The 63,168-nt window shown below is 44.1% G+C and overlaps 2 protein-coding genes across 2 annotated transcripts; one reads left to right on the top strand and one right to left on the bottom strand.

Annotated features, from left to right (window-relative positions):
- Nucleotides 1-32,360: 32,360 nt before the first annotated feature.
- On the bottom strand, nucleotides 32,361-59,026 carry LOC122037416 (caffeoylshikimate esterase-like). Its single transcript, XM_042596884.1, has 6 exons — nucleotides 58,945-59,026; nucleotides 58,664-58,810; nucleotides 58,432-58,562; nucleotides 58,217-58,354; nucleotides 57,955-58,053; nucleotides 32,361-32,406 (listed from the first exon to the last, which is right to left on the bottom strand). Exons 1-6 carry the CDS (start codon nucleotides 59,024-59,026, stop codon nucleotides 32,401-32,403), a joined length of 603 nt encoding a protein of 200 aa, XP_042452818.1. The 3' UTR covers nucleotides 32,361-32,400.
- A 439-nt stretch (nucleotides 59,027-59,465) lies between these two features.
- On the top strand, nucleotides 59,466-62,986 carry LOC122037414 (caffeoylshikimate esterase-like). Its single transcript, XM_042596883.1, has 9 exons — nucleotides 59,466-59,600; nucleotides 60,185-60,214; nucleotides 60,435-60,464; nucleotides 60,552-60,678; nucleotides 60,765-60,911; nucleotides 61,013-61,143; nucleotides 61,221-61,358; nucleotides 61,522-61,620; nucleotides 62,709-62,986. The coding sequence occupies exons 1-9, from the start codon at nucleotides 59,466-59,468 to the stop codon at nucleotides 62,925-62,927; spliced, it is 1,056 nt and encodes a 351-aa protein (XP_042452817.1). The 3' UTR covers nucleotides 62,928-62,986.
- The last annotated feature ends 182 nt before the right edge of the window (nucleotides 62,987-63,168 follow it).

Raw genomic sequence — 63,168 nt, 5'->3', positions numbered from 1 at the left:
CCTGGCTCCAGCTGCCATCTGCTAAAAACCGGTCCACTCTGACATCTGGAGGCCCCTGCACCGTACACCACTCCGACAACGGTCCCCTCTCCATCCACCTGTCATGCCAAAAGCTGAGGTGACCCTGTCCAATAATCCACCCTATCTGTCTCTCTGCCACAGCTCTGGTCTGAATCATCCTGCGCCAACTGGGGGAAGCGTTGCTCCTCAAAGTCACCATACCTGGGTCCACCGTCCCACAATAAGATCTCCTCAAGAATCTGGCCCATTGTGTGCACCGTTCTCTGAATCTGAACCACAACTTCATGGATAAGGCCACCCCCACCTCTGATAGTCGTCCGATCCCCATCCCCCCCTCCTGCTTCGGCCTGCAGATGTCCCTCCAAGCCACCCAATGCACCTTCCTATCATGTCCCACTGAGCTCCAGAAAAAAGATGCAAACACCCCCTCCAGCTTCCTCAGGACCTCCAAAGGAGGCTGGATCACCTGAAGGAGATATACAGGTAGAGAACTCAGAACACTCTGGATCAGCATCAGGCGACCCCCATGTGAAAGGCGTGAGAGGTTCCAACCCTGAAACTTCCTCTGAATCTTCGCCAGCAGTGGCGCAAAGTGGACTGTCCTCTTGTTCCCTGAGATGATTGGAACCCCTAAGTAAAGCATAGGCCTCTCCCCCAAACCAAAGCCTGTAATCGCTGCTATCTGCTGCCTCCTCCTATCTGATATGCGTCTCGAGGGGAAGAAGGAGCTCTTCTCTGCATTGATCGCCTGTCCTGACTGGGCCTCATATCTGTCCAAGAATTCCTTCCCCCTCCTCACACAATCCAGAGACCCATTCAGGAAAATGACCACATCATCCGCATAGGCCAGGTGAGACACCCTCATATCACATCCTGTCGCATAAGCCATCCCTGGGTACGCTGCAAATAAGGCCTCTATCCCTCTGGAGAAAAGCTCCGCCGCCAAAATAAAGAGGAAGGGGGAGATGGGATCACCCTGCCTCAAGCCACGCTGTGATCTAAAGAAGCCTGACAGCTGTCCATTCACCAGGACCGAAAACCAAGAAGAAGTAACGCACCTCCTGATGAATGCAATCACTGTCTCTGAGAACCCAAATGCTGCCATGACTCTGAAAAGGACGCCCCACTGCACTCTGTCATATGCCTTGGCCATGTCCAGCTTCAGAATAAGGTTTCCTCCTCTGATGTGATAGTTGAGCTTGTGATCAAGCTCCTGGGCCATCAAGATATTGTCTGAGATCAGTCTCCCTGGAACAAAACCACTCTGAGCTGGGGATATTACCTTCCCTAACACTGAAGCCATCCTCTGCGCCATCAGCTTAGAGATGATCTTATAGGACACATTACACAAGCTGATGGGTCTGAAGTCCCTCCACCTCTGCGCACTGTCCACCTTGGGAATCAACACTATGGTCGTAGACGCCATGCCCCGTGGAAGCTCTGCCCCTCGAAAGAAATCCAGTACAGCCTGAAAGACATCCTCCCCCACAATCTCCCAGCAAGCTCTGTAAAAGGCCACTGAGAATCCATCTGGGCCCGCTGCACTATCCTGACACATGCTCCAGACCACCTGCTTCACCTCCTCTGCTGATGGGAGGCCCTCAAGCATCAAATTATCCTCCGCACTGACCAAGGAAGGTATCAACTCCGTGTCCACCACCGTGCTATCCACTGTCTCCCCTGTCAGCAGCTCCTGAAAATATCTGACTCCTGACTCTCTGATCCTCTCAGGCTGGTCCAGGCACTGCCCCTCCTCCCAAACTCTGAAAAGTCTGCTAGCTGACCTCTTCTTCTGCACTGTGGAGTGAAAGAACTTTGTATTCCTCTCCCCCTCTCCCATCCATCTGATAGCAGCTCTCTGCTTCCAAAAGTCCTCCTCCATGTCTAGCACTCTGAATAGGTGAGCCTGAAACTCTGACCTGTGAGTCCTGCTTTGCTCTGTGGGGTCCCTGTCATATGCCTGCCACCGCAGCCATACTCTCCTCGGCCTGCAAGACCCTGTCATGTATGTTTCCAAACACCTCCTTGTTCCACCACTTCAGATGCTCCTTCAGCCTTCTCAGCTTCATCTGTAACCTCTGCAGTCCCTGTGCCGTACTAGGTAGACACCAATTCAACCTCACTGTCTGCATAAAATCCCTGTGCCGCACCCACATCCTCTGAAATCTAAAGGAGGCCCTCGGCCTCTGGAAGCCTGGGAACTCCACAAGTAGGGGACAGTGATCTGAAGCTGCCCTGCTCAAATGCTCCACTCTGACTGTGAAATCCAGACTGCCCCAGGATGAAGACAATAGAACCCTATCCAGCCTCTTCCACACCCTGTTATTCGTCCATGTGTACCTATCCCCAACAAAACCTGCATCCACCAGTCCAGCAAGCATGATAAAATTATTAAAATCCTCCATGGCACCTGGTCTAGCTAGAACTCCTGCTGAGTGCTCCTCCATGCTAGATATGACATTGAAGTCTCCTCCCACCAGCCACAATCTGTCGCCCTCTGGCCTCAGCTCCTCCAAGCTCTCCCATAATAGGCTCCTCTCTGACCTCGTACACTTGGCATAGACCACTGTCACAATCATAGAAGAAGGGAACATCTGCGAAGAAAGCTCCAAGTGTAGAAACTGGTCATGATCAAACAAAATTTTGCAAATAATAGTAGAATCCCAGAAAAACCAAACCTTCCCTGATTTATTAGATACTACCTCCTCAAACCCCATGCGCCGAGCCATATACCTACAGTCCAAATCAACCATAGGCTCCAAAACTGCTAAGAAACTCAGATGATGATGTCGTCTCAGAAACAAAGCCCTCCTCTGTGTCGCCAAATTCCCAAACCCCCTCACATTCCATATGATACCAGACATGACTAATGGAAAGGGGTGCGTACCTGCCTTGAAGCCTGGCTCCTAGTCACTCTTGGCTCAAATTCCACCCTCGGCCGCTGCGCCTTGAGTACCTTGGGCATCCCCGCTTTCCTTCCTCTGGGAGGACTGACCACGGAGGCTAGACTGCGTCCCCCCCTTGATGAAAAACTAGTGTCTGTCTCCTCATACTCCACAAAAGTCTTCTGAAAATCTGGATCATCTGAGCCTTCTGGGGTAACCTGTGTACGCCTGGCAGGCTTCTTCTGGCCCAAATCGTCTGAAACCCCCTGGTCTGCTGATGAGCTGGAGTATCTGTCTAAACCATCATCCTCTGGCAGCTCTCTCGATGACTCCAGTACCCTGGGCTCCTCACCACTGATCAAACCAGCTTCCTGCAACCCCCTGGAGGCTCCCCCCTGTCCCTGTGCTCCGTCTGTGTTCCACTGCTGTGCCCCTATCCCTGACCTCTGTACTGTCTGAGAAACCTGCTCCCCCTGGCCGAAACACTGAGGTATCTGATCTCCCACCTGTTGCTCTCCTCCCTCCACTGAAACACTGTCCTGCTGATCCGAGTCCAGAGATGTCTGCCGTAATGTCTGGCACTGTCCCAACTGCACTGGCATTCGGTCTTCCACCTCCACCCGCTGAGTCTTACTCACTCTGTCTTCATCTGCTCCCACCCCATCATCTTTCTCAGTTCCCAATTGAGGATAGTCTTCCAGCGCCTCCTTGTCACCAGCCCCTCCCACCACATCATCCCCTGCATCCTCCTCCTCTCCTATATCCTTCAGCACCTCAAAAGAGTTCCCCTGAGCATGTAACTCCTGCGCAGATTTCTGACCCATCCTGGAAGGTTGCTGCTTGCGGGCCCATGTCTGTCCAGTCCTCCTGCCACCGACCCTCTGAAAATCATGTGCCTCTGAGTCCTCCACCACCACTGCCTTACCTTTCCTGTCTCGCTCCCTCTGATTAAGTCTCACTCAGGCCGTGGCTTGTTCCCTGCCACGTAGCAATCCACCTCTGCATGTCCAAGATGCCTACAATACTGGCAGTACTCTGGTGTCCTCTCATACACAACTCTCTGCAGCCTGTGCTCATCTCCAATTCCGATCAAGAACTGCTCCACCCTAGGCTTCAAGAGATCAATCTCCACACATGCTCTGGCCATAAAGAGTCTAGAGCCATCTGCTGTGGCTTCATCTATCTTGATAGGGCACCCTACAATCCGAGCCATCGAAAACACACAATTTTTATTGATCATATGAACTGGAAGATCAGGAAACTGTACCCAAACTGGAACCACGGATGACTCAGCCTCATATGAAAAGTGCGGTGTCCACTTGAAGATTCTGAGTATTGAGCCACCAATGCGCCAGACTCCCCTAGTCCATATCCTGGCCATGTCCTCATTTGAAGTAAGGTGCAAAAAGATGTGCCCAGCTCGTAGGAACCGAATGTTGTAGGGGCTTGATAGTCCCAGCCCCTTGAAACCTTGGTACACAATCTGTGGGGGAGGTCTCCTGCCAGAGAACTTGCCTATCAGAGAAAACTTATATGGATCAGACAAAGCTTTTACCTCCTCGTCGTTGTAGAAAACCCCTGGCACGTCGTTGTACACCGAAAACTCCTTGAAGTTGGCTCCCACCTCCTCAAAACTCTTCTTGGCCGCCCTTGGCGACCTCGGAGCGAGAGCATCCACATACAATTTCCCATGCAAAGAAGGAGGCGCCGGCGCTGGGTCCGAAACCGTGCCAACCACCCCGACGCCACCAGTCGCCGGCGCACCACCCTCTCCGGCCACTGCTCGGCATGTCCTCGCCGTTGGGTCCCCGCCTGCTGCCCCGGTTGGCGCCAAGGAGGCGTCCCATGTCCGCCTCACCGCCGCCAAGACCTCCACGAACGCCGCCACTAGCTCCGGCGAAGACGCCGGCATCAGGGCAGACAGCGACCTCTGCACCGTCTTCAAGGTCGTGCGCGTCGGCGAGACCGCCGCCCCAGCCGCCGCTTCCTGCTGCGTCCGCATTTCCTCCGGCAATTTTTAGGGTTTAGGGTTTAGGGTTTAGGGTTTAGGGTTTAGGGTTTAGGGTTTAGGGTTTAGGGTTTAGGGTTTAGGGTTTAGGGTTTAGGGTTTAGGGTTTAGGGTTTAGGGTTTAGGGTTTAGGGTTTTTTTTTTTTTTTTTTTTAAAAAGGAACCTTTATTCCACTAAGGAAAAAACCCAAGCTATCAGGGGGACCAAACCTGACCTGCTAGCCTAGGGGGACAAGGGATTTCTCTTGCAAGAGAATACATGTGAATTTGCAGCACATAAAAGATAAAGTAAAGCGTTACATGTGATTTTCAATGACCTCCAAACTCCTACAAACCCACCATAACAGGCCTCTGCGCTCCATGATAGTAGTGCTAACATAGTCCACGAGCCGCATCCAAGGAGGCCCAGCCCAAGCTCCATACATCACCATAAAAGACATCGGTGAGGTAAAACCGATGTCGTTTCCTGCTACGCTCCCATGCAGTCCTCCAACACACCATAGCTGTCCTCTGCGCTCCATGATAATAGTGATGTTCCGCTCCCAAGCAGTCCTCCAACACACCCGATGTTCACTTTTGGCAAGTGACCAGCCCTCAACGGATTTAATGTGTCCTTACCGCAGCCGTTTGCTACACACTGGCCTGAGATGGTTCATTTCACCCTCGCTTTTGGCAGATACAGAATCATTACTTACCTCAACGGTTTAGGGTTTAGCTGATTCATTTGATAAACATTTTAACACCTCTAGATAAGACGAAATAAGCTAAGTCCAAGAAACCAAAGTAAGTGCTTCTCACCTGCGGTAGGAGTAGCTCTCGGGTTGTTATCTTGCGTTTTGTTGTAAAATGATAACAGTAGCCTTTCATCTTAGCATATGGTTTCGGATTTGATCCTTGCTCTAGCCAATTCGGTTTAAGTTGATTTTAATCTGTTAATGTGTTTTATTTAGGGCACGAACAGAAGTTTTGAGGGTTTTCCTTGATTACTACAGCATGCTAGTTAGGTGTATTTACCTTACACATTAAGCATGTTTAAGTAGATATATTCTAGTTTAAGCCTGTTGTGTTACCACTGGAATTATGCTATCTTGCATTACCTGGAATATTATTGTTGATAGAATTGGCTAACCTCATGTATTAGTACCGAATTAGAAATGCTAGTGCTGATGTAGTAGTGCTTTGTTTGGATGCCATCATCCTCAGATGTTTTCTATTGGAAGCAAATTTTAGTTCAATAGAAACTAGTTGTAGTGATGAATGCAGTAGGTTCGAACTTTAGTCTTCCTAGCAATTCAATCATGTTAAAGCATGCAAATTGATCATAATTGGTTATGGATAGTTTCGCAGTAGAAAACTGATTTCTTGAGATGTGATATATATTGAGTTGATTCAGCCATGTCTCATGAGGCTATATTTTTGGATTATTTCTAGAATTCTTACCTTTACATCTGTTAGGTATGAAAAGTTGGTATCAGAGCAGTTCCCATTCTCCAGCATCACACACACATCAGCATCATCCTTGCCGTCTCCAAGTAAGAAAGTATTTAAATTTTTTCTTTATTGCTTTCCTTTATTATTATTTGCAGTATAGAGTGACTGCTTATAAGTGCTTAAGTAAGATAAGAGTTTTTGCTGTTTTCTTTCTTCATATACAAATATGTATGTTTAGAAAGGATAGAGAAATGTTTAGAAGTACCTACTCATAGGTGTTGAAAGTCAAGAATCATGTATAAGTAAGAAATATCTAGAAAATATAGTGATAATTTTAAGTTTTCTTTTCCTCTGCCTGACTTGATGGCAAGAAGAGGACGATCCCATCCGCTCGTCGAGGACCGAGTTCAGGAGAACGAAGAGCAGAACCCACAGGCTATTCTCTCTGCAGTTGTTGCTCAACCTCGGAGACAGTAGCGGCGGCAGAAAGTGATTGCCAATCTAATGGCCAATCGAAGTCAGCCTCCCACTCCCCAACCATTAATGTGGAGACCCCGTGGTGATTGAAGTCACATCGGTTGCCCTAGAAGTCGCCACATCACTTAGAAGACAAGCTTACCTCGATGGGTGGTGAAGCGAAAGTTTCTCGAGCAGTGAGCCCCAGGATGCTCGGGCTTGGTTCAAGACACTGGAGAGCACAATGGAGCTTCTTGACTGACCAGAAGTCGAGAAGGGTAAGTGTGCCTCTTTCTGCCTATCTGGAGATGCTTGTATGTGGTGGGAGCGAGTTAAGAGTAAGAGAGCAGTCAACCAGATGAGCTGGGTTGATTTCGAGACAGAGTTTTACGAAGAAGTCTTCCGTCAACGGATCACCAATAAACAGTATGAGGAGCTTATGGAATTCAGACAAGGTGACCTGCCAGTAGAAGAAGCGGTTAAAAGATTTAACAGGCTAGCTCACCTTTGCCTAGAGTTAGTAAGTACAGTGAAAGAACGAGTCAGACTAATGCTCCTAATGCTGAGACCAGAAATAACACCTAATGTGAGTAGTGAAACTCACCGACCATAGATTGGTGAAGAGCTGGTCAGCAAGGCATTAGTGAGCACTATCTGAACAGCAACAAGGCACAACAAACGCAACACAAGTCAGTCAAGATCAAAGATAAGACAGTGGGGGAAACAGAGACCTCAGTCAAGTAATCAGAACTGGAAGAATAAAGATAACAAGAAAGACCCAAGCAAGAAAACGTTCGGGTAGTCTGTGAATATCCAGAGGTATTTCTAGAAGAGCTACCTGGACTACCTCCCAACAGAGAAGTGGAGCCAATTTCAAAAGCTCTGTACCAAATTTCTCTAGCAGAGCTAAAAGAGTTATAAGAACAATTTCAGGAGTTACTTGACAAGGGTTTCATTCGCCCTAGTCATTCACCTCGGGAAACTCCAGAGTTGTTCGTTAAGAAGAAAGACGAATCCATGCTAATGTGCATAGATTTTAGAGCGCTGAGCAAAGTAGCAGTTAGGGACAAATACCCTCATTCCAGAATAGATGATCTATATGATCAGCTAAAAAGGGTAATAGTGTTCTCTAAAATAGACCTGTGCTCTGGGTATTATCAGTTGGAAGTGATAGAAAGTGATACACCCAGGAAAAGCTAACAAAGTGTGGCAGATGCACTAAGCAGAAAATCCAGTGCATCCTTGATGTCTTTGTCATCATTAGCCCTACCACTGCAGAAGGAGTTGTTAGACTTTGGAATGGAAATTATTTATGGGCAACTCTCTGCATTGACCTTAGAGTCTACCTTGCTTGAGGATATACAGAGAAAGCAAAGTGGAGATCCAGATATCCGAAAGATCAAGCAAGGGATACAGAAAGAAGAAAATTTGGAGTTTCGAGTATCAGACAGTGGAATTCTTTATCAGGGGAGCCGCCTTTGTGTCCCCAATGATGAAGAGCTGAGAAAGAAACTTTTAGAGGAAGCTCATAATACACCTTACTCCATGCATCCTGGTTCTACCAAGATGTACCAAGACGTGAAACAGAGGTTCTGGTGGTCTGGACTCAAAAGAGATGTAGCTAAATATGTCAGTACTTGCCTGACATGTCAGAGGGTCAAAGTAGAACACCAGAGACCAGGAGGAGTTTTACAGCCTCTCCCAATCCCAGAGTGGAATTGGGAAGACATATCCATGGACTTCATAACAGGTCTCCCAAGAACCACAAATGGATATGATGCGATATGGGTAATAGTAGACCAATTGACCAAGTCTGCTCATTTTCTAGCCATCAAGGTGTCCCACTTTATAGAGCAGTTGACACAAATATACGTTAAGGAAGTGATCAGACTTCATGGAGTTTCGAAATCTATTGTTTCTGATAGAGATGGACGTTTCACCTCTCACCTTTGGGAGTGTGTTCATAAGACACTAGGCACCAAACTCAAGTTCAGCACAGCCTTCCATCCTCAGACTGATGAACAGATAGAGCGAGTAAATCAGATCTTAGAAGATATGCTCAGGGCTTGTGTACTAGATTTCAAGGGAAGTTGGTGCAAGTATTTGTGCTTAGCTGAATTTGCCTACAACAATAGTTATCAGGTCACTATCAAGATGGCACCTTATGAGGCATTGTATGGCAGAAAGTGCAGATCACCTATATGCTGGCAAGAAGCAGGTGAAAGAAAGGAAATGGAAGTAGAGCTGGGCATTCAGACAGAGCGGATAGATGAGACCACTCAGGCCATCCAGAAGATCAGACAAAGAATTGAGGTTGCCCAGAGTAGACAGAAGAGTTATGCTGACACTCACCGTAGGCCACTTGAGTTCCAAGTAGGGGATTCAATTTTTCTCAAGGTTGCTCCGATGAAGGGAGTGATGAGATTTGGCAAAAAGGGCAAGTTAAGTCCTCGCTATGTAGGACCTTACTTGATCACAGAAAGGATTGGGAAAGTAGCTTACAAGCTGGATTTACCACAGGACATGTCAGCAATACATAATGTATTTCATGTCTCCATGTTAAAGAAGTGTCTCCATGACCCTAGCCAAGTGAATGAGCCTCAGTCAGTGCAGATCCAAGAGGATCTTAGTTATGAGAGCAGACCTACACAGATAGTGGACAGAGCAGTCAAGAGACTAAGAAACAAAGAAGTGCCACTAGTGAAGGTCATCTGGCAAAACCAGAAGCACAAGGAAGTCACTTGGGAGCGTGAGGACAGTATGAGACAGAAATATCCAGAGCTATTCTAAGTTCGAGGACGAACTTTTTATAAGGTATGGGGGATTGTAACGACCCAATTTTCCCTATTTCGAGTTTTAAATGTCCTTAAAAATATTTGGAAATGCTTTAGAAATATTCTAGAGATTTTTAGAAATTTTTAGAATATTTTTATGTAATTTTTGGAGGTCGTTTGGTATTTTTACTAAACGAAAGAAGTTTGCGAAAAAAAAAATGTCCAAACCGAGATTCGAACCATGGACCTCGGGTTAAGCCAAGCCTTAAGTAAACCGAGCTAACCAAGTGATCAAGTAAGTGTTTCGTGAATGAATATGGAATGAGTTATATATAAGCTCTAGTTGAAACAGAAATACCTTAGGTAAAAAGGTTGCAGAAAATGGTTGATGCCGAGGCTCGACCCGACAACCTCTAGCCTGACCCATGCCTTAAGCAGACTGGGCTGACCAAGTGAGCTGCAAATGTTTTGTTAATAATATATGTAACGAAATACATATAAGCAGTAGTTAGGAATGTTTTGAATAGGCTGAAATAAAAAGTGCGCGGCTGAGGGATCGAAGCCGAGGCCTTTGACCCGAGCAAAATTCGGCTGACCAGCTGTGCCAGCGAGTTATGTTAACTCAAGAGGGAGAAATATAGTTAAGTTGTAATTGGAACCGAAAATAACCCTAGTTATAAAGCGAGGACTAAAGTGATTTTCGGAAAACCTAAAATTTCTTTTCCTCTCCTCACCTCTCGCGTGCGACGGCGGCAGATCAGGCGGAAGGTGAAGCCGACCTAGGGTTCCTCTCCGGCGGCCGGCAAGGGCTTCTTTTCAGAAGCCGTTCACGGATTCGTGGTCTCCTCGTCAAGGAGAACACGCGGATAGGAAGGGATCGCAGAGATCTTCACATCCTCCGAACCCTAGAAGCTTTAGAGTCCTCTTCTCCGGTTGTAAGTCCGAGAACGCGAGGTGAGTTGCTTCTCACCTGCAGTAGGAGTAGTTCCCTTCGATTGGTTTTTGAAAGATTTTGGTTTTGTGCTGCCGTGAGTTTCCCGAATTGGGATTTGGTGTTTCCTTGTTTCTCTTGATTTTTTTTGAAGCATGCTGTGAAGTTGTTGCTTGTTTGTGAATAAGATTGTACTCAGTTTTCCTTTGGGATTTACTGATGCGAGATGAAGATTTATTGAGGATGTTTGGTATAGGTAAAGTATGCGGTTTATTTCCTGCAGGCTTGTATTGGAAATTCGGAGTTGATCAAGGATGATTTTATGTATAGTTTCAGAATGTTGGACTATATTGATAGTGAGGATGTCAATGGATGTTGTTCTGTCGTTGAATTGCCATGAATCTGGTGTGGTATTCGGTTTAAATGTGTTTTACAAGTTGTAACATAGTCTTGGTATTCTGAATAAACAAGTTTAGTTACTGGTTTTATTAAACCCAAGTTATAGTCCTTATACATGGGGTTCTGGATTCTCTATATGTGGTTTAGTATTCACTATATGGTTTTCCAGTATGTGGTCAAATGATTCTTATAGTTTCCTTGCCGTAGAACAGAACAGGAGGATTAGTGGTGGTTTAGGCTTGCCTTTGACTTCCTTACTGCCATGAATATCATATCAGATTAAAATGTTATTTAAAGATTTCATAATTAAGATTTTAGTTAGCTATGGTGACCATGTATCTATGATTTCACTGATTTCTGGGCATGCATAACTTGAGGACTTGAATCTCATTGTATATGTTTCACCTGCCAAACCTTTGAGAGGAACCTGCTGGCTGAATATTATGGTATAAATGTCACGAACAACTCCTTTAGAGTTTAAGTGCAGAATTTTCCACCTTGTTCTTTAGTGGTGCAGTTTGGTTCTTCATTAAGTGTAGATTTAGTTTAGTTCTTTAGCAAATGCAGATTTTCAATAAGAGTATATCTTCTAGTTAGGTTTGCTATGAGTTGAGCATGACCAATTTTCTTTGCTATTAGATATGCACGAGTATATGGTTTAGTTTCTTTAGAGTGCAGATTTGAAGTTACTACTTCCTTAACGAGCAAGAATGACTCTTTAATTACATAAGCATGAGTTTCTGTCTTTAAGAACTATAAGCAAGAAAGACTAAGGTTTAGACTTGATTTCAATTCCAGAATATTGAATATCAAAAGCGCACACAAGGTGTTTGCTTAAATGCCAAGTAAGGGCAAGTATAAAGAAGTTATAGTTATAAAGAAAGTATTTTATTTTTAAAGGGCATGTACCGGACACAAGGTCCAAGGGATGGGCTCCAAGTTGCCCCTAGGCACATGGCCTAGAAGTATCTTAGTAGTTTCGGGATTAGCTACCTCGATTCTTATTAAGAATGCGCGCAAAGTGGTACAATGCCGGCCCAAAAGTTTAGTTTCTTGTTATTTGAAGCATGCAGTAGTAGTTTCAATTGTTTCCTTGCTACTAGATTATTCAGCATGTTTAGCTTTTACATGTTTAGTAGTTTTACATGTTTAGTAGCTTTACATGTTTAGTATTTTTCCATGTTTAGTAGCTATACATGTTTAGTATTTCAGTTAGTATGATTCCTTTATCGATTATGAGCATGATTAGCTATACATGTTTAGTATTTCGCTTAGTATGATTCCTTTACTATTATGAGCATGAGTAGCTTTACATGTTTAGCATTTCAGTTAGTATGATTCCTTTATTGCAGATAGCGCTTACTAAGCTTTATGCTTATAGACTGCACTTCCTCCTACTGCAGATAAAGGAAAGGAAAAGATTTAGCAAGGAAGGCGACAAGGTGGTGGTGATGAAGGTGTGTGATGGCTGGACTATGGGGAGATCAAGAGTTTGCTAAGGAATTGTTAAGACTTTTCTGTTTAGAGTTCTTTAGTTTTCTTTAAATGCTATTATGAGTCAAGATTGTAATTAAGTTTATTCCGGACTTGTAGTTGGGTTCTATTGATGGAGTGATATTGTTGTTTGCTATTATTAGGGTAGTTTCCTTCTTTTATTTGTGATATTATACTGCGTGGTTGTGAAGATATATGTTCCAGCCGCCTGTGGCTGAGTATAGTTTGTTTGTATTGATGATTTAGTCATCGGTACAGGGGAGTCTTTGTCGAAATTTTTCGGTAGAGATTCCTCGTGGTTTTTAATTATACCGGTTAAGTAGAGTTAGTAGTTAAGTAACGGTCACTCTTAGAGAATAGTAGTAGTAGTAAGAAGGGTGGTCGTTACAGATAAGTGGAGTTATGCTGACTGTGCACAAGAGCCCGGATTGCCAGAAGGTTTAACCGCCGACTGTGCACAAGAGCTATGGTCTGATTGAACCATGTGAGTACAATATTGACCTCGAACAAAAAAAGTGGGGGCTCCTATGTTCGGATCAAGAGGACCAGACACCAGGCAGGAAGTCCTAGTAGGTCGGGTGGACCGAGGGGCAGGAAGTCCTAGTTGCGGCTAGGCAAGGAAGTCCTAGTAGGTCGGGTAGACCGAGGGGCAGGAAGTCCTAGTAGGTCGGGTAGATCGAGGGGCAGGAAGTCCTAGTAGGTCGGGTAGACCGAGGGGCAGGAAGACTTGGTGGGTCGAGGATCGGACGTGGGAAGCCCATGGTCCTTTGTTTGAGGGGGGGATTGTTGGGGTTGCAATGTTGCAAACATAGTCCCATATTGGAAACACATGGGAAAGATCATGGGTTTATAAGAGAAAAGATATCTCCATTGGTTTGAGGCCTTTTGGGGAGAGCCCAAGAGCAAAACCATGAGGGCTTAGGCCCAAAGTGGACAATATTATGCTATTGTGGAGATATCTAAATTCTTTTCGATCCTACAGTTGGTATCAGAGCAGGTCCATTTTCCAGCAACACACACACATCAGCATCATCCTTGCCGCTTTCAAGTAAGAAAGTATTTAAGTTCTTTCTTTATTGCCTTCCTTTATTTACATTATTATTTGCAGTATGGATGGATAGTTATAAGTGAATGAGTAAGATAAGAATTTTATTTTTTAGCTATTTCCTTTCTTAATATATAAATGGGTATGTTTAGAAAGGGTAGAGAAATCATCAAATTTTCTTATTTGTTTAACTAGATGTCGAGAAGAGGACGTCCCCGTACCGCTCGTGTTGAGGACCATGTTCAGGAGAATGAGGTGCCAGGCTCAACTGAGCCCAATCTTTCTGAAGTTGTTGCCCAACTTCAGAAACAAGTAGCTGAACAGCAGCAAGTAATTGCCAATCTGATGGCAAATCAGCAACCAGTCCCTCCTACTCCTCAAACAGTAACTGTGGAGACTCCAGTGGTAACTGAGGTTCCACCAGCTGCCCAAGGAGTCGTCACAGCACCCCAGAGACAAGAAGCCTACCTCATACAGTGGCTGAAACTGAAACCAGAGAGCTTCTCAGGCACGCCTGAGCCCTGGGATGCTTCTTGACTGGCCAGAAGTCGAGAAGGTCAAGTGTGCCTCCTTCTGCCTGACTGGAGACGCACGCATGTGGTGGGAGAGAGTCAAAAGCAAGAGGGCAGTCAATCAGATGAGATGGATTGATTTTGAGACAGAGTTCTACGATGAGTTCTTTCGCCAAAAGATCACCAACAAGCACTACGAGGAGTTTATGGAGTTCAGACAGGGGGATCTGACAGTGGAGGAAGCAGTTAAAAGATTCAACAGGCTAGCTCGTCTCTGCCCAGAACTAGTAAGTACAGAGAAGGAGCGAGTCAGACTAATGCTCAGAATGCTGAAGCCTGTGATATCACTTAATGTGAGCAGTGGGACTCATCAGCCCCTGACTGGAGAAGAGTTGGTCAGTAGAGCCTTAGTAGCTGAGCACTACCTGAGCAGCATGAAGGCACAAAGAGAGCAACACAAGCCAATCAAGATGGAGACCAAGACTGGGGGAAATCAGAAACCCCAGTCAAATAATCAGAACTGGAAAGGCAAGGGCACTAAAAGAAAGCAGTGGAATTCAGGAAGTAACCAGAAGGGAGGACCAGAAATCAAACAGACTAAGCTCCTTCCCTGCCCTAAATGTGGGAGAACACATCCAGGAGCCTGTCTCTTGGGCAAGACTGGATGTTATTCTTGTGGTCAAGAAGGACACATGGCCAAGCAGTGTCCTAACAAGTTCAAAGCACCCCAGCCACAGCCAATACAATATGGAGCCAAGCCTCAACTACATTATATGCCTGCAACTCTGGAAGGACCTCAGATCAGCCAAGGAAGGTTGGAAGCTCCACCAGTTCCAGCCTTTGACAATGCCAGAGTATTCTCCCTTACCAAAGAGGAAGCTGCTAGTGCCTCCACGGTCGTAACAGGTCAAGTAGTTATTTTTCAGCATATAGCTACTGCACTATTTGATACTGGGGCGACCCATTCTTTTGTATCCATACCTTTTGCCAAAGAATTACAGGTACCTACAGAAAGCATGAATTCCAAGTTCCTGACAACCCTACCTTCTGGGGAAGTCATGGAATCTAGTCAGTGGCTTCGGTCTGTACCAGTCAGAATTTCGCACCGAGAGCTATGTGTTAATCTGGTAGTCCTCGCTATGCAGGATTTCGATATCATTTTGGGTATGGATTTCCTCGGAAGTACAGGCTTCAGTGGATGCCGCAGAAGAAAAGTGATCTTTAGTCCGAAGGTGAACCATCCTTTGAATTTACAGGAGTACCAAAGAGGAAGACCCAGAAATTTCTCTTCTCTCACAGCTCACCGATGTTAGCTAAAGGGTGTCCGGTTTTCTTGCATTCATTGTGAGTACAAAAGAAGAAGAAAGACCTAAGCAGGAAGAAGTTCGGGTAGTCTGTGAGTATCCAGAGGTATTCCCAGAAGAGCTACCTGGACTACCTCCCAATAGAGAGGTGGAGTTTGAGATTGAACTGGTTCCTGGTACCGGTCCAATTTCAAAAGCTCCATACCGCATGTCCCCAGCAGAGTTGAAAGAGCTACAAGAACAACTTCAGGAGCTACTTGACAAGGGTTTCATACGCCCTAGTCACTCACCATGGGGAGCTCCTGTGTTGTTTGTCAAGAAGAAGGATGGATCTATGCGGATGTGCATAGATTATAGAGCTCTGAATCAGGTGACCATCAAGAACAAGTATCCACTGCCCAGGATCGATGATTTATTTGATCAATTGAAAGGTGCAACAGTGTTCTCCAAGATAGATCTGCGCTCTGGGTACCATCAGTTGAAAGTGAAGGAGAGTGACATACCCAGAACAGCTTTCAGGACCAGATACGGACACTACGAATTCGTAGTCATGCCTTTTGGTGTGACTAATGCACCTGCAGTCTTCATGGACTTGATGAATAGAGTGTTCTGAGAATACCTTGACAAATTTGTCATCGTGTTCATCGACGACATTCTAATCTATTCCAGAACCCCAGAGGAGCATGACACGCACTTGAGAATAGTGTTGCAGACCCTTCAACAAAAGCAACTGTATGCTAAGTTTTCAAAGTGCGAGTTCTGGTTAGAGCAGGTGGCGTTTCTAGGCCACATTGTTTCAAAAGAAGGCATTCAAGTGGATCCACCCAAAGTAGAAGCGGTCAGCAACTGGAAGAGACCCAAGAATGCCAGGGAGATCAGAAGCTTCCTTGGTTTAGCTGGATACTACAGGAAATTTGTGGAGGACTTTTCCAGGATAGCCTCTCCACTTACAGCCCTCACCAGGAAAGATAAGAAGTTTGAATGGTCAGATAAATGTGAGCAGAGTTTTCAAGAACTCAAGAAGAGACTGACCAGTGCTCCTATACTGACTGTTCCAGAGGGCGACAAGAGTTTCGACATTTATAGTGATGCTTCCAAGATGGGATTAGGAGCTGTACTCATGCAGGAAGGAAAAGTTATAGCTTATGCTTCCAGACAACTCAAAGACTACGAGAAGAATTACCCCACTCATGATCTAGAGCTGGCAGCTGTAGTCTTTGCACTGAAACTCTGGCGACACTACTTATATGGAGTCCAGTGCAGAATCTTCACAGACCATCAGAGTCTTAAGTACTTCTTCACTCAGAAGGACTTAAACATGAGACAGCGCAGGTGGTTGGAGTTGGTCAAAGATTATGACTGTGAAATCCTCTACCACCCAGGTAAAGCTAATAAAGTGGCAGATGCACTAAGCAGAAAGTCCGGTGCATCTTTGATGTCCTTATCATCATTAGCCCTGCCACTACAGAAAGAGTTGTCAGATTTCGGACTTGAAATTATTTATGGACAACTCTCTGCATTGACTCTAGAGTCAACCCTGCTTGAGGATATACAGAAGAAGCAAAGTGAAGATCCAGATATCCAAAAGATCCAGCAAGGGATACAAGAAGAAGGAAGTTCAGAATTTCGAGTATCAGACAGTGGAATTCTTTATCAGGGAAATTGCCTTTGTGTTCCCAATGATGAAGAGCTGAGAAAGAAAATTTTAGAAGAAGCTCACAGTACACCGTACTCTATGCATCCTGGTTCTACCAAGATGTACCAAGACGTGAAACAGAGGTTCTGGTGGTCGGGACTCAAAAGAGATGTAGCTAAATATGTCAGACTGCCGACATGTCGAGGGTCAAAGCGAACACCAGAGACCAGGAGGAGTTTTACCAATACCAGAGTGGAAGTGGGAAGACATATCCATGGATTTCATAACAGGTCTCCCAAGAACCACAAATGGATATGATGCGATATGGGTGATAGTGGACAGATTGACCAAGTCTGCTCATTTTCTAGCGATCAAAGTGTCTCACTCTATAGAGCAGTTAGCACAGCTGTATGTTAAAGAGGTGATCAGACTTCACGGAGTTCCCAAATCTATTATTTCTGATAGAGATGGGCGCTTCACCTCCCACTTTTGGGAGTGTGTACAGACTGCACTAGGCACCAAGCTCAAGTTCAGCACAGCCTTCCATCCTCAGACTGATGGACAGACAGAGCGAGTAAATCAGATCCTAGAAGATATGCTTAGGGCTTGTGCATTAGATTTTAAGGGCAGTTGGTGCAAGTATCCGTGTTTAGCTGAGTTTGCCTACAACAACAGCTACCAAGCCACCATCGAATGGCACCATATGAAGCATTGTATGGCAGAAAGTGCAGATCACCTATATGCTGGCAAGAAGCTGGAGAAAGAAGAGAAATGGAGGTAGAGCTGGGCATTCAGACGGAGATGATAGAAGAAACCACTCAGGTTATTCAGAAGATCAGACAGAGGATTGAGACTGCCCAGAGTAGACAGAAAAGCTATGCTGACACACGCCGAAGGCCACTGGAATTCCAAGTAGGAGATTCAGTTTTTCTCAAAGTTGCTCCTATGAAGGGAGTGATGAGATTTGGCAAGAAGGGCAAATTAAGTCCTCGTTATGTAGGACCTTACCTGATCATAGAGAGGATTGGGAAAGTAGCTTACAGACTGGACTTACCACAAGACATGTCAGCAGTACACAATGTGTTTCATGTCTCCATGTTAAAGAAGTGTCTTCATGACCCTAGCCAAGTGATTGAACCTCAGTCAGTGCAGATCCAAGAGGATCTTAGTTATGAGAGTAGACCTACACAGATAGTGGACAGAGCAGTCAAGAGACTAAGGAACAAAGAAGTGCCACTAGTGAAGGTCGTATGGCAGAACCAGAAGCACGAGGAAGTCACTTGGGAACGAGAGGATAGCATGAGGCAAAAATATCCAGAATTATTCTAAGTTCGTGGACGAACTTTTTATAAGGTATGGGGAATTGTAACGACCCAATTTTCCCTATTTTGAATTCTGAATATCTTTAAAAATATTTGAAAATGCTTTTAAAATATTCTAGAGATTTTTAGGAATTTTTAGAGTATTTTTATGCAATTTTTGGAGTCCGTTTGGTATTATTACCGAGTGGAGAAAGTTTAAAAAAAAAAAAAAAAAAAAAATTTGCAAGAGCTAGGATTCGAACCCAGCTTCTCGGGCCCAAGCTGTAATCGGCCCAACCAACCAACTGAGCTACACGATTTCTGTTAACCTTATATGGAGCGAATGATATCTAAGCAGTGGTTAATGAATAGAGAATAAATAGGAAGAAAAATAGTGGCAGCTGAGACTCGAACCCGCGAGCTGCGTATTAAGCAGAACGCAGCCAACCAACTGTGCCAGCGGCTATAGTTAATTAAGGAGAGAACGGACAATATTTAAGGGTTAACAGAGAACAATTTACCTAAGTTATAAAGAGAGGACTTTAGTGATTTTCGGACAAAAACCTAAACTCCTCTTCTCTCTCGCGACGGCGCCGACTCTTTCGGGCGGAAACAGAGCCGAATCTAGGGCTCGTCTTCGGCGGCCGGCGAGGACTTCTTCCGACGAGATCTCCACACCTTCGTGATTCCCTCGTCGAGAAGAACAAGTAGATACCAAGAGATCGTTGAGGAAACAACTTCTCCGAACCCTAGCAGCCCTATCTCTTCGGTTGTAAGTCCAAGAAACCAAAGTAAGTGCTTCTCACCTGCGGTAGGAGTAGCTCTCGGGTTGTTATCTTGCGTTTTGTTGTAAAATGATAACAGTAGCCTTTCATCTTAGCATATGGTTTCGGATTTGATCCTTGCTCTAGCCAATTCGGTTTAAGTTGATTTTAATCTGTTAATGTGTTTTATTTAGGGCACGAACAGAAGTTTTGAGGGTTTTCCTTGATTACTACAGCATGCTAGTTAGGTGTATTTACCTTACACATTAAGCATGTTTAAGTAGATATATTCTAGTTTAAGCCTGTTGTGTTACCACTGGAATTATGCTATCTTGCATTACCTGGAATATTATTGTTGATAGAATTGGCTAACCTCATGTATTAGTACCGAATTAGAAATGCTAGTGCTGATGTAGTAGTGCTTTGTTTGGATGCCATCATCCTCAGATGTTTTCTATTGGAAGCAAATTTTAGTTCAATAGAAACTAGTTGTAGTGATGAATGCAGTAGGTTCGAACTTTAGTCTTCCTAGCAATTCAATCATGTTAAAGCATGCAAATTGATCATAATTGGTTATGGATAGTTTCGCAGTAGAAAACTGATTTCTTGAGATGTGATATATATTGAGTTGATTCAGCCATGTCTCATGAGGCTATATTTTTGGATTATTTCTAGAATTCTTACCTTTACATCTGTTAGGTATGAAAAGTTGGTATTGGAGTTAGTTCTGTAGCTTAAAGTGAAACAGGGATATGCTTAAATTGCTTAAACCCTTAATGTGAACGTGGCATGTGATTGAGCTGCTAAATGAGTTGCTTAAATTGCCTCTAATAAATGCCAAGGCATTTTTATTAGAAGGAGTATTAAAAGAAAGATATAAAGAAAAGTATTTTACTTTTAAAAGGCATGTACCGGACACAATGTCCAAGGGATGGGCTCCAAGTTGCCCCTAGACATAAGGTCTAGAAGTGTCTTAATGGTTTTGGGATTAGCTACCTCAATTCTCATTAAGAAAGGCGCGCAAAGTGGTACAATGCCGGGCCCAAGTTAAGTTGAATATTATTTTAAAGTATAAAAGTATAAATTTGGAAACAAATAGAACGAGTTCCTTTATCTAAGTTGCAAATTTTAGCAAGTTAAATTATTGTTTCCTTTAGAGATGCATGATGTAGTTTAATTGCTATTTTTCATGTTGAGCATGTATTTCCCTGCTTTCTTTTATGCTTATGCATTCCGTATCGGATTTTGTGAGTAGAAAGCACTTACTAAGCTTTATGCTTATAGATACTACTTTTTCCTCCTACTGCAGATATAGATAAAAATAAAGGAAAGGCTAAAATGGCATAGAAGAAGGCGACAAGGAGACACTGGTGATGTGTGTGTGGATGGCGGGGATGGAAGATTTGGGGACCTGGCTTTTAAATTTCTGCAAGTTAAGTTATTTAGGTTTCTTCATAAATAACTAGGAGGATTAATAAAAAATTCAGATTCTTTATGCTCTCCCTATTTTACTGTTTTGAAGTTGATTAAATACGTTGGTTCTGTTGAGTACAATATGAATTGTTTGAGTTATATGGAATTCGGTTTTGGTGCATTGCTTAAATCTGGAGTTTTAGTTTGTTGCCGTGGAGTTTGGTAAATTCAGATCCTTCATGTTGCTTAAAACTGTAAGGTTCTATATTATTGTAGCCTGATTTGCATTGCTTAAGCTTGGGAACTGTTTCGGCTGTGATACTTATCTGCTATTGTGTTATCTGTTGCTGCTGGAAATTTGTTTCTTTTTATTTGCAAAGAAATTTCTGTGAACACTGATATGCATGAGTTGCTAAAGATGAGTAATAGCCATATATGCTAATCTGTTAAAGGATTGTTAGATGTTGCTGAAAGTATGTCCGGACTTGATTGCTTTGGTTGCATGCTAAAATTTGGTGCAGTATTGTAATTCCTTGCACTAATGGAGTTTAGTTATTTCTGAAATTTCTTGCATTTGAGCTGCCATGTACGTGTTGTTCTGTTATCAACGTTGTAGCATTATTTGTGTTGGGATACACTGCTGCTTAAATACAGAAAAATCTGCATGCTCATTTGCCATACCAAATAGAAATTGCATGATATATGTGTGCTGTTCGGTTTTGTTGGAATGAATGAACAGAAGGTTTAAGTAATTTCTTTTCATTCCTGTTAAGATTTAGAATGATATAAATGCAATATAGTTAAGGAAGTAATAAGCAGTAGAGACACTTGAGCATTAGTTGTCTATATGTCATACTTGCTGTTACACATGTTGCATGTTAAATCTTGGAAAAAAAAAGTATCAAGAAATTTTATGCTACTAATAAGAGGCATGTTCTGATATGTGATATGTTCCCAATAGTTTAAATTTTCCCTAGTCTTAATGCAAGTAGTACAAGTTACAGTAGTTAGTAGAAACAGTAGCGGTCACCCTCAGAGTAGTAGGAAAGAAATTGGGTGGTTGTTACAGTTGGTATCAGAGCCTAAACCCTAAACCCTAAACCCTAAACCCTAAACCCTAAACCCTAAACCCTAAACCCTAAACCCTTCTTACTGTAGCGACCACCCTTCTTACTACTACTACTCTCTAAGGATGACCGTTACTTAACTACTAACTCTACTAAACCGGTGTGATTAAAAACCACATGGAAACCCTACTGAAAAATTTCGGCAGAGTCTCCCTTGTACCGGTGACCATATTCAACAATACATGCAGTATATATACTCAGCCACAAGCGGCTGGAACACATAACAATCAACCACGCAGCATAAAAATTCTAACTCAGCAACAATATAGGAAAACTAATCCATACTCACAATTGAATAGCAAACACAGTATCAAGTGTCCTTATAAACAGTTATCAAATTTCCTTAACACATAAAGACTTAATTAACTCAAAGAACAAATCATAATTTATTTTATTCGCAAGGATCCCTAGGACTTTCATAGTGCAGACATCACACACCCCTCTTGCATCTCCTTGTCGCCTTCCTTCATATTAGCTTCCCTTTTTCTTTATCTGCAGTAGGAGAAAGTGCAGTCTATAAGCATAAAGCTTAGTGAGCGCTATCTAACTCACAAAAACACGATATGCATGTATACCAATAAAAACATGCTAAAACTGAATGCTAATATGTAAAGCTACTCATGCTCATAAATAGCAAAGAAATCAACTAACAGAAAAGCTAACATGTATAGCTAAACATGCTCATCAACTAGCAAATCAATAACATGTAAGAAAACTAAACATGTAAAAGCTGCTAGCATAAAAGGAAGCTAAACTTGTTGATCTTTAAAACAAAGTGAAACTTACTTCATTTACTCTAAATTTATTCTTTTATTTCACTTGTTTAAAATTTATACTTTAATACTTGAAAATAATAATCAACTTCTCTTGGGCCCGGCATTGTACCACTTTGCGCGCATTCTTAATAAGAATCGAGGTAGCTAATCCCGAAACTACTAAGATACTTCTAGGCCTTGTGCCTAGGGGCAACTTGGAGCCCATCCCTTGGACCTTGTGTCCGGTACATGCCCTTTAAAAGTAAAATACTTATTATCTTATTTACTTCTTATTTAAATGTCTTGGCATTTTAATAAGCACCTTGTGTGCCAAAATCCCTAAAGTCTTGACTTTGGGATCTACTTAAGGCCTTGGCCTTTTTCTTTCTTTTCTTTATCTTTCTTATACTTTTCTTTATCTTTCTTATACTTTTCTTAAACCCAAAATGCTGTTAGGGTATCCTTCGTATGCATCTATGAATGAAACTAACTATGTAACACATAATCATGCATAGAATACAAAAGAAATCTGCACATACAATACTTATCAAAAATCTTCACTAATGCTTAACAGAAATATGCATTCTAGCTTAACAAAAATCTGCATATAAGCTTAATAAAAATCTGCATTCTAAGCTTATCTAAAATCCGCATACTAAGCTTAACAAAATCTGCTTACTACACTAACTAACTTCTGCACTTGTCAGCTTAATAAGATTCTGCACTTGCTTAACAGAAATTCTGCAATGAATCTTAACAAAGGAGATGATCTTCTGGCTTGTCACAGATTTTCATAAACTCTACTACTTAGCCTGGATGTCTAGAGTTCGAATCCTAGGGAAGGCAAAAATCCACTGCCAGGGGTGGAAAGTCCTAGTGAGTAACGGCACGGCCAAGGGTCGTCGGTCGACGACATTAGAGGTCGCCAAATGGGCCGACGACATAAGGGCCGACGGTCGACAACATGAGAGGTCGCCAAATGGGCCAAGAGGGCCGGGTCGTTACAATTTCTTTCCTACTACTCTGAGGGTGACCGCTACTGTTTCTACTAACTACTGTAACTTGTACTACTTGCATTAAGACTAGGGAAAATTTAAACTATTGGGAACATATCACATATCAGAACATGCCTCTTATTAGTAGCATAAAATTTCTTGATACTTTTTTTTTCCAAGATTTAACATGCAACATGTGTAACAGCAAGTATGACATATAGACAACTAATGCTCAAGTGTCTCTACTGCTTATTACTTCCTTAACTATATTGCATTTATATCATTCTAAATCTTAACAGGAATGAAAAGAAATTACTTAAACCTTCTGTTCATTCATTCCAACAAAACCGAACAGCACACATATATCATGCAATTTCTATTTGGTATGGCAAATGAGCATGCAGATTTTTTCTGTATTTAAGCAGCAGTGTATCCCAACACAAATAATGCTACAACGTTGATAACAGAACAACACGTACATGGCAGCTCAAATGCAAGAAATTTCAGAAATAACTAAACTCCATTAGTGCAAGGAATTACAATACTGCACCAAATTTTAGCATGCAACCAAAGCAATCAAGTCCGGACATACTTTCAGCAACATCTAACAATCCTTTAACAGATTAGCATATATGGCTATTACTCATCTTTAGCAACTCATGCATATCAGTGTTCACAGAAATTTCTTTGCAAATAAAAAGAAACAAATTTCCAGCAGCAACAGATAACACAATAGCAGATAAGTATCACAGCCGAAACAGTTCCCAAGCTTAAGCAATGCAAATCAGGCTACAATAATATAGAACCTTACAGTTTTAAGCAACATGAAGGATCTGAATTTACCAAACTCCACGGCAACAAACTAAAACTCCAGATTTAAGCAATGCACCAAAACCGAATTCCATATAACTCAAACAATTCATATTGTACTCAACAGAACCAACGTATTTAATCAACTTCAAAACAGTAAAATAGGGAGAGCATAAAGAATCTGAATTTTTTATTAATCCTCCTAGTTATTTATGAAGAAACCTAAATAACTTAACTTGCAGAAATTTAAAAGCCAGGTCCCCAAATCTTCCATCCCCGCCATCCACACACACATCACCAGTGTCTCCTTGTCGCCTTCTTCTATGCCATTTTAGCCTTTCCTTTATTTTTATCTATATCTGCAGTAGGAGGAAAAAGTAGTATCTATAAGCATAAAGCTTAGTAAGTGCTTTCTACTCACAAAATCCGATACGGAATGCATAAGCATAAAAGAAAGCAGGGAAATACATGCTCAACATGAAAAATAGCAATTAAACTACATCATGCATCTCTAAAGGAAACAATAATTTAACTTGCTAAAATTTGCAACTTAGATAAAGGAACTCGTTCTATTTGTTTCCAAATTTATACTTTTATACTTTAAAATAATATTCAACTTAACTTGGGCCCGGCATTGTACCACTTTGCGCGCCTTTCTTAATGAGAATTGAGGTAGCTAATCCCAAAACCATTAAGACACTTCTAGACCTTATGTCTAGGGGCAACTTGGAGCCCATCCCTTGGACATTGTATCCGTACATGCCTTTTAAAAGTAAAATACTTTTCTTTATATCTTTCTTTAATACTCCTTCTAATAAATTGCATTGGCATTTATTAGAGGCAATTTAAGCAACTCATTTAGCAGCTCAATCACATGCCACGTTCACATTAAGGGTTTAAGCAATTTAAGCATATCCCTGTTTCACTTTAAGCTACAGAACTAACTCCAATACCAACTTTTCATACCTAACAGATGTAAAGGTAAGAATTCTAGAAATAATCCAAAAATATAGCCTCATGAGACATGGCTGAATCAACTCAATATATATCACATCTCAAGAAATCAGTTTTCTACTGCGAAACTATCCATAACCAATTATGATCAATTTGCATGCTTTAACATGATTGAATTGCTAGGAAGACTAAAGTTCGAACCTACTGCATTCATCACTACAACTAGTTTCTATTGAACTAAAATTTGCTTCCAATAGAAAACATCTGAGGATGATGGCATCCAAACAAAGCACTACTACATCAGCACTAGCATTTCTAATTCGGTACTAATACATGAGGTTAGCCAATTCTATCAACAATAATATTCCAGGTAATGCAAGATAGCATAATTCCAGTGGTAACACAACAGGCTTAAACTAGAATATATCTACTTAAACATGCTTAATGTGTAAGGTAAATACACCTAACTAGCATGCTGTAGTAATCAAGGAAAACCCTCAAAACTTCTGTTCGTGCCCTAAATAAAACACATTAACAGATTAAAATCAACTTAAACCGAATTGGCTAGAGCAAGGATCAAATCCGAAACCATATGCTAAGATGAAAGGCTACTGTTATCATTTTACAACAAAACGCAAGATAACAACCCGAGAGCTACTCCTACCGCAGGTGAGAAGCACTTACTTTGGGTTCTTGGACTTACAACCGAAGAGATAGGGCTGCTAGGGTTCGGAGAAGTTGTTTCCTCAACGATCTCTTGGTATCTACTTGTTCTTCTCGACGAGGGAATCACGAAGGTGTGGAGATCTCGTCGGAAGAAGTCCTCGCCGGCCGCCGAAGACGAGCCCTAGATTCGGCTCTGTTTCCGCCCGAAAGAGTCGGCGCCGTCGCGAGAGAGAAGAGGAGTTTAGGTTTTTGTCCGAAAATCACTAAAGTCCTCTCTTTATAACTTAGGTAAATTGTTCTCTGTTAACCCTTAAATATTGTCCGTTCTCTCCTTAATTAACTATAGCCGCTGGCACAGTTGGTTGGCTGCGTTCTGCTTAATACGCGGCTCGCGGGTTCGAGTCTCAGCTGCCACTATTTTTCTTCCTATTTATTCTCTATTCATTAACCACTGCTTAGATATCATTCGCTCCATATAAGGTTAACAGAAATCGTGTAGCTCAGTTGGTTGGTTGGGCCGATTACAGCTTGGGCCCGAGAAGCTGGGTTCGAATCCTAGCTCTTGCAAATTTTTTTTTTTTTTTTTTTTTAAACTTTCTCCACTCGGTAATAATACCAAACGGACTCCAAAAATTGCATAAAAATACTCTAAAAATTCCTAAAAATCTCTAGAATATTTTAAAAGCATTTTCAAATATTTTTAAAGATATTCAGAATTCAAAATAGGGAAAATTGGGTCGTTACAATTCCCCATACCTTATAAAAAGTTCGTCCACGAACTTAGAATAATTCTAGATATTTTTGCCTCATGCTATCCTCTCGTTCCCAAGTGACTTCCTCGTGCTTCTGGTTCTGCCATACGACCTTCACTAGTGGCACTTCTTTGTTCCTTAGTCCCTTGACTGCTCTGTCCACTATCTGTGTAGGTCTGCTCTTAAAACTAAGATCCTCTTGGATCTGCACTGACTGAGGCTCAATCACTTGGCTAGGGTCATGGAGGCACTTCTTTAACATGGAGACATGAAACACATTGTGTATTGCTGACATGTCTTGTGGTAAGTCCATCGAAGCTACTTTCCCAATCCTCTCCATGATCGGTAAGGTCCTACATAACGAGGACTTAATTTGCCTTCTTGCCAAATCTCATCACTCCTTCATAGGAGCAACTTTGAAAAACGAATCTCCTACTTGAATTCCGATTTGGCATGTGTCAAGATAGCTTTTCATCACTACCGGCCTCAATCCTCTCGATCTTTCAATAACCCGAGTGGTTTCTTCTATCATCTCAATGCCCACTCTACCTCCATTTCTTCTTTCTCCGACTTTTGCCAAGATATAGGTGATCTCGACTTCGCCATACAATGCTTCATATGGTGCCATTCGATGGTGGCTTGGTAGCTATTGTTGTAGGCAAACTCAGCTAAAACAGATACTTGCACCAATCGCCTTAAAATCTAATGCACAAGCCCTAAGCATATCTTCTAGGATCCGATTTACTCGCCTGTCTCCATCACCGAGGATGGAAGGTCGTCGAACTTGAGCTTGGTGCCTAGTGCGACTGACACACTCCCAAAAGTGGAGGTGAAGCGCCCATCTCTATCGTAAATAATAGATTTGGGAACTCCGTGAAGTCCGATCACCTCTTTAACATACAACTGTGCTAATCGCTCTATAGAGTGAGACACTTTGATCGCTAGAAAATGAGCGGACTTGGTCAATCTGTCCACTATCACCCATATCGCATCATATCCATTTGTGGTTCTTGGGAGACCTGTTATGAAATCCATGGATATGTCTTCCCACTTCCACTCTGGTATTGGAAGAGGTTGTAAAACTCCTCCTGGTCTCTGGTGTTCTGCTTTGACCCTCTGACATGTCAGGCAGGTACTGACATATTTAGCCACATCTCTTTTGAGTCCGGACCACCAGAACTTCTGTTTCATGTCTTGATACATCTTAGTAGAACCAGGATGCATAGAATACGGTGTAATGTGAGCTTCTTCTAAAATTTTCTTTCTCAGCTCTTCATCATTGGGAACACAAAGGCGATTCCCGATAAAGAATTCCACCGTCTGATACTCGAAATTCGAACTTTCCTTCTTCTGTATCCCTTGCTTGATCTTTTGGATATCCGGATCTTCACTTTGCTTCTTCTGTATATCCTCAAGCTGGGTTGACTCTAGAGTCAATGCAGAGAGTTGCCCATAAATAATTTCAAGTCCGAAATCTGACAACTCCTTCTGTAGTGGCAGGGCTAATGATGATAAGGACATCAAGGATGCACTGGACTTTCTGCTTAGTGCATCTGCCACTTTATTAGCTTTACCTGGGTGGTAGAGGATTTCACAGTCATAATCTTTGACCAACTCTAGCCACCTGCGCTGTCTCATGTTTAAGTCCTTCTGAGTGAAGAAGTACTTAAGACTCTGATGGTCTGTGAAGATTCTGCACTGGACTCCATATAAGTAGTGTCGCCAGAGTTTCAGTGCAAAGACTACAGCTGCCAGCTCTAGATCATGAGTGGGGTAATTCTTCTCGTAGTCTTTGAGTTGTCTGGAAGCATAAGCTATAACTTTTCCTTCCTGCATGAGTACAGCTCCTAATCCCATCTTGGAAGCATCACTATAAATGTCGAAACTCTTGTCGCCCTCTGGAACAGTCAGTATAGGAGCACTGGTCAGTCTCTTCTTGAGTTCTTGAAAACTCTGCTCACATTTATCTGACCATTCAAACTTCTTATCTTTCCTGGTGAGGGCTGTAAGTGGAGAGGCTATCCTGGAAAAGTCCTCCACAAATTTCCTGTAGTATCCAGCTAAACCAAGGAAGCTTCTGATCTCCCTGGCATTCTTGGGTCTCTTCCAATTCTTGACCGCTTCTACTTTGCTGGATCCACTTGAATGCCTTCTTTTGAAACAATGTGACCTAGAAATGCCACCGCTCCAACCAAAATTCGACTTGAGAATTTAGCATAGAGTCTCTGTGAAGAGTCTCAGAGACTATTCTCAAATCGCGATCATGCTCCTCCGGGTTCCGGAATAGATTAGAATGTCGTCGATGAACACAATGACGAACTTGTCGAGGTATTCTCTGGAACACTCTATTCATCAAGTCCATGAAGATCGCAGTGCATTAGTCACACCAAAAGGCATGACTACAAATTCAGAGTCCGTGATTCCGGTCCCGAAAAGTCGCTCCGGTATGTCACCTCCTTCACTTTCAACCGATGGTACCCAGCGCAGATCTATCTTGGAGAACACTGCTGCACCTTTCAATTGATCAAATAAATCATCGATCCCGGGCAGTGGATACTTGTTCTTGATGGTCACCGATTGAGCCCTATAATCTATGCACATCCGCATAGATCCATCCTTCTTCTTGACAAACAACACAGAGCTCCCATGGTGAGTGACTAGGCGATGAAACCCTTGTCAAGTAGCTCGAAGTTGTTCTTGTAGCTCTTTCAACTCTGTTGGACATGCGGTATGGAGCTTTTGAAATTGGACCGTACTAGAACCGGTTCAATCTCAAACTCCACCTCTCTATTGGGAGGTAGTCCGTAGCTCTTCAGGAATACCTCTGATATCATCGAACTTCTTCCCGCTAGGTCTTTCTTCTTCTTCTGTACTCACAATGAATGTAAGAAAACCAGCACACCCTTTAGCTAACATCTGGTGAGCTGTGAGAGAAGAGAGAAATTTCTGGGTCTTCCTCTTTGGTACTCCTGTAAATTCAAAGGATGGTTCACCTTCTGGACTAAAGATCACTTTTCTTCTGCGGCAGTCCACTGAAGCACTGTACTTGCTGAGGAAATCCATACCCAAAATGATATCGAAATCCTGCATAGCGAGGACTACCAGATTAACACATAGCTCTCGGTCTGAAATTCTGACTGGTACAGACCGAAGCCACTGACTAGATTCCATGACTTCCCCAGAAGGTAGGGTTGTCAGGAACTTGGAATTCATGCTTTCTGTAGGTACCTGTAATTCTTTGGCAAAAGGTATGGATACAAAAGAATGGGTCGCCCCAGTATCAAATAGTGCAGTAGCTATATGCTGAAAAATAACTACTTGACCTGTTACGACCGTGGAGGCACTAGCAGCTTCCTCTTTGGTAAGGGAGAATACTCTGGCATTGTCAAAGGCTGAAACTGGTGGAGCTTCCAACCTTCCTTGGCTGATCTGAGGTCCTTCCAGAGTTGCAGGCATATAATGTAGTTGAGGCTTGGCTCCATATTGTATTGGCTGTGGCTGGGGTGCTTTGAACTTGTTAGGACACTGCTTGGCCATGTGTCCTTCTTGACCACAAGAATAACATCCAGTCTTGCCCAAGAGACAGGCTCCTGGATGTGTTCTCCCACATTTAGGGCAGGGAAGGAGCTTAGTCTGTTTGATTTCTGGTCCTCCCTTCTGGTTACTTCCTGAATTCCACTGCTTTCTTTTAGTGCCCTTGCCTTTCCAGTTCTGATTATTTGACTGGGGTTTCTGATTTCCCCCAGTCTTGGTCTCCATCTTGATTGGCTTGTGTTGCTCTCTTTGTGCCTTCATGCTGCTCAGGTAGTGCTCAGCTACTAAGGCTCTACTCACCAACTCTTCTCCAGTCAGGGGTTGATGAGTCCCACTGCTCACATTAAGTGATATCACAGGCTTCAGCATTCTGAGCATTAGTCTGACTCGCTCCTTCTCTGTACTTACTAGTTCTGGGCATAGACGAGCTAGCCTGTTGAATCTTTTAACTGCTTCCTCCACTGTCAGATCCCCCTGTCTGAACTCCATAAACTCCTCGTAGTGCTTGTTGGTGATCTTTTGGCGAAAGAACTCGTCGTAGAACTCTGTCTCAAAATCAATCCATCTCATCTGATTGACTGCCCTCTTGCTTTTGACTCTCTCCCACCACATGCGTGCGTCTCCAGTCAGGCAGAAGGAGGCACACTTGACTTTCTCGACTTCTGGCCCCTGGGCATCCCAAGGCTCAGTCGTGCCTGAGAAGCTCTCTGGTTTCAGTTTCAGCCACTGTATGAGGTAGGCTTCTTGTCTCTGGGGTGCTGTGACGACTCCTTGGGCAACTGGTGGAACCTCAGTTACCACTGGAGTCTCCACAGTTACTGTTTGAGGAGTAGGAGGGACTGGTTGCTGATTTGCCATCAGATTGGCAATTACTTGCTGCTGTTCAGCTACTTGTTTCTGAAGTTGGGCAACAACTTCAGAAAGATTGGGCTCAGTTGAGCCTGGCACCTCATTCTCCTGAACATGGTCCTCAACACGAGCGGTACGGGGACGTCCTCTTCTCGACATCTAGTTAAACAAATAAGAAAATTTGATGATTTCTCTACCCTTTCTAAACATACCCATTTATATATTAAGAAAGGAAATAGCTAAAAAATAAAATTCTTATCTTACTCATTCACTTATAACTATCCATCCATACTGCAAATAATAATGTAAATAAAGGAAGGCAATAAAGAAAGAACTTAAATACTTTCTTACTTGAAAGCGGCAAGGATGATGCTGATGTGTGTGTGTTGCTGGAAAATGGACCTGCTCTGATACCAACTGTAACAACCACCCAATTTCTTTCCTACTACTCTGAGGGTGACCGCTACTGTTTCTACTAACTACTGTAACTTGTACTACTTGCATTAAGACTAGGGAAAATTTAAACTATTGGGAACATATCACATATCAGAACATGCCTCTTATTAGTAGCATAAAATTTCTTGATACTTTTTTTTTCCAAGATTTAACATGCAACATGTGTAACAGCAAGTATGACATATAGACAACTAATGCTCAAGTGTCTCTACTGCTTATTACTTCCTTAACTATATTGCATTTATATCATTCTAAATCTTAACAGGAATGAAAAGAAATTACTTAAACCTTCTGTTCATTCATTCCAACAAAACCGAACAGCACACATATATCATGCAATTTCTATTTGGTATGGCAAATGAGCATGCAGATTTTTCTGTATTTAAGCAGCAGTGTATCCCAACACAAATAATGCTACAACGTTGATAACAGAACAACACGTACATGGCAGCTCAAATGCAAGAAATTTCAGAAATAACTAAACTCCATTAGTGCAAGGAATTACAATACTGCACCAAATTTTAGCATGCAACCAAAGCAATCAAGTCCGGACACACTTTCAGCAACATCTAACAATCCTTTAACAGATTAGCATATATGGCTATTACTCATCTTTAGCAACTCATGCATATCAGTGTTCACAGAAATTTCTTTGCAAATAAAAAGAAACAAATTTCCAGCAGCAACAGATAACACAATAGCAGATAAGTATCACAGCCGAAACAGTTCCCAAGCTTAAGCAATGCAAATCAGGCTACAATAATATAGAACCTTACAGTTTTAAGCAACATGAAGGATCTGAATTTACCAAACTCCACGGCAACAAACTAAAACTCCAGATTTAAGCAATGCACCAAAACCGAATTCCATATAACTCAAACAATTCATATTGTACTCAACAGAACCAACGTATTTAATCAACTTCAAAACAGTAAAATAGGGAGAGCATAAAGAATCTGAATTTTTTATTAATCCTCCTAGTTATTTATGAAGAAACCTAAATAACTTAACTTGCAGAAATTTAAAAGCCAGGTCCCCAAATCTTCCATCCCCGCCATCCACACACACATCACCAGTGTCTCCTTGTCGCCTTCTTCTATGCCATTTTAGCCTTTCCTTTATTTTTATCTATATCTGCAGTAGGAGGAAAAAGTAGTATCTATAAGCATAAAGCTTAGTAAGTGCTTTCTACTCACAAAATCCGATACGGAATGCATAAGCATAAAAGAAAGCAGGGAAATACATGCTCAACATGAAAAATAGCAATTAAACTACATCATGCATCTCTAAAGGAAACAATAATTTAACTTGCTAAAATTTGCAACTTAGATAAAGGAACTCGTTCTATTTGTTTCCAAATTTATACTTTTATACTTTAAAATAATATTCAACTTAACTTGGGCCCGGCATTGTACCACTTTGCGCGCCTTTCTTAATGAGAATTGAGGTAGCTAATCCCAAAACCATTAAGACACTTCTAGACCTTATGTCTAGGGGCAACTTGGAGCCCATCCCTTGGACATTGTGTCCGGTACATGCCTTTTAAAAGTAAAATACTTTTCTTTATATCTTTCTTTTAATACTCCTTCTAATAAAAATGCCTTGGCATTTATTAGAGGCAATTTAAGCAACTCATTTAGCAGCTCAATCACATGCCACGTTCACATTAAGGGTTTAAGCAATTTAAGCATATCCCTGTTTCACTTTAAGCTACAGAACTAACTCCAATACCAACTTTTCATACCTAACAGATGTAAAGGTAAGAATTCTAGAAATAATCCAAAAATATAGCCTCATGAGACATGGCTGAATCAACTCAATATATATCACATCTCAAGAAATCAGTTTTCTACTGCGAAACTATCCATAACCAATTATGATCAATTTGCATGCTTTAACATGATTGAATTGCTAGGAAGACTAAAGTTCGAACCTACTGCATTCATCACTACAACTAGTTTCTATTGAACTAAAATTTGCTTCCAATAGAAAACATCTGAGGATGATGGCATCCAAACAAAGCACTACTACATCAGCACTAGCATTTCTAATTCGGTACTAATACATGAGGTTAGCCAATTCTATCAACAATAATATTCCAGGTAATGCAAGATAGCATAATTCCAGTGGTAACACAACAGGCTTAAACTAGAATATATCTACTTAAACATGCTTAATGTGTAAGGTAAATACACCTAACTAGCATGCTGTAGTAATCAAGGAAAACCCTCAAAACTTCTGTTCGTGCCCTAAATAAAACACATTAACAGATTAAAATCAACTTAAACCGAATTGGCTAGAGCAAGGATCAAATCCGAAACCATATGCTAAGATGAAAGGCTACTGTTATCATTTTACAACAAAACGCAAGATAACAACCCGAGAGCTACTCCTACCGCAGGTGAGAAGCACTTACTTTGGTTTCTTGGACTTAGCTTATTTCGTCTTATCTAGAGGTGTTAAAATGTTTATCAAATGAATCAGCTAAACCCTAAACCGTTGAGGTAAAGGCTGACAAATCCGTTGAGGGCTGTGGCTTTGCCAAAAAGCCAAAGAGGGTGAGTAGGCCCACCTTTGGCCTGCCTAGTCCGTAGCAAACGGCTGCGGTAAGGACACATTAAATCCGTTGAGGGCTGGTCACTTGCCAAAAGTGAACATCGGGTGTGTTGGAGGACTGCTTGGGAGCGGAACATCACTATTATCATGGAGCGCAGAGGACAGCTATGGTGTGTTGGAGGACTGCATGGGAGCGTAGCAGGAAACGACATCGGTTTTACCTCACCGATGTCTTTTATGGTGATGTATGGAGCTTGGGCTGGGCCTCCTTGGATGCGGCTCGTGGACTATGTTAGCACTACTATCATGGAGCGCAGAGGCCTGCTATGGTGGGTTTGTAGGAGTTTGGAGGTCATTGAAAATCACATGTAACGCTTTACTTTATCTTTTTATGTGCTGCAAATTCACATGTATTCTCTTGCAAGAGAAATCCCTTGTCCCCCTAGGCTAGCAGGTCAGGTTTGGTCCCCCTGATAGCTTGGGTTTTTTCCTTAGTGGAATAAAGGTTCCTTTTAAAAAAAAAAAAAAAAAAAAAACCCTAAACCCTAAACCCTAAAACCCTAAAACCCTAAAACCCTAAAACCCTAAAACCCTAAAACCCTAAACCCTAAACCCTAAACCCTAAACCCTAAACCCTAAACCCTAAACCCTAAACCCTAAACCCTAAACCCTAAACCCTAAACCCTAAACCCTAAACCCTAAACCCTAAACCCTAAACCCTAAACCCTAAACCCTAAACCCTAAACCAAACCACCACGCTCTCTCTCCTCTCTCTCCACGCGGGCGGCGATTCTTGGGCGATCAGCCTCAGCGGGCGAGCGGCAATGGCTGCCGGCGCTTCCAAAGCGCCGGCGCCGGCCCCCCTGTCGCCGGAGCATGCTCCCGGTCCTTCCTCGGCGGCCCTCCATCAAAACCCGCGGCTCCACAGCGGTGCAACGGGTGGGGAGGCGACGGCCCAAGGCGGCGAAGCCCTGGCGGCGGCGGCGGTGCGAGGCGTCGGTGGGGATGGTGGCAAGGCGGCGGCAGCGCAGGATGTTGGTGGGGACGACGAAGGCAGGGTGGTGGAGCATGGCGTGGGTGGGGGTGAAGTTCGGGCGGCGGCGGCACAGTGCGGTCGTGGCGGAGGTGGCGATCCGCGCGTGACGAAGGAGACGACGGGCGTTGCCCCTCCTGTTGGCGCGAGCGAGTCGATGGCGGATGCTGTGCAGGCATCGGTGGCGGCCAGGGCGTTGGTGCACCTGCTGTTGGCGGCTTGCGGCGGCTGTGGAGACGGGCTGACCTCAGGGAAGATGGGGGCGACGGGGGAGACAGCTCCGGCGCTGCAGCAGGCGTGCAAGGACTTTGGGCTGTCGGGGAGAGGGGTGCGGACGGGCTGCATGGGCGAGGGACAGGGCAGGGCCGCCGGCAACCCTAACCCTAACCCTAACCCTAATTTTGGGGCGCCGGAGGAATCGTGGACGCAGCAGGACGCGGTGGCTGGGGCGGCGATCTCGACGACGCGCACGACCTTGGGGACGCAGCAGAGGTCGCTGCCTGCCCTGACGCCGGCGTCTTCGCCGGAGCTGGTGGCGGCGATCGCGGAGGCCTTGGCGGAGGTGATGCGGGCATGGGACGCCTCCTTGGCGCCAACCGGGGAAGCAGGTGGGGACCCAACGGCGAGGACATGCCGAGCAGTGGCCGGAGAGGGTGGTGCGCCGGCGACCGGTGGAGTCGGGGCGGTTTGCATGGTTTCGGATCCAGCGCCGGCGCCTCCTTCTTCGCGTGGGAAATTGTACGTGGAGGCTCTAGCTCCGGGGTCGCCAAGGGCGGCCAAGAAAAGTTTCGAGGAGGTGGGAGCCAACTTCAAGGAGTTTTCGATGTGCAACGACATGCCAGGGGTTTTCTACAATGCCGAGGAGGTAAAAGTGTTGTCTGATCCATATAAGTTTTCTTTGATAGGCAAGTTTTCTGGCAGGAGACCTCCCCCTCAGATTGTGTACCAAAGTTTCAAGGGACTGGGATTATCAAGCCCCTACAACATTCGGTTTCTACGAGCAGGGCATATCTTTTTGCACCTTACTTCAAAGGAGGATATGGCCAGGATATGGACTAGGGGAGTCTGGCGCATTGGTGGCTCAATACTCAGAATCTTCAAGTGGACACCGCACTTCTCCTATGCGGCTGAGTCATCTGTGGTTCCAGTTTGGGTACAGTTTCCTGATCTCCCAGTCCATATGTTCAATAAAAATTGTGTGTATTCGATGGCTCGGATTGTAGGGTGCCCTATCAAGATAGATGAAGCCACAGCAGATGGTTCTAGACTCTTTATGGCCAGAGCATGTGTGGAGATTGATCTTTTGAAGCCCAGGGTGGAGCAGTTCTTGATCGGAATTGGAGATGAGCACAGGCTGCAGAGAGTTGTGTATGAGAGGACACCAGAGTACTGCCAGTATTGTAGGCATCTTGGACATGCAGAGGTGGATTGCTACGTGGCAGGGAACAAGCCACGGCCTGAGTGGCACAGAGACAGAGTGGATCCGATTCCCCCAGGAGCAGACCTGAGAGAGAGACTTAATCAGAGGGAGCGAGACAGGAAAGGTAAGGCAGTGGTGGTGGAGGACTCAGAGGCACATGATTTTCAGAGGGTCGGTGGCAGGAGGACTGGACAGACATGGGCCCGCAAGCAGCAACCTTCCAGGATGGGTCAGAAATCTGCGCAGGAGTTACATGCTCAGGGGAACTCTTTTGAGGTGCTGAAGGATATAGGAGAGGAGGAGGATGCAGGGGATGATGTGGTGGGAGGGGCTGGTGACAAGGAGGCGCTGGAAGACTATCCTCAACTGGGAACAGAGAAAGATGATGGGGTGGGAGCAGATGAAGACAGAGTGAGTAAGACTCAGCGGGTGGAGGTGGAAGACCGAATGCCAGTGCAGTTGGGACAGTGCCAGACATTATGGCAGACATCTCTGGACTCGGATCAGCAGGACAGTGTTTCAGTGGAGGGAGGAGAGCAACAGGTGGGAGATCAGATACCTCAGTGTTTCGGCCAGGGGGAGCAGGTTTCTCAGACAGTACAGAGGTCAGGGATAGGGGCACAGCAGTGGAACACAGACGGAGCACAGGGACAGGGGGGAGCCTCCAGGGGGTTGCAGGAAGCTGGTTTGATCAGTGGTGAGGAGCCCAGGGTACTGGAGTCATCGAGAGAGCTGCCAGAGGATGATGGTTTAGACAGATACTCCAGCTCATCAGCAGACCAGGGGGTTTCAGACGATTTGGGCCAGAAGAAGCCTGCCAGGCGTACACAGGTTACCCCAGAAGGCTCAGATGATCCAGATTTTCAGAAGACTTTTGTGGAGTATGAGGAGACAGACACTAGTTTTTCATCAAGGGGGGGACGCAGTCTAGCCTCCGTGGTCAGTCCTCCCAGAGAAAGGAAAGCGGGGATGCCCAAGGTACTCAAGGCGCAGCGGCCGAGGGTGGAATTTGAGCCAAGAGTGACTAGGAGCCAGGCTTCAAGGCAGGTACGCACCCCTTTCCATTAGTCATGTCTGGTATCATATGGAATGTGAGGGGGTTTGGGAATTTGGCGACACAGAGGAGGGCTTTGTTTCTGAGACGACATCATCATCTGAGTTTCTTAGCAGTTTTGGAGCCTATGGTTGATTTGGACTGTAGGTATATGGCTCGGCGCATGGGGTTTGAGGAGGTAGTATCTAATAAATCAGGGAAGGTTTGGTTTTTCTGGGATTCTACTATTATTTGCAAAATTTTGTTTGATCATGACCAGTTTCTACACTTGGAGCTTTCTTCGCAGATGTTCCCTTCTTCTATGATTGTGACAGTGGTCTATGCCAAGTGTACGAGGTCAGAGAGGAGCCTATTATGGGAGAGCTTGGAGGAGCTGAGGCCAGAGGGCGACAGATTGTGGCTGGTGGGAGGAGACTTCAATGTCATATCTAGCATGGAGGAGCACTCAGCAGGAGTTCTAGCTAGACCAGGTGCCATGGAGGATTTTAATAATTTTATCATGCTTGCTGGACTGGTGGATGCAGGTTTTGTTGGGGATAGGTACACATGGACGAACAACAGGGTGTGGAAGAGGCTGGATAGGGTTCTATTGTCTTCATCCTGGGGCAGTCTGGATTTCACAGTCAGAGTGGAGCATTTGAGCAGGGCAGCTTCAGATCACTGTCCCCTACTTGTGGAGTTCCCAGGCTTCCAGAGGCCGAGGGCCTCCTTTAGATTTCAGAGGATGTGGGTGCGGCACAGGGATTTTATGCAGACAGTGAGGTTGAATTGGTGTCTACCTAGTATGGCACAGGGATTGCAGAGGTTACAGATGAAGCTGAGGAGGCTGAAGGAGCATCTGAAGTGGTGGAACATGGAGGTGTTTGGCAACATACATGACAGGGTTTTGCAGGCTGAGGAGAGTATGGCTGCAGCTGAGCAGGCGTATGACAGGGACCCCACAGAGCAGAGCAGGACTCACAGGTCAGAGTGTCAGGCTCGACTTTTCAGAGTGCTAGACATGGAGGAGGACTTTTGGAAGCAGAGAGCTGCTATCAGATGGATGGGAGAGGGGGAGAGGAATACTAAGTTCTTTCACTCCACAGTGCAGAAGAAGAGGACAGCTAGTAGACTTTTCAGAATTTGGGAGGAGGGGCAGTGCCTGGACCAGCCTGATGGGATCAGAGAGTCAGGAGTCAGATATTTTCAGGAGCTGCTGACAGGGGAGACAGTGGATAGCACGGTGGTGGACACGGAGTTGATACCTTCCTTGGTCAGTGCGGAGGATAATTTGATGCTTGAGGGCCTCCCATCAGCAGAGGAGGTGAAGCAGGTGGTCTGGAGCATGTGTCAGGATAGTGCAGCGGGCCCAGATGGATTCTCAGTGGCCTTTTACAGAGCTTGCTGGGAGATTGTGGGGGAGGATGTCTTTCAGGCTGTATTGGATTTCTTTCGAGGGGCAGAGCTTCCACGGGGCATGGCGTCTACGACCATAGTGTTGATTCCCAAGGTGGACAGTGCGCAGAGGTGGAGGGACTTCAGACCCATCAGCTTGTGTAATGTGTCCTATAAGATCATCTCTAAGCTGATGGCGCAGAGGATGGCTTCAGTGTTAGGGAAGGTAATATCCCCAGCTCAGAGTGGTTTTGTTCCAGGGAGACTGATCTCAGACAATATCTTGATGGCCCAGGAGCTTGATCACAAGCTCAACTATCACATCAGAGGAGGAAACCTTATTCTGAAGCTGGACATGGCCAAGGCATATGACAGAGTGCAGTGGGGTGTCCTTTTCAGAGTCATGGTAGCATTTGGGTTCTCAGAGGCAGTGATTGCATTCATCAGGAGGTGTGTGACTTCTTCTTGGTTTTCGGTCCTGGTGAACGGACAGCTGTCAGGCTTCTTTAGATCACAGCGTGGCTTGAGGCAGGGTGACCCCATCTCCCCCTTCCTCTTTATTTTGGCGGCGGAGCTTCTCTCCAGAGGGATAGAGGCATTATTTGCAGCATACCCAGGGATGGCTTATGCGACAGGATGCGATATGAGGGTGTCACACCTGGCCTATGCGGATGATGTGGTCATTTTCCTGAATGGGTCTCTGGATTGTGTGAGAAGGGGGAAGGAATTTTTGGACAGGTATGAGGCCCAGTCAGGACAGGCGATAAATGCAGCGAAGAGCTCCTTTTTCCCTTCGAGGTGCATATCAGACAGGAGGAGGCAGCAGATAGCAGCGATTACAGGTTTTGTTTTGGGGGTGCGACCTATGCTTTATTTAGGGGTTCCAATCATCTCAGGGAACAAGAGGACAGTCCACTTTGCGCCAATACTGGCGAAGATCCAAAGGAAGTTTCAGGGTTGGAACCTCTCACGCCTTTCACATGGGGGTCGCCTGATGCTGATCCAGAGTGTTCTGAGTTCTCTGCCTGTTTATCTCCTCCAGGTGACCCAGCCTCCTTTGGAGGTCCTGAGGAAGCTGGAGGGGGTGTTTGCGTCTTTTTTCTGGAGCTCAGTGGGACATGATAGGAAGGTGCATTGGGTGGCCTGGAGGGATATCTGCAGGCCGAAGCAGGAGGGAGGGCTGGGGGTCAGACGGCTGTCAGAAGTGGGGGCGGCCTTATCCATGAAGTTGTGGTTCAGATTCAGAGAGCAGTGCACACAGTGGGCCAGATTCTTGAGGAGATCTTATTGTGGGACGGTGGACCCAGGTGTGGTGACTCTGAGGAGCAATGCTTCCCCCAGTTGGCGCAGGATGATTCAGACCAGAGCTGTGGCAGAGGGACAGATTGGGTGGATTATTGGGCAGGGTCACCTCAGCTTTTGGCATGACAGGTGGATGGAGAGGGGACCATTGTCGGAGTGGTGTACAGTGCAGGGGCCTCCAGATGTCAGAGTGGACCGGTTTCTTGCAGCTGGCAGTTGGAGTCAGGAGAGACTTCAGAGGGTGCTGCCCTCATCAGTGGCGGAGGAGGTGACAGAGGTGCATTTGAGGCCCGAGGAGGAGGATGTTATGGTGTGGCGACCCACCAGAGATGGGAGATTTACTACGAGGTCTGCCTGGGAGGTCTACAGGACTGCGCACCAGAGGGAGGATGTAGCGATAGTGACCTGGAGCAGACTCCTCCTCCCCACCATTTCCGTGTTCATTTGGAGATTCTTCCGTAGACGCCTGCCAGTGGACGAGGTTTTACAGCAGCGTGGTGTATGCTTAGTGTCCAGATGTCAGTGCTGTGAGGCAGTGGAGTCATGGGAGCATCTTTTCTATGGGAGCCCGGTGGCAGGAGAGGTCTGGGGGCATTTTGGACACCTATTTGGGGTTGGCAGCTGGCGGGTGTTGGAGAGATGGAGGGCAGGTACAGCTTGGAGCAGCACTGGTTCGGTGAGGGAGATCATCCCCCTCTTGATCTTTTGGTTCTTGTGGACGGCCAGGAACGACTCCAAGCACAGGGGGCTGAGGCCGGAGGGACAGAAGATTATCAGGCAGATCACACAGTATTTGAGGGTTGGGATGGCATCTGGTATCATCAAGCCCAGGCACTGGAGGGGAGATATCTCGGCAGCCCAGGCCATGGTGATTCAGGTGAGGATACGGACATTGCACACGATCTCAGCAGTACATTGGAGGAGGCCTGATGATGGATGGTTCAAGCTCAACACAGATGGTAGCTCTAGAGGGAATCCAGGTGAGTCCTCTTACGGTGCTATTGTTCGAGATCATAGTGGACAGGTGGTGGTGGCCAGACAGGGAGTCCTTGGTGAGGGCTCCAATATCAGAGCGGAGCTTATGGCGATCCTGAGAGGCTTGGAGTTGTGCGTGGATAGGCAGCTCTTCCCTATTTGGCTGGAGTCTGATTCCCTGGTTGCACTGCATATCATCGGGTCTTCTGGCATTTCATGGGAGCTTCGGGAGGAGATCTTACGGATCAGAAGGCTTGTACGACAGTATGGGGTCAGATGCACACACATATATAGAGAGGGGAATGCGGCTGCAGACTTCCTCGCCAATCAGGCATATCAGGTGGAGGGGGAGAGGGTGATGGAGGGGCAGGAGATTGGTGGTTTGCTACTTGGCATTTGCAGGATGGACAGATTGGGCTTGCCGTATATCAGGAGCTCTTGCAAGCCAGGATAGCATACTTGATGGAGGGTGAATAGCTCCACCTTAGAGCTATCTAGCCCACAGCAAACGGCTGTGGTAAAGGCTTCCTAAATCCGTTTATAGCTGTGGCTTTGCTAAAAAGCCAAATAGGGTGACTAGATCCACCTATGATCTAGCTAGCCCGTAGCAAACGGCTGCGGTAAAGGCATGACAAATCCGTTGAGGGCTGTGGCTTTGCCAAAAAGCCAAAGAGGGTGAGTAGGTCACCATGAACCTACCTAGTCCGTAGCAAACGGCTGCGGTAAGGACACACTAAATCCGTTGATAGCTGTGGCTTTGCTAAAAAGCCAAAAAGGGTGACTAGACCCACCTATGGTCTAGCTAGCCCGCAGCAAACGGCTGCGGTAAAGGCTGACAAATCCGTTGAGGGCTGTGGCTTTGCCAAAAAGCCAAATAGGGTGAGTAGGCCCACCTTTGGCCTGCCTAGTCCGTAGCAAACGGCTGCGGTAAGGACACATTAAATCCGTTGAGGGCTGGTCACTTGCCAAAAGTGAACATCGGGTGTGTTGGAGGACTGCTTGGGAGCGGAACATCACTATTATCATGGAGCGCAGAGGACGGCTATGGTGTGTTGGAGGACTGCATGGGAGCGTAGCAGGAAACGACATCGGTTTTACCTCACCGATGTCTTTTATGGTGATGTATGGAGCTTGGGCTGGGCCTCCTTGGATGCGGCTCGTGGACTATGTTAGCACTACTATCATGGAGCGCAGAGGCCTGTTATGGTGGGTTTGTAGGAGTTTGGAGGTCATTGAAAATCACATGTAACGCTTTACTTTATCTTTTATGTGCTGCAAATTCACATGTATTCTCTTGCAAGAGAAATCCCTTGTCCCCCTAGGCTAGCAGGTCAGGTTTGGTCCCCCTGATAGCTTGGGTTTTTTCCTTAGTGGAATAAAGGTTCCTTTAAAAAAAAAAAAAAAAAAAAAAAACCCTAAACCCTAAACCCTAAACCCTAAACCCTAAACCCTAAACCCTAAACCCTAAACCCTAAACCCTAAACCCTAAGCCCTAAACCCTAAACCCTAAACCCTAAACCCTAAACCCTAAACCCTAAACCCTAAACCCTAAACCCTAAACCCTAAACCCTAAACCCTAAACCCTAAACCCTAAACCCTAAACCCTAAACCCTAAACCCTAAACCCTAAACCCTAAAACCCTAAAACCCTAAACCCTAAACCCTAAACCCTAAACCCTAAACCCTAAACCCTAAACCCTAAACCCTAAAAATTGCCGGAGGAAATGCGGACGCAGCAGGAAGCGGCGGCTGGGGCGGCGGTCTCGCCGACGCGCACGACCTTGAAGACGGTGCAGAGGTCGCTGTCTGCCCTGATGCCGGCGTCTTCGCCGGAGCTAGTGGCGGCGTTCGTGGAGGTCTTGGCGGCGGTGAGGCGGACATGGGACGCCTCCTTGGCGCCAACCGGGGCAGCAGGCGGGGACCCAACGGCGAGGACATGCCGAGCAGTGGCCGGAGAGGGTGGTGCGCCGGCGACCGGTGGCGTCGGGGTGGTTGGCACGGTTTCGGACCCAGCGCCGGCGCCTCCTTCTTTGCATGGGAAATTGTATGTGGATGCTCTCGCTCCGAGGTCGCCAAGGGCGGCCAAGAAGAGTTTTGAGGAGGTGGGAGCCAACTTCAAGGAGTTTTCGGTGTACAACGACGTGCCAGGGGTTTTCTACAACGACGAGGAGGTAAAAGCTTTGTCTGATCCATATAAGTTTTCTCTGATAGGCAAGTTCTCTGGCAGGAGACCTCCCCCACAGATTGTGTACCAAGGTTTCAAGGGACTGGGACTATCAAGCCCCTACAACATTCGGTTCCTACGAGCTGGGCACATCTTTTTGCACCTTACTTCAAATGAGGACATGGCCAGGATATGGACTAGGGGAGTCTGGCGCATTGGTGGCTCAATACTCAGAATCTTCAAGTGGACACCGCACTTTTCATATGAGGCTGAGTCATCCGTGGTTCCAGTTTGGGTACAGTTTCCTGATCTTCCAGTTCATATGATCAATAAAAATTGTGTGTTTTCGATGGCTCGGATTGTAGGGTGCCCTATCAAGATAGATGAAGCCACAGCAGATGGCTCTAGACTCTTTATGGCCAGAGCATGTGTGGAGATTGATCTCTTGAAGCCTAGGGTGGAGCAGTTCTTGATCGGAATTGGAGATGAGCACAGGCTGCAGAGAGTTGTGTATGAGAGGACACCAGAGTACTGCCAGTATTGTAGGCATCTTGGACATGCAGAGGTGGATTGCTACGTGGCAGGGAACAAGCCACGGCCTGAGTGGCACAGAGACAGAGTGGATCCGATTCCCCCAGGAGCAGACCTGAGAGAGAGACTTAATCAGAGGGAGCGAGACAGGAAAGGTAAGGCAGTGGTGGTGGAGGACTCAGAGGCACATGATTTTCAGAGGGTTGGTGGCAGGAGGACTGGACAGACATGGGCCCGCAAGCAGCAACCTTCCAGGATGGGTCAGAAATCTGCGCAGGAGTTACATGCTCAGGGGAACTCTTTTGAGGTGCTGAAGGATATAGGAGAGGAGGAGGATGCAGGGGATGATGTGGTGGGAGGGGCTGGTGACAAGGAGGCGCTGGAAGACTATCCTCAATTGGGAACAGAGAAAGATGATGGGGTGGGAGCAGATGAAGACAGAGTGAGTAAGACTCAGCGGGTGGAGGTGGAAGACCGAATGCCAGTGCAGTTGGGACAGTGCCAGACATTATGGCAGACATCTCTGGACTCGGATCAGCAGGACAGTGTTTCAGTGGAGGGAGGAGAGCAACAGGTGGGAGATCAGATACCTCAGTGTTTCGGCCAGGGGGAGCAGGTTTCTCAGACAGTACAGAGGTCAGGGATAGGGGCACAGCAGTGGAACACAGACGGAGCACAGGGACAGGGGGGAGCCTCCAGGGGGTTGCAGGAAGCTGGTTTGATCAGTGGTGAGGAGCCCAGGGTACTGGAGTCATCGAGAGAGCTGCCAGAGGATGATTGTTTAGACAGATACTCCAGCTCATCAGCAGACCAGGGGGTTTCAGACGATTTGGGCCAGAAGAAGCCTGCCAGGCGTACACAGGTTACCCCAGAAGGCTCAGATGATCCAGATTTTCAGAAGACTTTTGTGGAGTATGAGGAGACAGACACTAGTTTTTCATCAAGGGGGGGACGCAGTCTAGCCTCCGTGGTCAGTCCTCCCAGAGGAAGGAAAGCGGGGATGCCCAAGGTACTCAAGGCGCAGCGGCCGAGGGTGGAATTTGAGCCAAGAGTGACTAGGAGCCAGGCTTCAAGGCAGGTACGCACCCCTTTCCATTAGTCATGTCTGGTATCATATGGAATGTGAGGGGGTTTGGGAATTTGGCGACACAGAGGAGGGCTTTGTTTCTGAGACGACATCATCATCTGAGTTTCTTAGCAGTTTTGGAGCCTATGGTTGATTTGGACTGTAGGTATATGGCTCGGCGCATGGGGTTTGAGGAGGTAGTATCTAATAAATCAGGGAAGGTTTGGTTTTTCTGGGATTCTACTATTATTTGCAAAATTTTGTTTGATCATGACCAGTTTCTACACTTGGAGCTTTCTTCGCAGATGTTCCCTTCTTCTATGATTGTGACAGTGGTCTATGCCAAGTGTACGAGGTCAGAGAGGAGCCTATTATGGGAGAGCTTGGAGGAGCTGAGGCCAGAGGGCGACAGATTGTGGCTGGTGGGAGGAGACTTCAATGTCATATCTAGCATGGAGGAGCACTCAGCAGGAGTTCTAGCTAGACCAGGTGCCATGGAGGATTTTAATAATTTTATCATGCTTGCTGGACTGGTGGATGCAGGTTTTGTTGGGGATAGGTACACATGGACGAATAACAGGGTGTGGAAGAGGCTGGATAGGGTTCTATTGTCTTCATCCTGGGGAAGTCTGGATTTCACAGTCAGAGTGGAGCATTTGAGCAGGGCAGCTTCAGATCACTGTCCCCTACTTGTGGAGTTCCCAGGCTTCCAGAAGCCGAGGGCCTCCTTTAGATTTCAGAGGATGTGGGTGCGGCACAGGGATTTTATGCAGACGGTGAGGCTGAATTGGTGTCTACCTAGTGTGGCACAGGGACTGCAGAGGCTACAGATGAAGCTGAGGAGGCTGAAGGAGCATCTGAAGTGGTGGAACATGGAGGTGTTTGGTAACATACACGACAGGGTTTTGCAGGCTGAGGAGAGTATGGCTGCAGCTGAGCAGGCGTATGACAGGGACCCCACAGAGCAGAGCAGGACTCACAGGTCAGAGTGTCAGGCTCGCCTTTTCAGAGTGCTAGACATGGAGGAGGACTTTTGGAAGCAGAGAGCTGCTATCAGATGGATGGGAGAGGGGGAGAGGAATACTAAGTTCTTTCACTCCACAGTGCAGAAGAAGAGGACAGCTAGTAGACTTTTCAGAATTTGGGAGGAGGGGCAGTGCCTGGACCAGCCTGATGGGATCAGAGAGTCAGGAGTCAGATATTTTCAGGAGCTGCTGACAGGGGAGACAGTGGATAGCACGGTGGTGGACACGGAGTTGATACCTTCCTTGGTCAGTGCGGAGGATAATTTGATGCTTGAGGGCCTCCCATCAGCAGAGGAGGTGAAGCAGGTGGTCTGGAGCATGTGTCAGGATAGTGCAGCGGGCCCAGATGGATTCTCAGTGGCCTTTTACAGAGCTTGCTGGGAGATTGTGGGGGAGGATGTCTTTCAGGCTGTATTGGATTTCTTTCGAGGGGCAGAGCTTCCACGGGGCATGGCGTCTACGACCATAGTGTTGATTCCCAAGGTGGACAGTGCGCAGAGGTGGAGGGACTTCAGACCCATCAGCTTGTGTAATGTGTCCTATAAGATCATCTCTAAGCTGATGGCGCAGAGGATGGCTTCAGTGTTAGGGAAGGTAATATCCCCAGCTCAGAGTGGTTTTGTTCCAGGGAGACTGATCTCAGACAATATCTTGATGGCCCAGGAGCTTGATCACAAGCTCAACTATCACATCAGAGGAGGAAACCTTATTCTGAAGCTGGACATGGCCAAGGCATATGACAGAGTGCAGTGGGGCGTCCTTTTCAGAGTCATGGCAGCATTTGGGTTCTCAGAGACAGTGATTGCATTCATCAGGAGGTGCGTTACTTCTTCTTGGTTTTCGGTCCTGGTGAATGGACAGCTGTCAGGCTTCTTTAGATCACAGCGTGGCTTGAGGCAGGGTGATCCCATCTCCCCCTTCCTCTTTATTTTGGCGGCGGAGCTTTTCTCCAGAGGGATAGAGGCCTTATTTGCAGCGTACCCAGGGATGGCTTATGCGACAGGATGTGATATGAGGGTGTCTCACCTGGCCTATGCGGATGATGTGGTCATTTTCCTGAATGGGTCTCTGGATTGTGTGAGGAGGGGGAAGGAATTCTTGGACAGATATGAGGCCCAGTCAGGACAGGCGATCAATGCGGTGAAGAGCTCCTTCTTCCCCGAGGCGCATATCAGATAGGAGGAGGCAGCAGATAGCAGCGATTACAGGCTTTGGTTTGGGGGAGAGGCCTATGCTTTACTTAGGGGTTCCAATCATCTCAGGGAACAAGAGGACAGTCCACTTTGCGCCACTGCTGGCGAAGATTCAGAGGAAGTTTCAGGGTTGGAACCTCTCACGCCTTTCACATGGGGGTCGCCTGATGCTGATCCAGAGTGTTCTGAGTTCTCTACCTGTATATCTCCTTCAGGTGATCCAGCCTCCTTTGGAGGTCCTGAGGAAGCTGGAGGGGGTGTTTGCATCTTTTTTCTGGAGCTCAGTGGGACATGATAGGAAGGTGCATTGGGTGGCTTGGAGGGACATCTGCAGGCCGAAGCAGGAGGGTGGGCTGGGGATCAGACGGCTATCAGAGGTGGGGGTGGCCTTATCCATGAAGTTGTGGTTCAGATTCAGAGAGCAGTGCACACAATGGGCCAGATTTCTGAGGAGATCTTATTGTGGGACGGTGGACCCAGGTATGGTGACTTTGAGGAGCAACGCTTCCCCCAGTTGGCGCAGGATGATTCAGACCAGAGCTGTGGCAGAGAGACAGATAGGGTGGATTATTGGACAGGGTCACCTCAGCTTTTGGCATGACAGGTGGATGGAGAGGGGACCGTTGTCGGAGTGGTGTACGGTGCAGGGGCCTCCAGATGTCAGAGTGGACCGGTTTTTAGCAGATGGCAGCTGGAGCCAGGAGATACTTCAGAGGGTGCTGCCCCCATCAGTGGCGGAGGAGGTGACAGAGGTGCAGTTGAGGCCCGAGGAGGAGGATGTTATGGTGTGGCGACCCACCAGAGATGGGAGATTTACTACGAGGTCTGCCTGGGAGGTCTACAGGACTGCGCACCAGAGGGAGGATGTAGCGATAGTGACCTGGAGCAGACTCCTCCTCCCCACCATTTCCGTGTTCATTTGGAGATTCTTCCGTAGACGCCTGCCAGTGGACGAGGTTTTACAGCAGCGTGGTGTATGCTTAGTGTCCAGATGTCAGTGCTGTGAGGCAGTGGAGTCATGGGAGCATCTTTTCTATGGGAGCCCGGTGGCAGGAGAGGTCTGGGGGCATTTTGGACACCTATTTGGGGTTGGCAGCTGGCGGGTGATGGAGAGATGGAGGGCAGGTACAGCTTGGAGCAGCACTGGTTCGGTGAGGGAGATCATCCCCCTCTTGATCTTTTGGTTCTTGTGGACGGCCAGGAACGACTCCAAGCACAGGGGGCTGAGGCCGGAGGGACAGAAGATTATCAGGCAGATCACACAGTATTTGAGGGTTGGGATGGCATCTGGTATCATCAAGCCCAGGCACTGGAGGGGAGATATCTCGGCAGCCCAGGCCATGGTGATTCAGGTGAGGATACGGACATTGCACACGATCTCAGCAGTACATTGGAGGAGGCCTGATGATGGATGGTTCAAGCTCAACACAGATGGTAGCTCTAGAGGGAATCCAGGTGAGTCCTCTTACGGTGCTATTGTTCGAGATCATAGTGGACAGGTGGTGGTGGCGAGGCAGGGAGTCCTTGGTGAGGGCTCCAATATCAGAGCGGAGCTTATGGCGATCCTGAGAGGCTTGGAGTTGTGCGTGGATAGGCAGCTCTTCCCTATTTGGCTGGAGTCTGATTCCCTGGTTGCACTGCATATCATCGGGTCTTCTGGCATTTCATGGGAGCTTCGGGAGGAGATCTTACGGATCAGAAGGCTTGTACGACAGTATGGGGTCAGATGCACACACATATATAGAGAGGGGAATGCGGCTGCAGACTTCCTCGCCAATCAGGCATATCAGGTGGAGGGGGAGAGGGTGATGGAGGGGCAGGAGATTGGTGGTTTGCTACTTGGCATTTGCAGGATGGACAGATTGGGCTTGCCGTATATCAGGAGCTCTTGCAAGCCAGGATAGCATACTTGATGGAGGGTGAATAGCTCCACCTTAGAGCTATCTAGCCCACAGCAAACGGCTGTGGTAAAGGCTTCCTAAATCCGTTTATAGCTGTGGCTTTGCTAAAAAGCCAAATAGGGTGACTAGATCCACCTATGATCTAGCTAGCCCGTAGCAAACGGCTGCGGTAAAGGCATGACAAATCCGTTGAGGGCTGTGGCTTTGCCAAAAAGCCAAAGAGGGTGAGTAGGTCACCATGAACCTACCTAGTCCGTAGCAAACGGCTGCGGTAAGGACACACTAAATCCGTTGATAGCTGTGGCTTTGCTAAAAAGCCAAATAGGGTGACTAGACCCACCTATGGTCTAGCTAGCCCGCAGCAAACGGCTGCGGTAAAGGCTGACAAATCCGTTGAGGGCTGTGGCTTTGCCAAAAAGCCAAATAGGGTGAGTAGGCCCACCTTTGGCCTGCCTAGTCCGTAGCAAACGGCTGCGGTAAGGACACATTAAATCCGTTGAGGGCTGGTCACTTGCCAAAAGTGAACATCGGGTGTGTTGGAGGACTGCTTGGGAGCGGAACATCACTATTATCATGGAGCGCAGAGTACAGCTATGGTGTGTTGGAGGACTGCATGGGAGCGTAGCAGGAAACGACATCGGTTTTACCTCACCGATGTCTTTTATGGTGATGTATGGAGCTTGGGCTGGGCCTCCTTGGATGCGGCTCGTGGACTATGTTAGCACTACTATCATGGAGCGCAGAGGCCTGATATGGTGGGTTTGTAGGAGTTTGGAGGTCATTGAAAATCACATGTAACGCTTTACTTTATCTTTTATGTGCTGCAAATTCACATGTATTCTCTTGCAAGAGAAATCCCTTGTCCCCCTAGGCTAGCAGGTCAGGTTTGGCCCCCCTGATAGCTTGGGTTTTTTCCTTAGTGGAATAAAGGTTCCTTTAAAAAAAAAAAAAAAAAAAAAAAAAAAACCCTAAACCCTAAACCCCAGTAACACATCTCATGAACCATAGTTCTCCAAATTTAAATATGATGACATAGATATATTAAGGAGGGTTGCAAGAATACATTAATTTTAATACGAAGTAATTCAAAAAAAAAATTAAGCCCATCAGCCAATTTTATCTAAAATAATTGATGGATTTCGTTTTATAGTAAAAAAGTATTAGAGTTATAAAGTGAAGGTCGAATAATAACACAGCCAAACCTTCCCCTCAGCGTAAACATACAAACTTTTTCCTCCCTCTGATATGAAATTCTTGATTCCATCCTTACTATATATATTCTTATATTTGAATTCGACAACTTAAATGGATATAGTAAAAAATTCAACAATTTACCAAGGCCGTAAGTAAATTTCTGAATTGACCAAAAGACATAATTATTTTAATATTTACCAAAATGCACACTCAATTATGTGATTTTCTCATTCTACCCCTATGCTAAAACTAACTTTTTCTCTTATCTTTTTTCTCTCCTATACGTACAAAGTCTCTTTTTTTCTCTCTATTCTCTGTTTCTATTTTTTGCATGCATAACGTGAGTCTAATATGCAAATCATATCAGACTCTTAGCGTTTAGGGTTTAACTAATTCATTCGATAAGATTTTAACACATCCAGCTAAAATGAAATAAACAATGAAGGGCACCATTGAAATCCTTGTAATATCAAAAATTTACAAGACTTGAAATTGTTGCAATATGAGGTCTCTACATTGATCAACGAATTTTGACTAAAACCCACTAATTGACCTGGAGATCTCATATTGCAACCATTTCATGTCCTATGAATATTTGCGGTTACAAGTGTTGGAGCAATCTAGGTGCCCTAGATTTTGATGTTTGGGCAAAGGTTTAAGTTAGGTTTATTGTTGTATTTAATATGCATTGTGAGTGTGTTGGATACAGGTACAACAAGGAAAGTCCAAGTGTAATCTTGACAGAGGAGAAAAATCTAAGGATGAGTCTTGGCGGTGTAAGCCCAAGTATGTAGTCTTGACAACGTAAATTCAAGTGTGACTTGACAATGGATGAAGTCCCGGAGGTGAGGAGCCTCTTGGCAAAGGAAGACCCGACAATAAGGACAAGGCCGAAGGAAGGACTAGAAGGCAAGACGTAAAGGATGGGGAGACATCCGAGGGACGCGAGGCTGATGGAGGAGGCTAGAAGGCTAGGTCTAGGTTGGTCAGGCGAGGACGAGTGCTGATTGATTGTACTCGGGGCAAAATCCTATAGTTTTAGGATTTACTGTAGCAGTACTGTAGCGACATTGCAGCAGCAATGTTGTGGCATTGTAGCAGCACTGTAGCACTTGACTAGTTACTATAGCAGTCGACTAGTACACTGTAGCAGTCGACTGATAGTCGATCGTTGGGTAACGGTCAGTTTCACTTAAAGGACTAGTCGACTGGTACATATACCAGTCGACTGGTAACGGGAAAACAACTTAGTGTTTTCCTCTCGAGCTCTATTTAATAGAGTTCGGTGTGCTTGGGAATGGTTGACGAAATAGAAGTGGTTAACCCCTATTAGTAGTCTTTCAAAGCCTCCAAACTCTTCTTGTGATCTAAGAGTGTTTGGATTAAGATTGTGGTGAGGTTTCTCCACCGAGAAGGAGGTTTGAGCTACCCGGGAGGTTTCCGGGGAGTCATCCACCGACGGATTGGGATCGTCCACCTTACGGACAGTCGTGGAGTAGGAGCCCTAATATCCGAACCACGTAAACGCCTTGTGTTACGGTTTGTTTTTGGTTTATTATCTTTCCTTATTGTTTATAGGGTTTAGTTTTGTTCTTGTTAGTTTGTATTTTGTTTTCCGCTGCGTACTAACAAGTATAAGAAGTAATGATTTAGGTGAGACGCTATTCACCCTCCCTCTAGCGGCGTCAAGGTCCCAACAACACGGAGTCTAATGGTCATCTTCATTGCTTATTTCGATTTTCTTGAGGTGTTAAAATTTAAGAAGGAAAAACCAGTCAGAAATCTCATTTTGGGCCTTATATGAATCATATCAAACCCAACGTGGTGTTTCTTGCCAATTCTTCATATCAGACCTCTTGTTGATTCTTCCGTATTACATTTTAATACCTCCGGAGAAGCCAAGATAAACAATAGAGGGTACAATTGGATTTTTTACAACCTCATAAATCCACATGACCTGAAATGGATCTAATTGGACCTATTTAAATCAATCAGTGAGTTTCAAATCATATCAAGTCCAATGTGAGGTTTCTTATTGATTTTTCTTTATTACATTTTAACATCTCTAGAGAAGCCGAAATAAACAATAAGGGGCACCGTTGAACTCTTTGCAACCTTAAAAATCCATAAGACCTAAAATGTGTCCAATCGAACATGTTTAGATCAATTAGTGAGTTTCGATCAAAACTCACTAATCTACCTAGATATCACAGATTACAATCATTTTAGGTTCTGTGAATTTCCAAGGTTGCAAGGAGTCCAACAGTGCACTCCATTGCTTATTTCAATTTCTCTAAAGGTGTTAAAATGTAATAAAGAAAAATCAATAAGAAAACTCACGTTGGACTTGATATGTTGGACTCCTTGTAACTTAAAAAATCCATAGGACCTAAAATTGTTCCAATCAAACCACTATAAGTCAATCATTGGTTTTTCGTTAAAATCCACTAATTAACCTAGAGATCTCAAATTGTAACCATTCCAGGTTCTGTCGATTTTTGAGGCGGTAAGGAGTTCAACGGTGCACTCCATGACTTATTTCGTCTTATCTAGAGGTGTTAAAATGTTTATCAAATGAATCAGCTAAACCCTAAACGTGGGTATGTAATGATTCTATATCAGCCCAACGCGAGTTTGATATGAATCATATCAGGCCAATGTGGAATTTCTTACCGATTCTTCATATTAGGCCCAATGTAGGGTTTCTTGTCAAATTTTTTTATTACATTTTAACATCTTTGGAGAAGTCGAAATAACCAATGGAATACACCGTTGGACTCCTTGCAATCTAAGAAATTCACAGGACCTGAAATGAATCCAATCAGATATGTTTAGGTCAATTAGTGGGTTTCGATCAAAATCCATCGATCGACCTAGAGAGCTCAAATTGCAATCATTTCAGGTTCTGTGAATTTCCGAGGTTACAAGGAGTCCAACAATACTTCCATTTCTTATTTCAATTTATTTGGAGGTATTAAAATGTAATAAGAAATAATCGGTAAGAAATACTACATTAGGCCCAACGTAGGATTTCTTATCTATTTTTTCTTATTAAATTTTAACATCCCCGGATAAATCGAAATAAGTAATGGAAGCACCGTTGAACTTCTTGCCATATCAGAAATCCACATGATCTAAAATGAATTTAATTGAATATATCTAGGTCAATCAGTAGGTTTCGGTCAAAATCTACTGGTTGACTTAGAGACCTCATATTATAATCATTTTTGATTTTAGATCTTATAGATTTTTGAGATGGTAAGGATTCTAACATTTCAAGTCTTATGAATTTCTACGACAATAAAAAGTCCAATCATATTTTTCAATATTTATTATTTTTCATAAAAAAATATATATTAAAATATTAAACTTTAAACGCCAACTATCCGATATAAACAAAACAAAGGAAAAGAGAGAAGCTGGGCAAGAGGAAAGAAAGAGAAAGTAAGGTGACGTTTGATTTAGAGGTTTGGGAATGGGGAAATGGATTCATTCCCAAACCTTGTGTTCAGGTGCGGATCCAGAGATAATTTTTAACGAGGGCTAACAAATTTTATTTTACAACAATAAATATATTTAATAATAAAAAATTTAATTCGATATCATAAAAGGATAAAAATATTAAATTAATAAATTACAAATAAACGTGTAACTTACATCATAAAAGGTAATGTAAATTAATTATATTAATTTAATAAACCCTAAACTAAATAGATGTTGCTTTTCCTCTTCCTTCCTTTGCTGTTTTCTAGTGTCTCACCGCTACTCTTCTATTTCGAATCCTACTTCGAGGCCTGCGACCCCTGATCCCTTCTAGATCTGCCCAGATCGACTCACCGTCCTCATCAACAGCTACTTTGAAGCCCGTTTTCTTCTCCTCAACACTCTCACAGCCTACTACGTCGCCACCTGCTAATCGATGTCGGCCTCATCCTTTGGGGCGACCCCTTCACACCCGCTGCCACCCTGACATCCCTCTCCTCTCAAGGCGGTGGATCCGCCTTCGTCTAACTCTGATAGATCTTGGTGAGGGCTTCAGCCCACTCCAACCCTCGCCTAGATCCGCCCTTGCTTGTGTTTGGTTGATGGAAATGGAATCAAGATTTTAGAATAAAATCCAAAAATTTGGGTATGGATGAAACTCACCCCCTCCCTTAGGTTTTAATGAAATAAGAATAAAAATTAAGTTTTGGACGAAAATACCCTTAGTATATTTATTCATTTTTTCCATTTCACTCTCTCTTTTCTCTTTCATCATACTTTCTCTCTCCTTATTCTATTATCACATTTTCTCTCTCAACATAGTTTCTCTCTCCTCATTCTCTCTCATCACACATTCTTTACTATTTTTTCTCTGTATTCTCTCTCATCACACACACTCTCATTATTTTCTCTCTCTTCATTCTCTTCTCATTTTTTCATTATACTTTCTCTCTCTTCAATCTATTTTACCATACTCTCTCTCCATATTTTATCTCATCACACTTTCTCTAAATTTGGGCCCGAGTTAAATTACCTTAATAAATTTAAACCTTTAATTTGTATTAAAAAGCACTACTTAATTTTTCGAACTTTTGAATCCTGATCATCGGTTCAGTAACATCCTGTTTGGAAATAACTTAAGTCATGGAATTGAATTGAATTCCATTATGAATTGAATTCCATAAGGAATTGAATTCAATTCTCATGTTTGGAATGAATTGCAACTTAAGTTATGGAATCTTATGTTTTACCATTTTATCCTTCTCTCTTTTTTCTTTTCTTTTTTACAAAGAAGAGAGAATGAGGGCACAATAGACATAATATGGAGAATTGAATTCCCTATCTAAATCACACATAAAGAGGTGTGATTTACTTTTACCTTATTTGATGAAATTGAAATTGAATTTCATATTAATTATTAGCTAAAAAATCATTCCAAAATATGAAATTCAATTCCAGTTCTAAAATGAATGGAATTCCATATCATTCCATACTATAAATGTCGATTTTTCTTTAAAAAATATAAATTATACTTAATTCTACTTTTGAATCTTGACCACGCGTAGCCCGTCTTCGTTCCTCTGCTCATTAATTCTGACGGCGCTGCGTACCAAACCCACACGTGTCGCACGCGTGGACCCTCATTTCCCGCGACCGCGCATCCCTGACCGGGGCGGGATATCGCTGTCACCTCCAATCAGGGAGCAGCTTACTATTGGTCAGTTGCTTACAAACTGGACGGATAAGCGCATTCGCTGTTTGAAATTCGATAGCGGATACTCGCCGGCCTTACCCCAAGGTGAACACGTGCTGACGCAGCATCCCAATCCATTTCCGCCAAGAAACCTTCGTGCCTCCTTCCTTAAGCTACTCCGCAGGTGTATTTAAGGTAAACCCACCCCGCTACGCTGCGTCTCTTCTTTTCTTCCGATAATTTTGCATTAGGGTTAGGGATTTGATGGAGATACCTGTGGTGGCGGAGGCGCTGCGGATTCCCGGTCTGGCCGCTCGCCTTCTCTCCGACCTCGCCGGCGCCTGGACTTCCGTCGCCCTCCTCGTCGCTGGGTTAGCCGCCTTCTATGGGTTCCTGCTCGCCCGCGCCAAGCTCGCGCTTCTCAGGTTCCGCCGTTCCGCATCGGCCATTTCGTTGCACTCCAACTTCTCCTTCTCCGGCGATGATGACGAGGACGATGTGGAGTCCTCAGAATCGCCGTCAGATGAGGACGAGGAGGAAGATGATCCGCCGTCGTCGCTCTTCGACGATTCGGCGTCGGGCAACAGCGGCGTGGACTGGAGGTGGGATGGCGGGTTTTTAGATCTGCCGTTAGGCGGCGCGGTGGTGAGGACGTGGGAGGGATTGGGCTTAAGGTTGGACCGCGCCGGAAGCGGCCTGATCTCGCTCGTGGACCTGAACCGCGGCGAGGTGCTCCGATCGTTCCTCGCGCATGTCCCGGCTGCGGCCGCGAGCCTGGCGTCCCCCGCGGTCGTCCTCTCGGCGGCTCAGAGCGCGGCGGCTGCGGCTGCGGTCAGAGTGTGGGACGCCAGGGCGTCCGGCGAGCAGACCCCCGCGGCCTCCGCCGAGTGGCGGACCACCCGCCGGCGGCGGGTGGTGGGAGTTTCCGGTGGGGAGGGGAGGATTTACATGAGCGACGACGACGGGGTTGTTACGGCGGCGGACTTGAGAAGGGGTCCGCCGCTAGTGGTGGAAACGTGGCGGGAGAAGAATTCACCGCTTTTGCCCTCGCCCAAATGATCAAATTGCTAAACTTATTCGTTACCATCATCATCATTATTTTTTCCTTAAAAAATCATTAAATTTCTCTCTTTGTAATTGTCTCGAAATTATTTGTTATTGTAAAACTAGTTATTAGTGTTCATGATTTATCTCATAAAATGCAGCTCCGAAAATATGTACATAAGCTTATTAAAATTAAAAACTTAAGGACCTAATGGTCTTATTATGGTATCACGGTCACTGTAACACATCGAATAACTCAGAATTAACATTAATTAATGCTGGAGAATCATATAAGAATGGGCAGTTTTCGATATGAATTACTCTCGGCTCCCAACGTTGTTTATACTCTAGTATTAATTATTTTGGTGTTAAATTTTTTCAACGTGATTGTTCAGCCAAGAGATGATATCGCCAAAAACCTGATAAATAATCTCATCAGGCTCGCCCTCTAGAAGCGCATGATATGAATCCTTGTAAAGATGCAGTTTCTTGTCGGCGCTGCGAGCTTGCTCATACAGAGCCTTGCTAACTGAAGGATCGGTCACGATGTCAGCCTCGCCGTGAAGGATTAGTAGTGGTAGAGATACCTGAGGAGAAACTTGATTGGTGTTAAATTCAGATGTTACAAATGAGTAGGTGCTACAACATATAAAAGCTATTCGATAACCATAAAAAATTAACTATTCACTCATCAAAATTACTACACACAAATCATTATTATATATATATATATATTAACTTGGTCAAAATTATTAAAATCACTTTAAATTACTCAAAATGACTTTAAAATAGTTATAGTTGAATCTTAATTCCTAAACTCTAAAATCACTTGCAAATAATTATAGAAGCTACTTAGTAACTTTTGCACATTATAGCATTACCGATAACTATTATAACACTATCAAATAAGGAATATTCTGGGAATAAAATTTTTGATGAAGTGTTCCTTTGATTGATTGATTTATTTATTTTTTTTTAAAAAAAAAAGCTTCCTTTTTGATGATTTACATAATTTGGGGCATCCTTTGGATTTTTGTCTAAAAATTTTTAGAGTTCATCTCTTGTTTCTTAGTTCCTACTGTTAGTACATGGTTTTACTCTATGATGACTGAGTCCATTTAATCAAATATATATCAAATTTTGAACTTTAAAGAAAGATGACTGAGTCCATCTCTTGTTTCTTAGTTGCCCATGTATACAATTATTTCTTATTTTTCTTGAAACCTCACGCATCCATCTTAGGCTCTTAGCACTGTAATATTTACTTTACTACATTAACTTTTTCATGTGAAGTTTCCTAACCATCCAACACTTTGAATAAAGTATGATGGATCATTTCACATCCTTATTTCTATTTCCTGTTAGTACAAGGAGACATAATGTTCACATCTAGAAGCTCCTCTCTTCAATCACCTACTGTTGCTCCAAGTAATGAGTGTCACTGTCTTGGCAGATTAGATTCTAATAAATCTAGAATTCATATGGAATATCATGTCCATTAATTGGTATCACTTCAATGGATTTTCCATTTTTGCCCTAAATTCACTACAAGAATAATCTAGGGATACGTCTTATTAGATAAATAACATTTGTAATTCATATTTCGACAAATGCTAGATGGAGTATTAAAAGTAATAGCAAAACCTGTAAACAAAATTATTAGTCATGCTCATACCTCATGCAATCGCTGCTCTATCTCCTGGGTTGTTCTCAGCATTTCCACTGCTGTTCTCAGGCGTGGATTTCCCTTATAAGCAATGGCATTATATTTGGTCTGCAATCAAAAGACACTGTTTTATGTATCACTTATATGTTATATGGTTATGAGAAAAGGACAAATTGGACAAAGGAATCGAGAATTTTATAGAATAATACCAAGAATCATATGGGAAGCAATAAGAGATGAATGAATAATCTGATCAAAGTTTCAGACTGACCTGCTGTAATTTCTTTGGATCTCTAAAAGCCATTTCTCCTAAATCCTTTTGAGGAACTAATTTCCTTTCTGGTAAAAGTTTAGCTATACCGATGAGGAATTGCTTCACAGGCCATGGAGGAATAACATTATCTGCTATCTAATAATAAATACTTCATTTTAGGGAAACACAGGTCGAACGATGAAAGTCCAAAAGATTCATGTCAAATATTTTACCTTGCACATTGGTGCTACTAAAATTGCACCAGTCCAAGAATCTGGTTGTTTGAAATGCACCTTAAGAACCACAGCTCCGCCCATTGATTCACCAAACAGAAAGCTCGGAAGGCCATGGTACTCAGGCTTCTCTGCCATCCAAACAAAGCACGAATTTGCAATTTCAAAGGTAGCAAATTTCTAGTGGCAAAAAAATTGAGCATTCAAAAACTGAAGAGTAAAGGTGACCCACCTTTGATTTTGGAAAAATGCTCCACGACATCATTTACAAGACTATCGAAGCTTGGTATATAGCCATGAAGTCCTTCTGAAAGACCAAATCCAGGGTAGTCCATAGCAAAAACTCCAAAGCCACATGATGCTAGCTTCCTGGCAACACCTGAGTATTGCAACATGCAGACAATTAGAAGGCAAGTAAATCATTGCCAGAAACATGTCAGAGATAAATATATAAGCATGAGTTAAAAAAATTTTAAAATAAAATCAAAAAAACAAAAACAAAAGCAAGGTTACATGCGTCTTTTTGGCGGGGGAGAGAGAGGAAGTGGAAGGGGTGCGCATTGACGGGGGAAGCAATTTGCTTAGAGGATATCATTGATATATATATGCTAGTTAATTTATAATTACATGTGATCACTGCTTAACGCGGTATTTATTAATATGCTTTTTTTTTTGTAGATATTAAGGTTATTGCCACGTCATTTCCCTCCGTAAAATTATGTCGCTTGAAGTCGTCGTTAATGTCTGGAATTGACCGTCATACACAAGACCGGCCCCACCTACTCCTTTGCGTGGATCGTAGGTATATTATTGCGTGGACGGGTAGAGGGCCTTGAATTGGAGAGATCGCTTTCCTTCCTCTTTGATTTCTTTCCGTGGAGAAGACTCTTCGCCACCTTTCTTTTCCCATCCTCCGCTCCGCCTCATCTCTTTCTTCGCCTATTGCATTCGCAGGGCGATTTCTCAATTTCTTCTTCGTTTCGGATCGGTAATTGAGAGAGAGAAGAGAGAAAGGGGGAGAGTGAGGGGAAGGGATGAGGTGGGAAGGCGTGGACGATGAGCTCGCGAGGATGGTGTCGGAGACGAAGCTGAACGACGCGCGCGACCGCCGGAGGATCCGCGAAGCCTTCAAAGGCGTCCAGCTCGGGATCGACCATTGCCTCCTCAAGGTACTTTTCGCATCGAGAACTTGTTAGTTGATAGTGGAGATCTTCTTTTGCCTCCTCGCCTGTTTGGTGATGATATACGACAAGCTATCGGTCTTAGGGTTTGTTTATTGTTGAAAGTTGAAACATGTGGGTTTTGCGTTTTGAAAAGACAGAAATGCAATTGTAACGTGATTTAATTGTGACGCGTTGTCTCTCTGATTTGTTCGAGCGAGAAAGCACTGGGCTTTCGATAGATTTTACGGCACTTAACCACAGATTCTGCTTTATTTTGAACTCTTCCTCTGGAGATGGGGCCTCTGGATGCTTCCAAGAGGAATGAGTTTTTCTATAGTAATTCATTTGTTATTCTTTTAATTCGACACGTATTCATATGAATCAAAACGTATGCTTTTTAATTAATGTGTTTGAAAACAGATTTTTGCACATACCGTACCTTCCCTGTAGCAATATATTTTGCTGCAATATGGAGAGTAAATCTCCACAAGTAGTCAATTTAGAATGATTTTTCTTCAAATATTTCATGATTCAGTTCAGTTCTTCATGAAGAAAGTTTATGTACAATTTTTTTGTGTCATTACTTGCAGGCACAGTATGATGGATTAAAGACAGAAGAGGTGAGATCATTTTTTTTTTTTTGGCTTGAAAATAGAATCCTTTGCAGGTTTGCTTCTGCTTCAATTTTCATCTTCTTGTCCTCTTTCCTTTCCTTCTTTCTCTGTATGCTTGCCTTATGCTTGTTACTATGGATTGCTAGATCTTTACATCTTCAGCGTTAAAGAGTAAACTGTAAATTATCCCTCAATATTAGTATTCTACATTCTTGCTCATTGGTAGATTGGATTTCAAGTCAATCCTGAACTTTTGGTATCTTTTAGATCTTTCGATATTAATTAGAGGTCATGTTCATTCTATCTTATTTTAGGGAATGAATATTGTAGTATTTCTATGCAGTTATATGAGGTGAACTCTAGAGGAGTCGAAATTTTCTCCAAAAGCTGGCTTCCTGAAAATTCTTCTATCAAGGCTCTTGTTTGTTTCTGTCACGGCTATGGAGACACCTGTACCTTTTTCTTCGAAGGTTTGCTTTCTGTCTGTATTTATCTCTGACATGTTTCTGGCAATGATTTACTTGCCTTCTAATTGTCTGCATGTTGCAATACTCAGGTGTTGCCAGGAAGCTAGCATCATGTGGCTTTGGAGTTTTTGCTATGGACTACCCTGGATTTGGTCTTTCAGAAGGACTTCATGGCTATATACCAAGCTTCGATAGTCTTGTAAATGATGTCGTGGAGCATTTTTCCAAAATCAAAGGTGGGTCACCTTTACTCTTCAGTTTTTGAATGCTCAATTTTTTTGCCACTAGAAATTTGCTACCTTTGAAATTGCAAATTCGTGCTTTGTTTGGATGGCAGAGAAGCCTGAGTACCATGGCCTTCCGAGCTTTCTGTTTGGTGAATCAATGGGCGGAGCTGTGGTTCTTAAGGTGCATTTCAAACAACCAGATTCTTGGACTGGTGCAATTTTAGTAGCACCAATGTGCAAGGTAAAATATTTGACATGAATCTTTTGGACTTTCATCGTTCGACCTGTGTTTCCCTAAAATGAAGTATTTATTATTAGATAGCAGATAATGTTATTCCTCCATGGCCTGTGAAGCAATTCCTCATCGGTATAGCTAAACTTTTACCAGAAAGGAAATTAGTTCCTCAAAAGGATTTAGGAGAAATGGCTTTTAGAGATCCAAAGAAATTACAGCAGGTCAGTCTGAAACTTTGATCAGATTATTCATTCATCTCTTATTGCTTCCCATATGATTCTTGGTATTATTCTATAAAATTCTCGATTCCTTTGTCCAATTTGTCCTTTTCTCATAACCATATAACATATAAGTGATACATAAAACAGTGTCTTTTGATTGCAGACCAAATATAATGTCATTGCTTATAAGGGAAATCCACGCCTGAGAACAGCAGTGGAAATGCTGAGAACAACCCAGGAGATAGAGCAGCGATTGCATGAGGTATGAGCATGACTAATAATTTTGTTTACAGGTTTTGCTATTACTTTTAATACTCCATCTAGCATTTGTCGAAATATGAATTACAAATGTTATTTATCTAATAAGACGTATCCCTAGATTATTCTTGTAGTGAATTTAGGGCAAAAATGGAAAATCCATTGAAGTGATACCAATTAATGGACATGATATTCCATATGAATTCTAGATTTATTAGAATCTAATCTGCCAAGACAGTGACACTCATTACTTGGAGCAACAGTAGGTGATTGAAGAGAGGAGCTTCTAGATGTGAACATTATGTCTCCTTGTACTAACAGGAAATAGAAATAAGGATGTGAAATGATCCATCATACTTTATTCAAAGTGTTGGATGGTTAGGAAACTTCACATGAAAAAGTTAATGTAGTAAAGTAAATATTACAGTGCTAAGAGCCTAAGATGGATGCGTGAGGTTTCAAGAAAAATAAGAAATAATTGTATACATGGGCAACTAAGAAACAAGAGATGGACTCAGTCATCTTTCTTTAAAGTTCAAAATTTGATATATATTTGATTAAATGGACTCAGTCATCATAGAGTAAAACCATGTACTAACAGTAGGAACTAAGAAACAAGAGATGAACTCTAAAAATTTTTAGACAAAAATCCAAAGGATGCCCCAAATTATGTAAATCATCAAAAAGGAAGCTTTTTTTTTTTAAAAAAAATAAATCAATCAATCAATCAAAGGAACACTTCATCAAAAATTTTATTCCCAGAATATTCCTTATTTGATAGTGTTATAATAGTTATCGGTAATGCTATAATGTGCAAAAGTTACTAAGTAGCTTCTATAATTATTTGCAAGTGATTTTAGAGTTTAGGAATTAAGATTCAACTATAACTATTTTAAAGTCATTTTGAGTAATTTAAAGTGATTTTAATAATTTTGACCAAGTTAATATATATATATATATAATAATGATTTGTGTGTAGTAATTTTGATGAGTGAATAGTTAATTTTTTATGGTTATCGAATAGCTTTTATATGTTGTAGCACCTACTCATTTGTAACATCTGAATTTAACACCAATCAAGTTTCTCCTCAGGTATCTCTACCACTACTAATCCTTCACGGCGAGGCTGACATCGTGACCGATCCTTCAGTTAGCAAGGCTCTGTATGAGCAAGCTCGCAGCGCCGACAAGAAACTGCATCTTTACAAGGATTCATATCATGCGCTTCTAGAGGGCGAGCCTGATGAGATTATTTATCAGGTTTTTGGCGATATCATCTCTTGGCTGAACAATCACGTTGAAAAAATTTAACACCAAAATAATTAATACTAGAGTATAAACAACGTTGGGAGCCGAGAGTAATTCATATCGAAAACTGCCCATTCTTATATGATTCTCCAGCATTAATTAATGTTAATTCTGAGTTATTCGATGTGTTACAGTGACCGTGATACCATAATAAGACCATTAGGTCCTTAAGTTTTTAATTTTAATAAGCTTATGTACATATTTTCGGAGCTGCATTTAATGAGATAAATCATGAACACTAATA

The sequence above is a fragment of the Zingiber officinale genome, unplaced genomic scaffold (assembly GCF_018446385.1).
Source record: "Zingiber officinale cultivar Zhangliang unplaced genomic scaffold, Zo_v1.1 ctg38, whole genome shotgun sequence".
Lineage (NCBI taxonomy): Eukaryota > Viridiplantae > Streptophyta > Magnoliopsida > Zingiberales > Zingiberaceae > Zingiber > Zingiber officinale.
The sequence above is the reverse complement of the archived record's forward strand: the minus strand, read 5'-3'. Positions and strand labels throughout refer to the sequence as shown.

Excerpts from the sequence above, each read along its gene's own strand:
- LOC122037414 (XM_042596883.1), top strand. The coding sequence starts at position 59,466 with ATGAGGTGGGAAGGCGTGGACGATGAGCTCGCGAGGATGGTGTCGGAG. Across the intron at positions 59,601-60,184 it reads TCGACCATTGCCTCCTCAAG|GCACAGTATGATGGATTAAA; the intron begins GTACTTTTCGCA and ends CATTACTTGCAG. Across the intron at positions 61,144-61,220 it reads TAGTAGCACCAATGTGCAAG|ATAGCAGATAATGTTATTCC; the intron begins GTAAAATATTTG and ends ATTTATTATTAG.
- LOC122037416 (XM_042596884.1), bottom strand. The coding sequence starts at position 59,026 with ATGATATCCTCTAAGCAAATTGCTTCCCCCGTCAATGCGCACCCCTTC. Across the intron at positions 58,563-58,663 it reads GCATTTTTCCAAAATCAAAG|AGAAGCCTGAGTACCATGGC; the intron begins GTGGGTCACCTT and ends TTTGGATGGCAG. Across the intron at positions 58,355-58,431 it reads TAGTAGCACCAATGTGCAAG|ATAGCAGATAATGTTATTCC; the intron begins GTAAAATATTTG and ends ATTTATTATTAG.